This window comes from Kogia breviceps, chromosome 10, assembly GCF_026419965.1.
Source record: "Kogia breviceps isolate mKogBre1 chromosome 10, mKogBre1 haplotype 1, whole genome shotgun sequence".
Lineage (NCBI taxonomy): Eukaryota > Metazoa > Chordata > Mammalia > Artiodactyla > Physeteridae > Kogia > Kogia breviceps.
Window position 1 is genome coordinate 60,067,755 of NC_081319.1, and position 52,151 is coordinate 60,119,905.

Here is a 52,151-nt window from a genome sequence, read left to right on the forward strand (position 1 = left end):
GGGTTCAGATTAACATAAATTTTAAAACCTTTTTAATTCCTGAGGACATCATAATTTCTTTGCTTTTATGAATGTTCACTGGGCTTCCCTGGTGGCACAGTGGTTGATAGTCCGCCTGCCATTGCAGGGGACGCGGGTTCCTGCCCCGGTCTGGGAGCATCCCACATGCCCTGGAGCGGCTGGGCCCATGAGCCATGGCCACTGCGCCTGCGCTTCCGGAGCCTACGCTCCGCAAAGGGAGAGGTCACAGTGGTGAGAGGCCCTCATATCGCAAAAAAAAAAAAAAAAAAAAGTTCACTGTTGTGAACAGGTTCTCCTTAGATGTTTCTCGTTTTGAGATGGGTTGACCACATGTGAGAGAGGTGGAGGCCATGGGGTGGGGGGCGGGGGTGACCAGAGTGAGATGGTGGCTGTCTCTTTAAAAGGAGGTGGGACAGAATGTTTGCTCTGAAGTCACCAAGGAGACCACAATTACAGGGGAGGCAGTTGGTGTGAGGTGAGGAAGAGGTAAGGTGCCCGTAGGGAGTCTTGGGTCTAGAAAGTGAAATGTGTTAAACTGTTAACACCGAGGACTTACCTAGAAACAGAGACACTTTGTGGAACAAACTAGGTATCGTGATTGGATGAGGGCACAGGAAGAGAAATGTTGTTTAAATGTGTAAATACACTTAGATGAGCTGTACCACGGTGATGGTCAATCATAATGTTAGGCCTCTGAAATATTTCCTAGATTTTTTTAACATCTTTATTTGAGTGTAACTGTTTTACAATAATGTGTTAGTTTCTCCTTTACAACGAAGTGCATCAGTTATACATATACATATGTTCCCATATCTCTTCCCTTTTGCATCACCCTCCCTCCCACCCTCCCTATCCCACCCCTCTAGGTGGTCAAAAACCACAGAGGTGAACTCCCTGTGCTATGCGGCAGCTTCCCACTAGCTATCTAATTTACATTTGGTAGTGTGTATATCTCCCTGCCACTCTCTCACATCGTCACCACTTACCCTTCCCCCTCCCCATATCTTCAAGTGCATGCTCTAATAGGTCTGTGTTTTATTCCCATCCTACCACTAATCTGTTCATGACTTTTTTTCCTTATATTCCATGTATATGTGTTAGCATACGTTATTGGTTTTTCTCCTTCTGACTTACTTCACTCTGAATGACAGACTCCAGGTCTATCCACCTCATTACAAATAACTCAGTTTCATTTCTTTTTATGGCTGAGTAATATTCCACTGTATATATGTGCCACATCTTCTTTATCCATTCATATGTTGATGGACATTTGGGTTGCTTCCATGTCCTGTCTATCGTAAATAGAGCTGCAATGAACATTTTGGTACATGACTCTTTTTGAACTATGGTTTTCTCAGGGTATATGCCTAGTAGTGCGATTGTGGGGTCGTATGGTAGTTCTAGCTGTAGTTTTTTAAGGAACCTCCATACTGTTCTCCATAGTGGCTGTATCAATTTCCATTCCCACCAGCAGTGCAAGAGGGTTCCCTTTTCTCCACACCCTCTCCAGCATTTATTGTCTCTAGAGTTTTTGATGATGGCCAGTCTGACCGGTGTGAGATGATATCTCATTGTAGTTTTGATTTGCATTTCTCTAATGATCAATGATGTTGAGCATTCTTTCATGTGTTTGTTGGCAATCTGTATATCTTCTTTGGAGAAATGTCTATTTAGTTCTTCTGCCCATCTTTGGACTGGGTGGTTTGTTTTTTTGTTATTGAGCTGCCTGAATTGCTTATAAATTTTGGATATTAATCCTTTGTCACTTGCTTCATTTGCAAATATTTTCTCCCATTCTGAGGGTTGGCTTTTGGTCTTGTTTATAGTATCCTTTGCTGTGCAAAAGCTTTTAAGTTTCATTAGGTCCCATTTGTTTATTTTTGTTTTTATTTCCATTTCTCTAGGAGATGGGTCAAAAAGGATCTTGCTGTGATTTATGTCATAGAGTGTTCTGCCTATGTTTTCCTCTAAGAGTCTGATAGTGTCTGGCCTTACATTTAGGTCTTTAACCCATTTTGAGTTTATTTTTGTGTATGGTGTTAGGGAGTGTTCTAATTTCATACTTCTACAGGTAGCTGTCCAGTTTTCCCAACACCACTTATTGAAGAGGCTGTCTTTTCTCCAATGTATATTCTTGCCTCCTTTATCAAAGATAAGGTGACCATATGTGTGTGGGTTTATCTCTGGGCTTTCTATCCTGTTCCATTGATCTATATTCCTGGTTTTGTGCCAGTACCATACTGTCTTGATTACTGTGGCCTTGTAGTATAGTCTGAAGTCAGGGAGCCTGATTCCTCCAGCTCCATTTTTCGTTCTCAAGATTGCTTTGGCTATTCGGGGTCTTCTGTGTTTCCATACAAATTGTGAAATTATTTCTTCTAGTTCTGTAAAAAATGCCAGTGGTAATTTGATAGGGATTGCATGGAATCTGTAGATTGCTTTGGGTAATAGAGACATTTTCACAATGTTGATTCTTCCAATCCAAGAACTTGGTATATCTCTCCACCTATTTGTATCATCTTTAATTTCTTTCATCAGTGTCTTATAGTTTTCTGCATACCAGTCTTTTGTCTCCTTAGGTAGGTTTATTCCTAGATATTTTATTCTTTTTGTTGCAATGGTAAATGGGAGTGTTTTTAAATTTCACTCTCAGATTTTTCATCATTAGTGTATAAGAATGCCAGAGATTTCTATGCATTAATTTTGTATCCTGCTACTTTACCAAATTCATTGATTAGCTCTAGTAGTTTTCTGGGAGTATCCTTCGTATTCTCTATGTATAGTATCACGTCATCTACAAACAGTGACAGCTTTACTTCCTCTTTTCCTATTTGGATTCCTTTTATTTCTTTATTTTCTCTGATTGCTGTGGCTGGAACTTCCAAAACTATCTTGCATAAGAGTGGTGAGTGTGGGCAACCTTGTGTTGTTCCTGATCTTAGTGGAAATGGATTCAGTTTTTCACCATTGAGAACAATGCTGGCTGTGGGTTTGTCATATATGGCCTTTATTATGTTGAGGAAAGTTCCCTCTATGCCTACTTTCTGCAGGGTTTTTATCATAAATGGGTGTTGAATTTTGTCAAAAGCTTTCTCTGCATCTATTGAGATGATCATATGGTTTTTCTCCTTCAGTTTATTGATATGGTGTATCACATTGATTGATTTGCATATATTGAAGAATCCTTGCATTCCTGGAATAAACCCCACTTGATCATGGTGTATGATCCTTTTAATGTGCTGTTGGATTCTCTTTGCTAGTATTTTGTTGAGGATTTTTGCATCTATGTTCATCAGTGTTATTGGCCTGTAGTTTTCTTTCTTTGTGACATCTTTTTCTGGTTTTGGTATCAGGGTGATGGTGGCCTCATAGAATGAGTTTGGGAGTGTTCCTCCCTCTGCTATCTTTTGGAAGAGTTTGAGAAGGAAAGGTGTTAGCTCTTCTCTAAATGTTTGATAGAATTCACCTGTGAAGCCATCTGGTCCTGGGCTTTTGTTTGTTGGAAGATTTTGAATCACAGTTTCCATTTCAGTGCTTGTGATTGGTCTGTTCATATTTTCTATTTCTTCCTGGTTCAGTCTCGGCAGCCTTGTGCATTTCTAAGAATTTGTCTGTTTCTTCCAGGTTGTCCTTTTTATTGGCATAGAGTTGCTTGTAGTAATCTCTAATAATCTTTTGTATTTCTGCAGTGTCAGTTGTTACATCTCCTTTTTCATTTCTAATTCTATTGATTTGAGTCTTCTCCCTTTTTTTTTTTGATGAGTCTGGCTAATGGTTTATCAATTTTATTTATCTTCTCAAAGAACCAGCTTTTAGTTTGATTGATCTTTGCTATTGTTTCCTTCATTTCTTTTTCATTTGTTTCTGATCTGATCTTTATGATTTCTTTCCTTCTGCTAACTTTGGGGGTTTTTTGTTCTTCTTTCTCTAACTGCTTTAGGTGCAAAGTTAGGTTGTTTATTCGAAATGTTTCCTGTTTCTTAAGGTGGGATTGTATTGCTCTAAACTTCCCTCTTAGACCTGCTTTTGCTGTATCCCATAGGTTTTGGGTCGTTGTGGCTCCATTGTCATTTGTTTCTAAGTATTTTTTGATATCCTCTTGGATTTCTTCAGTGATCACTTCGTTATTAAATAGTGTGTTGTTTAGCCTCCATGTGTCTGTATTTTTACAGATCTTTTCCTGTAATTGATATCTAGTCTCATAGCGTTGTGGTCAGAAAAGATACTTGATACGATTTCAATTTTCTTAAATTTGCCAAGGCTAGATTTGTGACCCAAGATATGATCTATCCTGGAGAATGTTCCATGAGCACTTGAGAAAAATGTGTATTCTGTTGTTTTTGGATGGAATGTCCTATAAATATCAATTAAGTGCATCTTGTGTAATGTATCATTTAAAGCTTGTGTTTCCTTTTTTATTTTCATTTTGGATGATCTGTCCATTGGTGACAGTGGGGTGTTAAAGTCTCCTACTATGATTGTGTTACTGTCGATTTCCCCTTTTATGGCTGTTAGTATTTGCCTTATGTATTGAGGTGCTTCTATGTTGGGTGCATAAATATTTACAATTGTTATATCTTCTTCATGGATCAATCCGTTGATCATTAGATAGTGTCCTTCTTTGTCTCTTGTAATAGTTTTTATTTTAAAGTCTATTTTGTCTGATATGAGAATTGCTAGTCCAGCTTTCTTCTGTTCTATTTGCATGGAATATCTTTTTGCATCGCTTCACTTTCAGCCTGTAAGTGTCCATATATCTGAAGTGGGTCTCTTGTAGACAGCATATATATGGGTTTCTTGCCTAGAGAAGTTCCTTTAGCATTTGTTGTAAAGCTGGTTTGGTGGTGCTGAACTGTCTCAGCTTTTGCTTGTCTGTAAAGGTTTTAATTTCTCCATCAAATCTGAATGAGGTCCTTGCTGGGTAGAGTCATCTTGGTTGTAGGTTTTTTTCCTTCATCCCTTTAAATTTGTCCTGCCACTCCCTTCTGGCTTGTAGTGTTTCTGCTGAGAGATCAGATGTTAACCTTATGGGGATTCCCTTGTGTGTTATTTGTTGTTTTTCCCTTGCTGCTTTTAATATGTTTTCTTTGTATTAATTTTTGACAGTGTGATTATTAGGTGTCTTGGCATGTTTATCCTTGGATTTATCCTGTATGGGACTCTCTGTGCTTCCTCGACTTGATTGACTATTTCCTTTCCTATATTAAGGAAGTTTTCAACTATAATCTCTTCAACTCTTTTCTCGGTCCCTTTCTTTTTCTCTTCTTCTTCTGGGACCCCTTTAATTCAAATGTTGGTGCGTTTAATGTTGTCCCGGAGGTCTCTGAGACTGTCTTCAGTTCTTTTCATTCTTTTTTCTTTCTTCTGCTCTGCAGTAGTTATTGCCACTATTTTATCTTCCTGGTCACTTATCCGTTCTTCTGCCTCAGTTATTCTGCTATTGATCCCATCTACAGTATTTTTCATTTCATTTATTGTGTTGCTCATCATTACTTGCTTCCTCTTTATTTCTTCTAGGTCCTTGTTAACTGTTTCTTGCAATTTGTCTATTCTATTTCCAAGATTTTGAATCATCTTTACTATCATTATTCTGAATTCTTTTTCAGGTAGACTGGCTATTACCTCTTCATTTGTTAGGTCTGGTGTTTTTTTATCTTGCTCCTTCATCTGCTGTGTGTTTTTTTGTCTTCTCATTTTGCTTATATTACTGTGTTTGGCATCTCCTTTTTGCAGGCTGCAGGTTCATAGTTCCCTCTGTTTTTGGTGACTGTCCCCAGTGGCTGAGGTTGGTTCAGTGGTTTGAACAGGTTTCCTGGTTGGGAGGACATGTGCCCCTGTTCTGGTGGATGAGGTTGGATCTTGACTTTCTGGTGGGCAGGTCCACGTCTAGTGGTGTGTATCGGGATGTTGGTAGCCTTGTTATGATTTTAGGCAGCCTCTCTGCTAATGGGTGGGGCTGTAGACCTGTCTTGCTCTCTGTTGGGCATAGGGTGTCCAGCACTGTTCGTTGCTGTCCTTGAGTGAAGCTGGGTGTTGGTGTTGAGATGGAGGTCTCTGGGAGATTTTTGCCGTTTGATATTACGTGGAGCTGGGGGGTCTCTTGTGGACCAGTGTCCTGATGTTGGTTCTCCCACCTCAGAGACACAGCCTTGACACCTGGCTGGAGTGCCAAGAGCCTTTAATCCACACGGCTCAAAATAAAAGGGAGAAAAATACAGAAAGGAAAGAAAGGAAGGAAGGAAAGAGGAAGGGAGGAAGGAAGGAAGGAGGGAAGTAGGAAAGAAAGGAGGGAAGAAAGGAAGAAAGAAAGGGAGAAGACAAAATAAAGTAGGATAAAATATAGTTATTAAAATAAAAACAATTATTAAGAAGAAAAATTTCTATTAAAGAACCCCCCCCCAAAAAAATGGGTCGGTCTAACCCTAGGACAAATGGTGAAAGCAAAGCTATACAGACAAAATCTCACGCAGCAGCACCCACATACACACTCACAAAAAGAAATAATGGGAAAGTAATAGTATATCTTGCTCCCAAAGTCCACCTCCTCAACTTGGGATATTTCGCTGTCTATTCAGGTTTTCCAGAGATACAGGGCACTTCAAGTTGACTGTGGAGCTTTAATCTGCTGCTTCTGAGGCTGCTGGGAGAGACCTCCCCCTCTCTTTGTTCGCACAGCTCCTGGGGTTTAGCTTTAGACTTGGCCCCGCCTCTGCGTGTATGTCGTTGGAGGATGTCTGCCCTTCGCTCAGACAGGACGGGGTTAAAGGAGCAGCTGATTCGGGGGCTGTAGCTCACTCAGGCCAGGGGGAGGGAAGGGCCCGGACACGGGGCGAGCCTGGGACGTCAGAGGCCGGCGTGACGCAGCACCGGCCCGAGGCGCACCGTGCGTTTTCCCGGGGAAGCTGTCCCTGGATCCCGGGACCCCAGCAGTGTTGGGCTGCACAGGCTTCCAGGAGGGGCGGTGTGGAGAGTGACCTGTGCTCGCACACAGGCCTCTTGGTGGTGGCAGTAGCAATCCTAGCGTCCCACACCCGTCTCTGTTGTCCGTGCCGACAGCCGCGGCTCGCGCCCCTTTCTGGAGCTCCTTTACACGGTGCCCTTAATCCCGTCTCCTCGCACCCCAGGAAGCGAAGAGGCAAGAAAAAGTCTCTTGTCTCTTCGGTAGCTCCGCGCCCGTTTCTGGAGCTCCTTTAAGTGGCGCTCTTAAACCCCTCTCCTCACGCACCAGGAGGCAAAGAGGGAAGAAAAGGTCTCTTGCCTCTTTGGCAGCTCAAGACTTCAACTGGACTCCCTCCCTGCCAGCCGTGGTGCACTAACCCCTTCAGGCTGTTTTCACTCTGCCAACTCCAGACCTTTCCCTGGGATCCACCCAAGGCTCAGTTCCCAGCCCCGCCCGCCCCGGCGGGTGAGCAGACGAGCCTCTCGGGCTGGTGAGTGCTGGTCAGCACCGATCCTCTGTGGAATCTCTCCGCTTTGCCCTCCGCACCCTGTTGCTGCGCTCTCCTCCGCGGCTCCGAAGCTTCCCCTTCTGCCACTGGCAGTCTCCGCCCGCGAAGGGGCTCCTAGTGTGTGGAAACCTTTCCTCCTTCAGGGCTCCCTCCCACTGGTGCAGGTCCCGTCCCTATTCTTTTGTCTCTGTTTATTCTTTTTTCTTTTGCCCTACCCAGGTACGTGGGCAGTTTCTTGCCTTTGGGGAGGTCTGAGGTCTTCTGCCAGCGTTCGGTGGGTGTTCTATAGGAGAAGTTCCATGTGTAGATGTATTTCTGATGTATCTGTGAGGAGGAAAGTGATCCCCGCGTCTTACTCTTCTGCCATCTTCCTAGATTCTATTTCCTAGATTTTTAACTAAAAGGATGACATAGGTATAGTGTTCTAGGGCTTCCCTGGTGGCACAGAGGTGAAGAATCCGCCTGCCAAGGCAGGGGATATGGGTTCGATCCCTGGTCAGGGAACGTAAGATCCCACATGCAGCGGAGCAACTAAACCCATGTGCGACAACTACTGAGCCTGCGCTCTAGAGCCCATGAGCCACAGCTACGGAGCCCGCGTGCCACAAATACTGAAGCCATGTGCCTAGAGCCCGTGCTCCACAACAAGAGAGGCCACCACAATGGGAAGCCCCCTGCTCGCTGCAACTAGAGAAAACCCATGCACAGCAACAAAGACCAACGCAGCCAAAAATCAAATAGATTTTTTTTTTTTTGCGGTACGCGGGCCTCTCACTGTTGTGGCCTCTCCCGTTGCGGAGCACAGGCTCCCGACGCGCAGGCTCAGAGGCCATGGCTCACGGGCCCAGCCGCTCAGCGGTATGTGGGATCTTCCCGGACCCGGGCACGAACCCGTGTCTCCTGCATCGGCAGGCGGATTCTCAACCACTGCGCCACCAGGGAAGCCCTCAAATAGATTTTTTAAAAAGAGTTTCTAAATAATGACTTTCATGTGTAATTTTTTTGTTCATCTTTTCATGGTTTGTTCCTTTCTCTCTGTGTCTGGTGTTTTATTGACCTGGGTCCATCTCAAGAGTAGGATTGTAATTGGAAAGCAGCTGGTACCAGTGATCAGTTTTGAAACCCTCCTTCCCACTGAGGCCTCTGCCCACCGCCCACCAGCTTCCTCCCCACCAGTGCGCCAGGCGTGGCCTGTGCAGCCCCCTGCTTTCAGAGTGTAGTGGAAGTATCTTCCCTTCTTTCAAAGTCCTTCAGGAAGCGGGGCACTTTGTTTTGTGGATTTTGTTTGCCGACTCGCCGAATGTCTTTGTAGGTCATGTAATGTACATTCAAATAAGAGGTTGTTTGGAAAGCTTCATGCCTTTTTTCTCTTAAACATGATTTTAGTTATAGTTGCTTTAAATCTTTAAACTGTTTTGTTGTTTTCTTTTAGGAGCTTACTCCGTGGTGACAGTCTCGAGATAATCTGCATTGTCATCTGTGAATAGTGACCAGCAGCAGCAGAGTGGTTCGGGGCTTGGTGCTTCCCTTGGACCCGCAGTTGCATCAGCCAGGTTTTGGTTGTTTTTAGGAAGTCGGAAGAAGCGCCCAAGATTCTGTGTGGGGCAGGTAACATGGCAACAGTGTTAAAGGCCAGCAACACAAGTTTAAGTTTTGATGTCATGTTTTATATTTCAAAAGCGGCATTGTATGTAAAGAAACTGATGTAATGTTAGTATTTGTTTGAAATGGTTTAAGCTTTAGCCCAAGATTTCTTAAAGAATGTCTAATTGTGTGTTAAGAATTTGATTCAGAACACTCGTTTATTGTTACATGGGTGGGTTTTTTAGTGCATTTACGATGAAGTTGTATATTCTCTCTGGTGAGAACTGTATTTTGTAGAGGAGAGTCCTTCCTGCAGAAAGCCTTGGGTGACCAGGACAGTGGCGTGGTCCTTTGTGGCACAGGTGCTGATGTCACAGCTACTCCTGCAAGCTTCCAAGTGGCCTGGGAGAGTGTGGGCCTAGGCCCAGGGTCGGGGAGTTGCAGAGCTGGACATGGAAATGGGAGGTGGGAACCAAACGTAGTGGGAACCAAAAAGAGAATTCAGTTGTGTGTGATTTTGAATTTTGTGTATTTTCTGTTTGAAGGTTCTCATGGAACATGGCATAAAACTTGAGTCATCGTTAGCATTTAAATGTAATTGAAGCCTGCACAGCTTGGAAACAAATTCTCAAGATATATACTATCTTTTTGAGGCTTTTTCATTTTAAACAGGAGTGAAGTTTTCACAAACACGACCCTTTAAAAAGTCTGTTAGAAAGAGGAGAGAAGAAATATACACCAAAGGTGCTGTGTGGTCAGTATTTTCTCAGTGTCCCAATCGTCTGCTGCTGCAGACCCTGCATGCAGAGCTGGATGGGCCCATCTTGTGTCAACACGGTTGTGGCTCGGGAATCTGGGCAGGGTTCAGCGGGGGCTGGGTGTGGGTGTTCAGGGTCCGAACCCCCCATCTCCATGTGATCCCTGCAGGAGCATGGTCAGACGTCTCACACGCAGCTCGGGGCTTCCAAGCGCTAGGCCCAGAGCCAGCACGGTGCTCTGTCCACCGAGCTCTGCGGGGAGAGCCCAAGGCCCCCGCCACCCTGTCCTGTCCTGTCCATGCTGCCGCTCACTTCCTCTTTCCACGCTACCTCTTGTACAAATCCTTGTCCTCAGCAGTTGACAAATTCACAGATTTGGTTTGCTAGCTGTGTTTTCCTACTGAACGTTAGATACAAAACTGTTACAGTTTTCTTCAAGAATCCCTTTGAATCCTCTCAGCGCACTTTAGGAAACACCTTCAGTTTTTGTAGGTGGAGAATTGTTGCGATTCACTGTGTCTGGGTTTCCTCCATGCGGGTGGTGCCCCTTCTCCTGCGCTCTCAAGACTGGTGGGTGCCGGTCATGGGCCTGGACCGCGGCCCTGGCTGATGCCTGGCATGGTTTGGTTGCATTTCCCTGTTAGGTATGGACGAGAGGGTGACCCGAGTGGTGAGGACGCACCCAAGGCCATCAAGCCCACCAGGAAAGAGTTCAGGAAGACGCAGGTGTTGCAGAGGACCACCATCGCGAAGCGCGAGGGAGCCGGGGATGTGGAGGTGGATGCCCTGGAGCCGCTGCCCAGGCAGCAGCAGAGCCTGTCGCGAAGGCAGCCGAAGCGGACTGAGTGGGTGGAGGAGTCCCTGACCACGGTACGGTGCCGGGGCCAGAGGGGTACCCCCGTGTCCCTAGAGGACTGGGCGGAGCCAGCGTCCTGTCCAGTGACAGATGAGGGGAGCATGGAAAGCACTTCGGATGGGAAGAGCGGTCCTGGGTCTGGTTCCACGGGTGCTAAGGAACGAACGGACTCCTGGGCAAAGGCCAGAGGGTGTGGTGATGAGGATGACACCTCCGATAGTGACAGTGACGGGTCAGCGGTAGAGGTGAGTGTGGAGCCGTCATCGGCCGTTGGCAGAAACCTCAAGACAGAAGCGTTTGTCTTCTGAGATAAGTGAGCTTTTCCCAGGAGTGGCATTGTGCGAGGGGCTGGGCTTTGCCAGCTCCCAGGTCCATGCACCTGCTCGAGGCTGGCAGGCCTATCTCTTCTTTCTCTGTGTTTGTTAATCATATCTATCTCTTATGCTGTTATTATTGACTTAACATTTTCCATAAGTGGGCTCACTTTTTAAAGTCTTCCCGTAAGTTTTCTCATGAATGGATCCTGAGTTTGAAGTACATATGTGAGCAAACAAAATTATTTTTGAGTCACGGGGGCATGTGTGCACCTATATTACCCGTCACTGCCTTGAGAGAACCCGTGGTCTTGTACCTGCCTCGCAGCAAGGTGCCAAGGCCAGCGGTGGTGACTGCACGGCTCCCCAGGGTGACAAGACAGCTGCGGCTGGCGTGCCCGCTGTGATGGTGTTCTCCCGCTCACCAGTGCTCGTGCAGCTCGATTTTCTCCTTTCCTAGCTCTGGTCACTCGTGTCCCCTGCCCAAGGGCCATGATTCTTTGTCATGGTTTCCGTGCATCTTGAGAGCTGCCTCAGGCTCTCATGATTGTCCTACTCAGAGCACGTTTTCACCCCAGGCCTTCCTTGAATTGGGGCCCATGCCGCCCCCACAGCCCATTCTCTAGCCAGTGTTGGGCATGCAGATGGCTTTGCCGTGGCCGTGTCATAGCTCCCCACCATCTCTCCCTTGCACTGAAGTAGCCTCGCGGGCTGGACCATTTAAATTTTACCTGCCGTGGGGGTATGAGGAGGCACCGAGTGGAAGTATGATAACTGGTAAGGAAGAAGAATTAATGGAAATGTAAGTCAGTAGGAAACGTCATGTTATTGATGATGGATTTGAGACTACACATAAACTTAAGTGTTTTTCTGAGTAAACCTTGGATTCTGCGGAGGAAATACAATTAAGTGCATAATTATATATATATATATATATATTTGTTTTTTTTGCGGTACACGGGCCTCTCACTGCTGTGGTCTCTCCCGTTGCGGAGCGCAGGCTCAACAGCCATGGCTCATGGGCCTAGACGCTCTGCGTCATGTGGGATCTTCCCGGGCCAGGGCACAAACCCATGTCCCTTGCATCGGCAGGCGGACTCTCAACCACTGCGCCACCAGGGAAGCCCTTAAGTGCATAATTTGAGATATAAGATTTTGCTTAAGTACATTCGAGGGGTATGTTCACGTATGTTATTAGTCTCGACCATCAAAACATTCTCTAGAGATCATGGACAGCTGTGTTCAGCCCTTGTAGTGAACCAGGTTCTTACTGCATGGCAGGCAACCACAGACTTGTTTAACAGCTTAAACAACACACACTTATTAGCTCAGAAATCCGGGCCTGGCTTAGCTGGGCCCTCTCTGCTCTGGGTCTTACAAGACTGCCCTCTAGGTGTCAGTGGGGGCTGAGGTCCCATCAGAGGCTTAGCTGGGGAAAGATCCACTTCCAAAAGCTCTAATTTGATTTAGCATGTAAAATATGTCCCGGGCAATTTTTGTGGCATGGTAATACCAAAAAGTTACCTGTTGTTTCTGAGACCCGCGTTTTTTTGTTTTCTTTTTGTTGTGTTTTGTTTTGTTTTTAACATCTTTACTGGAGTAAAACTGTTTTACAATGGTGTGTTAGTTTCTGCTTTACCACAAAGTGAATCAGTCATACATATACATATGTTCCCATATCTCTTCCCTCTTGCATCACCCTCCCTCCCACCCTCCCTATCCCACCCCTCTAGGTGGTCAAAAACCACAGAGGTGAACTCCCTGTGCTATGCGGCAGCTTCCCACTAGCTATCTAATTTACTTTTGGTAGTGTGTATATGTCCCTGCCACTCTCTCACATCGTCACAGCTTACCCTTCCCCCTCCCCATATCCTCAAGTGCATGCTCTAATAGGTCTGTTTTATTCCCGTCCTACCACTAATCTCTTCATGACATTTTTTTTCTTATATACCATATATATGTGTTAGCATACGGTATTGGTTTTTCTCCTTCTGACTTACTTCACTCTGTATGACAGAATCCACGTCTATCCACCTCATTACAAATAACTCAGTTTCATTTCTTTTTACGGCTGAGTAATATGTGCCACATCTTCTTTATCCATTCATCTGTTGATGGACAGGTAGGTTGCTTCCGTGTCCTGGCTATCGTAAATAGAGCTGCAATGAACATTTTGGTACATGACTCTTTTTGAATTATGGTTTTCTCAGGGTGTATGCCCAGTAGTGGGACTGCGGGGACGTATGGTAGTTCTAGCTGTAGTTTTTTAAGGAACCTCCATACTGTTCTCCATAGTGGCTGTATCAATTTCCATTCCCACCAGCAGTGCAAGAGGGTTCCCTTTTCTCCACACCCTCTCCAGCATTTATTGTCTCTAAAGTTTTTGATGATGAGCATTCTGACCAGTGTGAGATGATATCTCATTGTAGTTTTGATTTGCATCTCTCTAATGATTAATGATGTTGAGCATTCTTTCATGTGTTTGTTAGCAATCTGTATCTTCTTTGGAGAAATGTTTATTTAGTTCTTCTGCCCATTTTTGGATTGGGTTGTTTGGGTTTTTTTGTTATTGAGCTGCCTGGGTTGCTTATAAATTTTGGAGATTAATCCTTTGTCACTTGCTTCATTTGCAAATATTTTCTCACATTCTGAGGGTTGTCTTTTGGTCATGTTTATGGTATCCTTTGCTGTGCAAAAGCTTTTAAGTTTCATTAGGTCCCATTTGTTTATTTTTGTTTTTATTTCCATTTCTCTAGGAGGTGGGTCAAAAAGGATCTTACTGTGATTTATGTCATAGAGTGTTCTGCCTATGTTTTCCTCTAAGAGTTTGATAGTGTCTGGCCTTACATTTAGGTCTTTAACCCATTTTGAGTTTATTTTTGTGTATGGTGTTAGGGAGTGTTTTAATTTCACACTTTTACATGTACCTGTCCAGTTTTCCCAGCACCACTTATTGAAGAGGCTCTCTTTTCTCCACTGTATATCCTTCCCCTCCTTTATCAAAGATAAGGTGACCATATGTGTGTGGGTTTATCTCTGGGCTTTCTATCCTGTTCCATTGATCTATATTTCTGTTTTTGTGCCAGTACCATACTGTCTTGATTACTATAGCCTTGTAGTATAGTCTGAAGTCAGGGAGCCTGATTCCTCCAGCTCCATTTTTCGTTCTCAATATTGCTTTGGCTATTCGGGGACTTTTGTATTTCCATACAAATTGTGAAACTTTTTGTTCTAGTTCTGTAAAAAATGCCAGTGGTAGTTTCATAGGGATTGCATTGGATCTGTAGATTGCTTTGGGTAGTAGAGTCATTTTCACAATGTTGATTCTTCCAATCCAAGAACATGGTATATTTCTCCACCTATTTGTATCATCTTTAATGTCTTTCATCAGTGTCTTACAGTTTTCTGCATACAAGTCTGCTGTCTCCTTAGGTAGGTTTATTCCTAGATATTTTATTCTTTTTGTTACAATGGTAAATGGGAGTGTTTTTTTCATTTCACTCTCAGATTTTTCATCATTAGTGTATAAGAATGCCAGAGATTTCTGTGCATTAATTTTGTGTCCTGCTACTTTACCAAATTCATTGATTAGCTCTAGTAGTTTTCTGGTAGCATCCTTAGGATTCTCCATGTATAGTATCATGTCATCTGCAGACAGTGACAGCTTTACTTCTTCTTTTCCTATTTGGATTCCTTTTATTTCTTTATTTTCTCTGATTGCTGTGGCTAGAACTTCCAAAACTAGGTTGAATAAGAGTGGTGAGAGTGGGCAACCTTGTCTTGTTCCTGATCTTAGTGGAAATGGTTTCAGTTTTTCACGATTGAGAGCAATGCTGGCTGTGGGTTTGTCATATATGGCCTTTATTATGTTGAGGAAAGTTCCCTCTATGCCTACTTTCTGCAGGGTTTTTATCATAAATGGGTGTTGAATTTTGTCAAAAGCTTTCTCTGCATCTATTGAGATGATCATATGATTTTTCTCCTTCAGTTTCTTGATATGGTGTATCACGTTGATTGATTTGCATATATTGAAGAATCCTTGCATTCCTGGAATAAACCCCACTTGATCATGGTGTATGATCCTTTTAATGTGCTGTTGGATTCTGTTTGCTAGTATTTTGTTGAGGATTTTTTCATCTATATTCATCAGTGATACTGGCCTGTCGTTTTCTTTCTTTGTGACGTCTTTGTCTGGTTTTGGTATCAGGGTGATGGTGACCTCATGAATGAGTTTGGGAGTGTTCCTCCCTCTGCTATCTTTTGGAAAAGTTTGAGACGGAAAGGTGTTAGCTCTTCTCTAAATGTTTGTTAGAATGCTCCTGTGAAACCATCTGGTCCTGGGCTTTTGTTTGTTGGAAGATTTTTAATCACAGTTTCCATTTCAGTGCTTGTGATTGGTCTGTTCATATTTTCTATTTCTTCCTGGCTCAGTCACGGCAGCTTGTGCATTTCTAAGAATTTTCTGTTTCTTCCAGGTTGTCCATTTTATTGGCATAGAGTTGCTTGTAGTAATCTCTAATAATCTTTTGTATTTCTGCAGTGTCAGTTGTTACGTCTCCTTCTTCATTTCTGATTCTATTGATTTGAGTCTTCTCCCTTTTTTTCTTGATGAGTCTGGCTAATGGTTTATCAATTTTATTTATCTTCTCAAAGAACCAGCTTTTAGTTTGATTGATCTTTGCTATTGTTTCCTTCATTTCTTTTTCATTTGTTTCTGATCTGATCTTTATGATTTCTTTCCTTCTGCTAACTTTGGGGGTTTTTTGTTCTTCTTTCTCTAACTGCTTTAGGTGCAAAGTTAGGTTGTTTATTCGAAATGTTTCCTGTTTCTTAAGGTGGGATTGTATTGCTCTAAACTTCCCTCTTAGACCTGCTTTTGCTGTATCCCATAGGTTTTGGGTCGTTGTGGCTCCATTGTCATTTGTTTCTAAGTATTTTTTGATATCCTCTTGGATTTCTTCAGTGATCACTTCGTTATTAAGTAGTGTATTGTTTAGCCTCCATGTGTCTGTATTTTTTACAGATCTTTTCCTGTAATTGATATCTAGTCTCATAGTGTTGTGGTTGGAAGAGATACTTGAAATGATTTCAATTTTCTTAAATTTACCTAGGCTAGTTTTGTAACCCAATATATGATCTATCCTGGAGAACGTTCCATGAGCACTTGAGAAAAATGTGTATTGTGTTGTTTTTGGATGGAATGTCCTATAAATTTCAATTAAGTGCATCTTGTGTAATGTATCATTTAAAGCTTGTGTTTCCTTTTTTATTTTCATTTTGGATTATCTGTCCATTAGTGAAAGTGGGGTGTTAATGTCCCCTACTATGATTGTGTTACTGTCGCTTTCCCCTTTTATGACTGTTAGTATTTGCCTTATGTATTGAGGTGCTCCTATGTTGGGTGCATAAGTATTTACAATTGTTATATCTTCTTCATGGATCGATCCCTTGATCATTAGGTAGTGTCCTTCTTTGTCTCTTGTAATAGTTTTTATTTTAAAGTCTATTTTGTCTGATATGAGAATTGCTAGTGCAGCTTTCTTCTGATTTCCATTTGCATGGAATATCTTTTTGCATCGCTTCACTTTCAGCCTGTAAGTGTCCATATGTCTGAAGTGGGTCTCTTGTAGACAGCATATATATGGGTCCTGTTTTTGTATCCATTCAGCCAGTCTGTGTCTTTTGGTGGGAGCATTTAATCCATTTACATTTAAGGTAATTATCGACATGTATGCTTCTGTTACCATTTAGTTAATTGTTTGGGGTTTGTTCTTGTAGGTCTTTTCCTTCTCTTGTGTTTCTTGCCTAGAGAAGTTCCTTTAGCATTTGTTGTAAAGCTGGTTTGGTGGTGCTGAACTGTCTCAGCTTTTGCTTGTCTGTAAAAGTTTTAATTTCTCCATGAAATCTGAATGAGATCCTTGCTGGGTAGAGTCATCTTGGTTGTAGGTTTTTTTCCTTCATCCCTTTAAATTTGTCCTGCCACTCCCTTCTGGCTTGTAGAGTTTCTGCTGAAATATCGGATGTTAACCTTTTGGGGAATCGCTTGTGTGTTATTTGTTGTTTTTCCCTTGCTGCTTTTAATATGTTTTCTTTGTATTTAATTTTTGTCAGTATGATTATTATGTGTCTTGGCGTGTTTATCCTTGGGTTTATCCTATATGGGACTCTCCGTGCTTCCTGTACTTAATTGACTATTTCCTTTCCTATATTAGGGAAGTTTTCAGCTATAATCTCTTCAAATATTTTCTCAGTCCCTTTCTTTTTCTCTTCTTCTTCAGGGACCCCTATAATTCGAATGTTGGTGCATTTAATGTTGTCCCGGAGGTCTCTGAGACTGTCCTCAGTTCTTTTCATTCTTTTTTCTTTTTTCTGCTCTGCAGTAGTTATTGCCACTATTTTATCTTCCAGGTCACTTATCCGTTCTTCTGCCTCAGTTATTCTGCTATTGATCCCATCTACAGTATTTTTCATTTCATTTATTGTGTTGGTCATTGTTGCTTGCTTCCTCTTTATTTCTTCTACATCCTTGTTAAATGTTTCTTGCAATTTGTCTATTCTATTCGCAAGACTTTGGATCATCTTTACTATGATTACTCTGAATTCATTTTTTTGTTTGTTTGTTTGTTTGTTGTTTTTTGTGGTTCGCGGGCCTCTCACTGTTGTGGCCTCTCCCGTTGCGGAGCACAGGCTCCGGACGCGCAGGCTCAGCGGCCATGGCTCACGGGCCCAGCTGCTCTGCGACATGTGGGATCTTCCCGGACCGGGGCACGAACCCGTGTCCCCTGCATCGGCAGGCGGATTCTCAACCACTGCGCCACCAGGGAAGCCCTGAATTCATTTTTAGGTAGCCTGTGTATTTCCTCTTCATTTGTTAGGTCTGGTGGGTTTTTATCTTGCTCCTTCATCTGCTGTGTGCTTTTCTGTCTTCTCATTTTGCTTATCTTACTGTGTTTGGGGTCTCCTTTTTGCAGGTTGCAGGTTCGTAGTTGCCGTTGTTTTTGGCAGATGTCCCCAGTGGCTAAGGTTGTTTCAGTGGGTTGTGTAGGCTTCCTGGTTGGGAGGACTAGTGCCTATGTTCTGGTGGATGAGGTTGGATCTTGTCTTTCTAGTGGGCAGGTCCATGTCTGGTGGTGTGTTTGGGGATGTTAGTAGCCTTATTATGATTTTTGGCAGGCTCTCTACTAATGGATGGCGCTGTAGTCCTGTCTTGCTAGTTGTTCGGCATAGGGTGTCTAGCACTGTAGCTTGCTGGCTGTTGAGTGAAGCTGGGTCTTGGTGTTGAGATGGAGATCTCTGGGAGATTTTCGCCATTTGATGATATTGCATGGAGCTGGGAGGTCTCTTGTGGACCAGTGTCCCGAGGTTGTTTCTCCCACCTCAGAGACACAGCCCTGATGCCTGGCTGGAGAGGCAAGAGCCTTTAATCCACACAGCTCAGAATAAAAGGGAGAAAAAATAGAAAGGAAAGGAAAGGAAGGAAGGAGGGAAGGAAGGAAGAAATGAAGGACAGAAGAAGGCAAGGAAGGAAGGAAGAGAGGAGGAAAGGGAGGAAGGAAGGAAGGGAGGGAGGGAGGAAGGAAGGAAGGGAGGAAAGAATGGAGCAAAGGGAGGGAAGAAGGGAGGAAGTAAGGAAGGGAGGGAGAAAGGAAGGGCGGAAGGAAAAGAGGAAGAAAGGAAGAAGGAGGGAAGAAAGGAACAAAGAAACAAAGGAAGAAGACAAAATTAAGTAGGATAAAATATAATTATTAAAATAAAAAATAATTATTAAGAAGAAAAATTTTATTAAAAAAAACAAAAAAATGGGTCAGTCTAACCTTAGGACAAATGGTGAAAGGAAAGCTATACAGACAAAATCTCACACAGCAGCACACACATACACACTCCCAAAAAGAAAATAAAGGGGCGGAAATAATAGTATATCTTGCTCCCAAAGTCCACCTCCTCAGCTTGGGATATTTCGCTGTCTATTCAGGTATTCCACCAATGCAGGGCACATCAGGTTGATTGTGGAGCTTTAATCTGCTGCTTCTGAGGCTGCTGGGAGAGACCTCCCCCTTTCCTCTTTGTTCACACAGCTCCTGGGGTTCAGCTTTGGAGTTGGCCCCGCTTCTGCACGTAGGTCGCCCGAGGGTCTCTGCTCTTCACTCAGACAGGACGGGGTTAAAGGAGCATCTGATTCGGGGGCTCTGGCACAGGCCGGGGAGAGGGAGGGGCACGGACGCGCGACGATCCTGCGGCGGCAGAGGCTGGCGTGATACTGCCCCGGCCTGAGGCGCGCCGCACGTTCTCCCGGGAAAGCTGTCCCTGGATCCCGGGACCCCGGCAGTGGCGGGCTGCACAGGCTCCCGGGAGGGGCGATGTGGAGAGTGACCTGTGCTCGCACACAGGCTTCTTGGTGGCGGCAGCAGCACCCCTAGCTTCCCACGCTCATCTCTGGTGTCCGCGCCGACAGCCCCGGCTCGCGCCCTTCTCTGGAGCTCCTTTAAGCGGCATGCTTAATCCCCTCTCCTCTTGCACCAGGAACCAAAGAGGCAAGAAAAAGTCTCCTGTCTCTTTGGCAGCTCTGTGCCCATCTCTGGAGCTCCTTTAAACGGTGTGCTTAAACCCCTCTCCTCACGCACCCCAAAGCAATGGTCTCTTGCCTCTTCGGCAGCTGCAGACTTCTCCCGGACACCCTCCCGGCTAGCGGTGGTGCACTCACCCGTTCAGGCTGTGTTCACTCTGCCAACCCCAGTCCTCTCCCTGGGATCCCATTGAAGCCCTAGGCTCAGCTCCCAGCCCCCGCCCGCCCCGGCGGGTGAGCAGACGAGCCTCTCGGGCAGGTGAGTGCAGGTGGGCACCGATCCTCTGCGGGAATCTCTCTGCTTTTCCCTCCGCACCCCTGTGGCTGCGCTCTCCTCCATGGCTCCGAAGCTTCCCCCATTCGCCACCCGCAATCTACACCAGCGAAGGGCTCCTTGTGGTGTGGAAACCTTTCCTCCTTCATAGCTCCCTCCCACTGGTGCAGGTCCCGTCCCTTTTCTTTTGTCTCTGTTTATTCTTTTTTCTTTTGCCCTACCCAGGTACGTGGCATGTTTCTTGCCTTTTGGGAGGTCTGAGGTCTTCTGCCAGCGTTCAGTGGGTGTTCTATAGGAGCAGTTCCACGTGTAGATATATTTCTGATGTATCTGTGGGGAGGAAGGGGATCTCCGCGTCTTACACTTCTGCCATCTTCCAAACTGAGTCGAGACCCACGTTTAATTGGGTGTCCTAGATGTCGTTTCACAACCTTGCCCACAGAGCCTAGGTATGGGCGCCCTCTCAGCAGAGGCAGCAGTGGAATCCTCTCTCTCCTGGAGGCTCAGTTCCATTTTAAGGTTTTCAGTTGATGACGTTGGACCCTTTGGACTAAATCAGAATCCTCTCACTTGGGATGTTAATTTCGTTGGTAAAGTCCCTGCCCATTTGCCCCATAAGGGAACCTGCTTGTGGTGTGAAATCCCATTGTGTTCAGAAGTGTGCAGCGTGCGTCCCGGGGTCCCCTTAGAGTTCTGCCTATCATGCGTGGCATGATGGGCAGTTAAGAACTTGAGTGCCTTACTCAGGGGAGGTAGATTTGTGTGTTTTGGATAAAGAAAGGTACATTTTTATTCATAATTTTTCATACATGATTAAAAGCAGTAATCTCGGTACTCTAAATAGTTAGGTTACAAAGTGCTGTACCCACCAAAGTGGGTGAGTACACTGAAGCCGTGTGTGATCCTGCAGGTCGTAGAGGCGCCTGGTGCGGCCAGATGCATCGGCCCCAGGCCCTCGAGCGTGGCGCAGCCCGCCTCTGTCTACTGCCGCAGCGACCGTATCCTGAAACACACCACAGCCACCAAGCGCTTCCAGAGCGCAGGGAACGAGAAGAAACCACCTAAAGAGAAACCCAAGACAAATCCAGAAAACATCGTTCTTCAGAAATGTAGCGTTCAGGTAAGTTGACTGAGACCAACCATTTGTGTAGTTGAGACCAAAAGTGCCTGGAGGTTACAGCGTCGGTGGGTTGATGTGGAGTGTAGGGCACACAGGCCCAGACGGGATGCAGGCACCTTCACACTGCCCTCCGCCTTGCCCACCAGTGTTCTCGTCAGAATTACAATCAGGCAGGTGTTCTCATGTTTTCCTTCTCCGCCTCTAGCTGAGGGATTAATTGCTAGAAACGTGGGAACCGGCTGCTGCATGGAATATCTCTCCACCCACTCACCAGCCCCGCTGGGAGGAGAGCGGTCCCCGTTGGAGTCTGTGTGGGGAGTTGACAAACAGGCAGCGGGTGGCTAGTGGGTTCTGGGGGTGCCGCACTGAGGGCCTGGTGAGGTACAGGGATGTCGTTTGTACGCCTGTCCTTTCTCCACGTGCTGTTGTGTCTGCAGTTCCTGCCTGTCCGTGTTGCTTGGGCGTGTTCTCACACGGGGCCCCAGCGCACTGTGCTCTCCACCTTGCTTCACTGCCTCACTCCATGGCCCCTCGGTTATGCTGGTGGCCTAGCACCTCATCAGGATGCTAGCATGGCGGATGATTCTGTCAGGGACCTTCTCATCGCTCGGATGTTGATGCGTGCCTGCTGGCTGTGGGGGAGTAGCCAAGGCCTCTGCCGAGCCGATGCAGTGTATTGGGCTTAGGATGGGCCAGGAGCTGATTGAGTCGTGACCCTCACTGCAGAGTGAAATGAGCAAAGGTTAATTTCTGACCTCGTTAATGATTGGGGCTTTACTGATTATCCAGGCAGGTATTAAAATCTCTTCTGTGCACAAGAGACTGTCTCCAGAGAAGAAGAAGAACACAGTGAAGAAGATGGCCGTGGTCCTTGCTAAGGAGCTGACCTGTGAGAGCAGCACGCCATCCTGGGCCAGCGACCACAATTACAATGCAGTAAAGCCAGAAAAGACTGCTGCCCCCTGGCCGCCACTGTTGTATAAATGTATGTATCACCCGGGGGGAGCTCTGGACGCTTCCCGGTCTTTCGTTCTTTCCGGAAGTAAAGAAATGGAGCGGTCGGAAAGGCATCTTTTATCAGCTCCATGAGCTGTTTTTATCTGTCTCTTCCAGATCTTTAGTAGCAAAACAATGTGGGTGTGCACAAAGCAGCCTTGTACATCTCACCATTCTCCTCCCCCCATTTGGAGAGAGAACCCAAACTTGTCCTGATAAGGATTTACCTTGACAGCTGTTTCTAAAGTTATCCACATAGCTGGAGTTTTCTTGATCATTCAACATTCTCTCGTATTTTTAAGTGTTTTACTTTTTACAGGTTTTTAAAAAATAGCCAACTGTTCAGAAAATTAATGCAGGGGTGGTTTCGCATGTACATGTACTTTTTCTGACAGAGACCCTCAGATGTACCCTGGCTGCCGCCCTCAGTTCTTGTGCTTTAGCGGGGGTGGGGGTGGGTAGAAGTTTCTAGCAGGATTGGTCCTGCTCACCTCACCTGCACTTTGGCCTTCGTGTGGCCTCTGGGGCTCTGCATCTCCTATGGCACTGCTCACAGACGGTCCCGCGGCAGAGTCCCTTAGGTGGCATCGAGTCCCAAGGGTTCTTTCTGAAGGTGCAGCAGTAAGCCTCCCACACGGTGGAGGAGTCTCAGGTGTATTTGAAGCTGTAAAGTAATGTTTTTGATTTTGTGCGCGTTGCACATGACCGTGCACGTAGTCAGTCTCACCTTCTGAAAGCTAATGAAGTAAACCTGGAAGATCGGTAAGAAGGGTTTCCACTTTGATTTCTGTCAAAGAAGGTCGGGGCGTTGCCGTGCACCTGGAGGCGTCCACAAGACAGCACAAAGGTAACGGCCGCTTAACCCGCTGTGGTCAGCAGGTGCCGCAGGCTATGAGCCCCAGAGTCTTAACACACCCCCGGCCCCCTCATGTTGCTTGAAGTAGCAGATGATGCAGGCACAGACAACTGTTAAAGTTGAACCTTGTCAAAGTAGTGAAAGTGCCTGTTGGCGGGTTTTGGAGGTGAGGGAAAGCAGCAGCTCTACTTCCAGCTGAGTCTCAGGTCTGGTGGCCAGTCCCCGCCAGTCCAGTTGGCGTAGACAGGAGATTGGAACGCCTGCCTCACACACAGCCTCGGCCCCGTTTCCTTCTCGTGGTTCATGCTGAAGGATGATGTGACCATTTTTTTCATATATTACCAGTCCAACATGAATTGGGTTTTGGTTTTCAAAAGCTGAAACTCAAAACAAGGAAGGGTCCATTTGCCTCCAGAGGTGTACTTGGTTTTTTGCAAGCTTGTCATGGCCACTTCTCTGCACCTCTCTCTTGAGGTGTAAGTCGCTCAAATACCGCACATCAGTAAGAAAAAAGTCAGTCTGGACAAGCTTTGTGTAGCCCCAGATCATGGCAGTTTGGCTTTGGACCCACATACAGACCCCTAGCGATAGAGAGCAGCTGGTGCGAGGGCCCCAGAGATGGAGATCAGGCCTCCCGAGTCTTTGGTGGGGATTCTCTCTGTTTCTGTGTGAGCATAACTTTACATGTATAGGAATCATTCAGTGCAGAATATTTAAGCAAAGGCACAAAAGCAAAATGGTTCTCTCTTGCTACTTGAATTTTCACACTAGGACAAGTCTTGACAGCCAAGAAACAAAGTTGAAATGAGAAACGTCCTCGTACACGTGTCAGGCTAAGCTGAAAATAGAGCTGATGTCACAATGAGCAGAGCCCACTCCCCCCAACCCCTGCTGCTGCTCCACTGTGTCCTCTGAGCCCTGGATGGTCCCCTTAACGTGACCCAGTCCTTGTGGCGGTAGCTGCCTCGGCCTCACCCCTGAGCCTGGGTGGATCTGGGGCCCTGTGGGAATGGGGGGGGGGAGGGGACACTCCGACCTGCACCACGTGGCCTTGCTTGGCGCCTGGTCACATGGGAAGCTCTTTGATTCCTTTGGCATTTACAACCAATCATTCTGAGTAGTGTCTCCCCTAGCCCCTACCGTGTCAGTGTGACAAAGCCCCATATCTGGGGATTTTCAGGGTAAATTGGCACCTCTTTGGCACAGGACAAAAGGTATAAAGCAGTGACCATCCCTCAGGGTTTCTCACTGGTCCCTGTGAGGGGCCGCCCCGGCAATGGCTGTCACTCAGCTGTCACTGGGCTGGGGCCGCGCAATGCCCTGCGACTGGGCTTCTGGCCCGGCGCTGGTTCCTCTTCCTGCTGCACAGCACTGTCTGCTCCCAGTAACCCAACTTCCACTCCCCTTTCCTCCTGTCCCCACCAAGGTCCACCAGTGCCACCCAGTGGCCTGCGATGCCATAACACGACGGCCCACCTTGCCATGTGACAAGGCCCCCAGTTTCATGCTTATTGGGAAGTTAGCCAATTAGAGTGTTGCCGGTCCCTGAGCGCACCAGCCTGCCTGGTTCCTACCGGGCTTCACCACAAACAACTCCTTTCCAGTATAAACCAATGGGCAGAGCCAGCAGAAAGGACGTCATCTGGGGCGGTGGCTTGGCTACCGGCCAGCCTTTCCTCCTGTATCTGCTCCCCAAGACAGCACCTGGCCTGGAACGTGGGCCACTCTTTTCCCCATAGGCAGCCCCCGGGATGGCCCAGACTGGGTGTACACCCCCACGAGGCCGTCTCTGTCCAGCACATGGGCAGGTGGTCACCCTGCCTCGAGCTGGCAGCACTGGGGGCCTGCCACTGCTGGAGCCACTCTACCGTGGGGGTGTGCTGCTTTCCTGTTCTAGAACTGGTGCTTCGTGGTTGGTTGGTTACGCCTTGCTCTTCTGTGAATGTATACACAGAATACAGTTAAAAGGGAATTTGGATGAAGAATTTTGCAAATCTGAGTTTAGCTCGACTCAGAAGTAATGCTTCTGTCACTGTCAGACACTTGAGCACTACACAGTGTCACTGCCATTCCAGCAGCAGCTAACCCACATCCAGCTGACGGTGGGGCCAGACGCAACTGTTTTCTGTTTTGAGCATTTTTCCTCAAAGAAGTGGAGGGATAGAGCTGACTTGCTGTTGAGGGCCACCAGTTTCCACATCTTACCAACTTTTTATTTACGTAATTATACTTACATATGCTCTGAGAGGCGGGTGAGGGATAATGAAAGTTGACTTTTAAAAGCCAGACGCAGCTAATTGTATAGAAGAGCAGCATAATGGTTAAGGAAAGCCATCCCCTGCTTTTTAAATAGATGACGTTCATTTACCGTTACCACTCTTGGATAGCAGGTCACTTTAATCACCTGTACTATGAGTGCCCTAAAAATAAGCTCCTGTCTTCTGTTTTCCCTGAACGAGAGAAAACCCCGGTTAGACCTGTAGAAGCGTTGATTTTAGGGAGTGAATGTTTTCGAAGTCAACAGGAATTGTCACTTGAAACAATGTAAATGTCACATGATAAGATTTGATTGAGGCCCCATCATGGGCGCCTCATTGAGAATTCTGGAAGCACCTTAGGCCAGCTTCTTAGAGTTGCTTAAAAGTGTGCTACTAAAATAATCTCAGCAAAGTTTATAAAAAGTCAGTGACTGAGCTGGGTTTAGGACTCGATTTTAATCCTGACAGGTTTGTTCCTTCATCCCCTGCTGGCAGTCACAGCTGGCACCGGGTCCTGCCCCACTCCGCTCTCGTTCCTTCCCCCAAGAAGAGGGGCCTCTGTCCATTTCATTTAACCTAAGCTCTAGCAGCCCCCTTCCCCCAGATTAGGTGCTGTGGACCCTGTTAGCCAAGGCTGAGCTGGTAAAGATAACTTTCCATGTACTGAGGTCTGGTAGCGCCTTAGGAATATGGATTTGAGCTGATGAAATAATATACGTAGAAACGTAGTTCTTAGCTTTAGTTCCTATGATGTTCCCAGTACCTACATTGTTAGACAGTTAGCTGTGACTTGCTGACGGGACATGGGTGACAGCAGGATGGATGTAGAGCACAAGCGGGCTGCCCAGCGGGGAGCGGGTTGTCTTGGGAAAGCCTGGACAGCCGAGCCCGGGGGTGCCGGCACACGTGGGGCCAGTGATTGGGACACCGTGGACAAGGGGACATGAGGTTGGGGGGGCTCTGTGAGTTGAAAATAGGAGATTTGCAGTCAGGGCTGTTGCTTGATGACAGTGAAGCACTTCTAACACGGTTCTAAGTTTTGGATGTGTGTAGCGCTGTTGCAAACTTTGTAAAATTAAGTAATTTCCCCTGTACTATGAAATGGAAAAATCTTGCGGTCCCTGTCCCCGGGCTCTTAACACCTGTGGCTGAACTGGCCTGACGAGTGCTGGAGGAAGGCAGTCCTGGGAGCAGCGCTCTGGCCCTTCGCCAGGATGGTCACGCAGGGTGTAGGCTGTGAATGCCTTGGGGGGCTCTTGTGGGGTCAGGCCTTATTTGTAGACAGGGTCTCACCTCTCTCCCAGGACTTCACATTTTCTCCCTGCTTCACTAGGACAGTTGCAAGAAGCTCCGGCAGCTGACTGGAATTGGTGGGTCTTCAAGCCCTGCGTCAAATCGGAAGGCTGCTAGAGCATCTCGAAGTGTCCCGTTTAGAATCTGGGGGCTCACTGCGCTGTGGGTAGTTTGAGAAAAGCCTGCGCCTGGGGAGGTGGCTTTTCCATCGGTCCTGTGTGACGTGGCCCTAGGTGGTGTCCCTGTGCTCTCCTGGCTTGCTCCCTGGACCTGCCTGCCCCCCACCTCCCAACCCGTTCTGCCCTGGGTCCCAGACTTTCTGGGCGGTGGGCCTGAGCAGAGCCATCTGGGAACACGCCCCTGCTCTCAGTCACGGCTGCCCATGTACCTCTGCTGGGCCACACGCCCCTAAGACTGAGGGACTGGCCTTAGGATGAACCTGCTTGCTTGTCTCTGACTGTAATTCTGATGGTCTGATACAGGATTAAATGTCATCAGTCCATGCGAAGTGCTGGCATAGAGACTCTCATTTTAGCTTTTGGCTGTAATCCTTGTTTGGGTTAAAAGTGCTAACCTACTGTCTTGCCCAATAGCGAGCTGGAGCTAGAGGGGCGCGAATGGGAACGTGAATGACAGCAGGTGGCATTCCTGCCACCCGGCTCCTAGTGTAAAAATAACTGGTCTCCCCCCGTGTTGCAGTTTTCTGCCAACATTCTGTCTTTTATTAACGTCACCTTGTCTGGTTGACATTTGTCCAAGAGGACGATGAGCACCTCTAAGCCCCGCCCCAGGGTGGGCTCCTGCTGGCCCTTCAGTGCCCCAAGGGCCCCCGGGGTGGGGCTTGGGTGTGCCTTCGAAGAGAAGTGTCTGATCCACCCTGGAAGGATTTTCTCAGCTCCTGTTGACCAGAAACTGCCCTGGGCCTCTCCACGAGAGTGGTCTTTGAAATCTGTACCTTTCTTGATAACAGCGAAATTTGCCCTTAGAGTTCCAAGCTAAGCTAATGGTTTAAATCAAGCCTTTGATAGCTTACTGGTTCATCGGTTGAAGTAAAAGTTTTAATAATGAAGCATTCCTTTCTGAAACAAAGTATATTCACTATCATAAATGTTGCAGGTAGCCCTTTTGACACCCCTTTTCTGAATTTAACAGTTACTTTAAAAATGCTCTTTAAATCTGTCTCACAGTGATGCCTGGTTATTAGCTTTGCTGGTTTCGGGTGCACATGCTGTGTGGGGTCCCCTGCACCCCTGCCTCACTAAGCGGGCCCCTCTCCTTTGCAGCCGTGAAGGACAGACGCGCCGAGGCCAAGGCGGCAGTGGCGGTGGTGGTGAAGAATTTGGCTCCTCCAGGCTCTTCTGGGGGTGGCAAGCAGCCCTCGCCCAGGAACCTCCTTCCGAAGAAGTGCCCTCCTTTGGCAAACACGGCAGCAGCCAAACCGGCCGTCAGAAAGTCGCCACCGGGTTTCAAGGGCACAATCCCCAAGAGGCCGTGGCTCTCGGCCGCCCCCTCCCCCTCGGGCAGCACTCCCTCAGCCAAGCAGGCAAGGCTGGCACCTGTTGCTGCCATGTCTGCTTCCAGAAAGTTCCCCGGCTCCGCTGCTTCAGTGGGCGCCGTCAGGAAGCCTGGGACCACCTCGCTTCCCCTGGCCTCTCCAGCCCCGGGACGCCTGGGCCCCGCGAGCCCCGCCTCGTCACAGCCAGGTTGTCAAATGCGGCTAAACATAAGACGCTCCTTGAAGGAGATCTTGTGGAAAAGGTGGGCTGTTCCACTTTGTGTCTTACCTGTTAAAGTAGAAGGTTTTCCACGTAAAGGGTGGTTGTTTCACAGTGGCGCCGCTGTTTAAGAAAAATGTCACATGTGGGACTTCTCTGGCGGCCCAGTGGTTAAGACTCCATGCTTCCGCTGAAGGGGGCACCGGGGTTCCATGCCTGGTTGGGGAGCTGAGATCCCGCATGGCATGTCAGTGCAGCAGTTACCGTGGGTCTTTTTTCATTCCATCTAGAGTCACTGACAGCGATGACTTAATCATGACACAAAATGAAGTTGGAAAAATTGCACTGCACATCGAGGAGGAGATGTTTAACTTGTTCCGAGCCACAGACAGTCGGTACAAGAGCAAGTACCGCAGCCTCATGTTCAACCTCAGGGACCGCAGGAACCAGGTGCGTGTCCCACCGTCAGGAGTGGGGGCTGCCCCGGCCTGGGTTAGGGCACCGGGTCCCCCTGCGGCCGTGGGGGAGTGGCACGCTGTTCCCGTGGGGCCAGGTGCTCACCTGCTGAGGTTCTTGCCTCCTGCACGCCTGCGTGCCTGCCGGGGCCCACGCTGTCTGGGTAGGCCTCTTGACCTCTTACCTGTGTTTAGAAGCAGGGCACGTACTCTGACTTTCCATTTCACCTTGTTAACCCCCTGGCAGAAGGGCTTTCTTCTACCTTTGTCCCTAACACTGTACCTTCTTCGGTCGATTGTGTTTTCCATGAGGTGGTCTTTGTAGCAGGGTCAGTTCGGTGGGATTCTCGAGATGAGCTGCCTGACCTCGGGGCCCTTGTTCTCCGAGCATCGATGGGACGCTCCGGGCCCTCGTCACGCCGCGGAGCAGGGGCTTGCCTTGCTGCCCTTCTCTACATCCTCTCTAGTATCTTAGAGGGTTTTGAACGAGTGAACGAGAGATGTTTGTTTACAGGGGCTCTTCCGTCGTGTTCTGCATGAAGAAATCTCGTTGGCAAAACTTGTGAGAATGAAGCCAGAAGAACTTGTCTCCAAAGAGCTTCCCATGTGGAAAGAGAGATCATCAAAGCCTGTGAGTGCCAACGGGAGAGGCGGCTGCGGGTGCCAGAAGCCTGACACCAGCACCCCCCCCACCCCGGAGTGAATGAATAGCCTGTTGGCATGAGAGTCCCCTTGCGAAAGAAGGGCTAAGGCTTCACGTTTGTATGTCTTTTTCATCTTACGTGATGGAGTCCAGAACTAAATTGCATAAGGAGACTAAGAAGCCTACCGTTAAACAGGAAAGTATTTCCAATATGGAAGATTCTACGCCAGTATCAGATTGTGATGTAAGCATTTAGGATTTCCAGTAACTAAGATGATCCCATTCCAGGCGTTGTTTGGTGCCTGAATTACTGGGCAAGACACTGAGCTGACACAAGTGTGTGTAGTTGTATTGCTTCTCAAGTACTTGTATTCAGTAGTCCTTTTTCTCTTTTTTCAGTGCTTCTCAGTCACGTAAGAAGTTTTTTCCATGGGTACTGCTAATTTGGAGAGGGAGTGGAAAAGAAATGATCTCCTCCTTGTGCTTTAGGAACAGCAAGAATCGGTGCGGGCGGTCCCCGAGAGGAATGCAGCACCCCTGCTTGACCTTGCTGGCAGCGTGCTGCAGGACACGACCCCGCAGCACCGGGCGCACCTCTTTGACCTGAATTGTAAGATCTGCACAGGTGAGCAGATCTGGGGGGAGACTGTGGAGACCCTTGTCAGGACAGCTGCATTCAAAGCAAGTGACACAGTGGAAAGGCTAGAATCATTTCTTCAAGCTTAGGAAGTGAGCCCCTACCTTTATAGTGTTGTCATTTTAAAGCGGTGATCGTCCGTCCACCCGTGGGCAGGCTTTGCTCTCGAACGTGTGGGATTTCTCACGAAGGCCTTCCTTCTGTTCTCCAGGTCAGGTTCCATCGTCGGAAGATGAGCCAGTGCCGCAAACACGAAAGTGGTCAACTTCTGCCAAGAAAGAGGACTCAAAGTCCGAGCATGACAACTCTGCCTCTGAGCCCGCTCTCAGCTCAGCCGATGATGTGGCAGCAGAAACCCTGCCTGAAAACGCCTCGGAGCCAGACCTGGAAAGCGCTGCTCATGCCCATTTGGAGGGAAAGTCCCTCCCGGTGCCTCCAGAGGATGGCCACCCCGAGCCCTCTGCCCTGGAAGGTGCCCCCTGCCCAGCCCCAGGTGGCGGCAGAGTGCTCACCACAGTCACGGTGTCTGGCCGAGACCCCGGGACTGCACCAGGCGGGCCGAGCACGGGTACGGCTCCCTCGGCAGCCCGCCCAGGCAGCGCCCACCCAGCGGAACCCCGACAGGGCGTCCCGAAGCCTGTGCCGACTTCCGTGACGGTGCCTAAGTCTATCCTGGTCAAGCCATCCACGTCGCCCGAGCCCAGATACCTCCTGTCGGTCCCGCCGTCACCGAGCATCAGGTGCGGCCCCCGTGTGTGGTCTGAGCAGCCGAGCTGTGGCCTTTCTTTCAGATGGACAGAGGAGCAGTAATGAGCGATTCAGTCATTCGGCTCTGAAATCCACCCAGAAATACAACTCTCCTCAGTTTTCTATTTTAAAAAGGCGTTCTTTAAAGCTTCAGTTTTAGGATGACTAATTATCACCTTAGAAATATAGTTCTTGAAAACTGGAATTTGAATGTACAGCCATCCAGTTTATTGCCTAAATAGTGTATATCTCTTTGACCAGAATGTGTTTATATCATTATGATTAAGGTAATTAATTTGAAAAAGTAAGCTATCCAAACTTGCAGGAATTCACTTTGCTTTTATAAACATGTTAAATAAATAAATAAATGTTGGGGATTCTTTGGGCACAGAGAAAGATTCATGTATTTTCTGTGGTTTTGTTTTACAGCATCTCAGAGTCCCGGTCCCCTCCAGAAGGAGATACCACCCTCTTTTTGTCTACACTCAGCACCATTTGGAAAGGATTTATGAACATGCAGAGTGTAGCAAAGTTTGTCACTAAGGCGTATCCTGTCTCTGGATGTTTTGATTATCTCAGTGAGGTTAGGAGCAGGAGGGAGAGAATTGTGTGTGTGCGTGTGCGTGCGCGCGTTTTCCACAGGCGCTCTGAGCCCACACTGGAGTCAGGCGTGTGACCACCTTCCTGCTGAGTGTCTGGACGCACAAGCACCTCTGCAGGCAAAATAGGGGTTGCTGGGCCAAGTCAGCAGGTTATGCAGTTTGGACAGTGGGGAAAATTCAAATGAGAAATCAGACCCTCCATCTTTTCTGAAAAAGCTGAAGCTTGTCTTCCTTCTCCCTCTGTCCCGCTAGAGCTTGTGCAAAACCAAACCTGGGTGTGCATGTGCCCGCTGCAGGTGTGGCCAGACACATGTGACCTGCCTTGGTGTGGAGGGGCACACATGAAAGGTCTCTTATTTTTCAAAATGAACAAAAACAGCACTAGCATGTCAGACTTGACAACGAGTGCTCAGTCACTTCTGAGACATACCTGGATCTTTACCATGTGTGTATGTTCATAAAAGACAACAGTAAAAGATTGTGCTAAATGTCATCCTATTTAGCAGAAGCTTATCCTCCTACCACCCTTGGGTTTGGTCACTCATGATCCGGGATGTTAGTCAACTAAGCAACATTCGACACAGTTATTGCCGTTTTGTTTGGGATAGTTGCAGTTTTCTTAGTTGTGAATCTCGGGTAGTTTAGGGTCTCTCTGTGACCGCCACGGTTCCACTGGCCATTTAATCAGAGTTCATTTCACTTAGGTCCTGCCCAACACGATTCACATCGGCGGAAGGATTGCCCCAAAGACAGTCTGGGATTACGTCGGCAAACTCAGATCTTCAGTGTCTAAGGTACCTACCTGCCCACAGTCTGACCTCTGCACCCAAGGAAGAAGGGGTTTGTTTACACACGGCTCACTCTGGGACGTCTCGTCTGGCATGTTAATACCTGAAACGTCTCTAGTTCATGAGATATTTGCAGCTGAACGTTTAAGTTGATAGCTGGCTAACCTGTGAAGGGGTGTCTGAGCAGCACGACGGTGGAAGCTTTGTGAAAGCGCATGTGTAGTTCGGAGTTAGAAATACGGATGCTCTGTCCCTTCTTTTCTGAGCTGATAGAGTAGATGTCGGGGCAGGCGGCTGGGCTGGAGTCTGTGAACCCCTGAGCTGCGGATGCAGCTGTGTGTCTGCATGTGCAGTGCTCTTTGGGGGAGGGGCTCTTGTTTTCACTGGGCTCACAGAAGGGTTACGACCCTGGTCTAGTTCAGCCCTCCCATTTCGGAGCCGCGGGCAGCTCATCGCACGCTTTGTGGTCACTTAGCTCTGTGTCAGACACTGCCCCAGGCTGCCCCTGCACACAGAGTACCCCATTAGTACGAGAGCCCCAGGAGGTGGGCTCTGTGTGGAGGACAGTGGGGCGAAGTAGTTTTAAAGCAGTTCCTCTGAAAGCAAGACCCAACCCAGCAGTCTTGAGACTCGGGCCTGTGTCCTCTTCACCAGCTCATTGTCCTGATGTGTTGGGCAGCGGGGCTGTGACAGTCAGAATCAGAGCTGGTCTCTTCTCTCCTCGCTTCCCTCCTGCTTTGGGGGCTTAGGTGCCAGGTGAAGCGGTTGCCTTCCCAAGTGGCCGCGGGTCAATGCTCCCCGCCCTCTGTTTGTTGCAGGAGCTGTGTCTGATCCGCTTCCACCCTGCGACAGAGAAGGAGGATGTGGCCTATATCTCTCTCTACTCCTATTTCAGCAGCCACGGCCGCTTCGGCGTCATGGTAAACAACAGCAGACACGTCAAGAACCTCTACCTGATCCCGCTGAGCGCCACGGACCCCATCCCCTCCAAGCTCCTGCCCTTTGAGGGACCAGGTAGGCCCTAGCCTTCGGCCCACATGTCCCCCCCATGCGCTACGGAGTCCGTCACAGCGAGCTGCATGCCTCACTCAGACCCGGCCTTTGGCAGCAGAACTTGGCAGCAGGGGTGAGGCAGCGTCAAGCTGTGGGGCTTCCCGGATAGTGGAGGGTGGCACCAGAGGTCCCCTGAGGAAGGTGCGAATTGTCTTAGAAAAGTCCCGTGAAGAGGGACGAACCCGTCCGGAGCCCACCCGCCTCGTGTGAGCAGGGTGTTGGCGGCAGGAGCTGGGCAGTGCCGGGAGGCCGGGGCATGGGCCTGGCCTGCGGGCTTGCCTCTTGCAGGCGTCAGGCCGAGCCTCTGTGCTACAGGCCTTCAGTTTGAGGAGAAACGAGAAATAGCGTTGAGACAGGAACTAGTTCTAGAAATAGTCACTTTGAAATCTGCTGCTCCAATTCTTCTCTTTGGCAGACCACTTTCTGTTCACTCATTCCTTAGAAAGTGCTGCTTCTAAAGAATGACTTACATACAGGCTGACCGGAAAGAAAGTTCAGGCTTGTCAAGGGAGCTAAGTAAGGGTGATTCCAAGGGGGACGTGGTCTCTGGGGACCCAACTCGTCTTAACCCTGAGAAGGTGACGGGACTTAAGTCTCGCAGAAAGATGCCTAAATGGGAGTGTCTCCTTGGCCGTCGCGCCCCCCAAAACGGCTAAGCCTAAAAGATGCTGAAGATAATCCGCAGTCAGCACTCTTGAAGCGCTTGCTTCTACAGGCGGTGGCTACGCCCGCGCCCGGCGCCTCCGTGTCCGCAGCCAGCGCCCCTGCCATGGCCAGGCCCTTACACAGCCCAGCGGCCTTGAAGCTGGGCCCGGCGTCCTGCTCGGTCCCCATGACCGTGGGACTCATGTTCCCTGACACAACACACGGAGCTGTGTGCAGCCTCCGGTCAGTCACAAGGGCGGAAGCCTGTGCGGGGCCTAGTGTGAGCGTAGATCCTGTGACACGCACCCTCTGTGCGTCTGTGGCAGTGGGACCTGGGAGGGGACGAAGCCCTGTTTCCCCCGTGTTGGAGGCCCTCTCACAGCTCCACCTGCAGAGCCTGCGGTGGGGTCTTGCCCCACTCCACCCCAGTGCACCTTGTCACACGAGCAGGGGGCTGCCAGGTTCAGGGCCACAGACAGACCCTGAGGGGGCAGAGGTGGATGAGGTCCGGCGTGCTGAGGAGGCAGGGGGGTGGGGGCCACTGAGGAGACCCCCAGTTGGAGCCGCGGCGGGAGCCGGTGCAGTGCTGGGTTGGGGCCTGGCTGGCGGAGGGAGGGGCCCACGCTGGGTGTTCCGGGGTGACACGGGGACAAGGAAGGCTGGGCAAGGCCCTCACCTCGTCTGCTGAGTGACCACACTTGATGAGCAGCGGAGTGGACGTCACTCCTCCGCCTGCATTCCCAAGGCTGTCACTTCCTGAAGGTGTTGCTCAAAGCCTGCAGGTTTTCACCCACGATAGAGAATGAATGTTTCATTAAAATAAAGTAGTAAGGGGGGTTTTGCAAACGTAATTGTGTGGGAAATTTTACCATAAACTTTTAAGACTTAATTTTTTAATCGGAGGGCTTCTAAATCTCAGCTTGTTTAATTTAGTATATATATTTTACACTTGCACATCAGTGAGACTCCCTTGGCCCCAGGCCACGTTACCTGCCTGAGCTGCTTCGCACGTTTGTCTCGTGACTCGGCGCTCCCTGGGTACAGACGTCCATGTGTCCTAGGCTCGTGGTGTGTGCGTCACGTGCGTGTTGTGTGTGTGTGTGAGTGTCGGGAAGGTGGGCTGGGGGTGTTCCTCCTTTCTCTGCACAGCATCCTTTGACGGCACAGGTCCAGTCCGAGGGGCTGCTGTGTCCCTCGATGGAGCAGGCAGCGGGCTTGAGCACATGCTGCCCGGCAGCGCTGGCCCCGCAACCTGATGGGAGCGCCCTTGACCCCCCACGTCAGCCCCTCAGCGGGGAGCGCCCGCACTGCCCAGGGTTGTCGCTGCCTGAGGTTGCAGGGCCCGTAAGCGTGGAGACAGGGTCCGCCCCGGCCGCATCTCCATCCCAAGGCCTCCGTGGGGCACAAGCCTCCCACTTTGGGCAGCCCGCCAGCGGGCGGGCCTCTGGGAAGAGGAGGGCAGGTCTGTGGGGGTGGAGAGTACCTGACTCGGCACATCAGTCTCTGGACTTGGGAGCCCCGTTGATTTTGACAGTATGGCTCACACTTGAGAAGCAGGCGAGGACGCAAGGTGTTGAACCCATGTTCGGAGCCGGGGAGGCCTGCACGGCCTGCTCGTGGTCAGGCTGTGGTCCCCCGCAGCCCTGTTGCTGACACACCTGGACACAGATCCTGGTTTGGGTCTTGGCTCAGGAAATCCACACACACCTTTCTTAAGCTGTCCCTCGTCCCTGGGTTTGTCCACTTTTCTCTCTACACGGGTGGTCTGGGGCGGCCCCTTTCACAGTGAAGACTTGGGGACCTACATGCAGCTAAGAAATCTTGTTTAATCCACACGGGGCATTGTGGACACGTTTGCTCCCGCAATTTGGAGGGGGTCGCGCAGGGGTGCCGACACCCCGGTGCTCAGTCTGATCAGTACCCCTTGTCTGGAAATGATAGTTCAGTGGCCCCCCACCTAGTTCTCATCTACTTGATGAGTCATAAGCCTCACCACTACCCTCAAAGGGAGGTCGGTTAAGTAAGCACCCCGCTTGTAACCGTGAGACAGAGACCCTGTGCAGAGCCGGGGAGGCATCCCGGGCCCCGGCGGGAGCCCTGTCCCTGCATGCAGCCGGCGTGCTCACTGCTGCTGTGCCTTCTCGGGGGGTGGCGCCCTTTCCTCTCTAGGCGTCACACTCAACAGTGGGCGTGCCCGCAGGGCCCCCAGGCAGAAAATGGGGCCTTCGGGGGAAAGCTGCCCCTGCCACCACCCCTGTGGTAGTAGCCCTTCGAATGTGTCCAGCGTGCCCTTGCCAGGCGCCTGTCATGAGGGAGAGGAGCGGGGTGGAGCCAGACGTTGCCCTCATCTCCCTAACGGTCACTGCCGAGGCCCCAGTAGCACAGTGAATCTTGTTCTTCCACGAGTAAGTCACCTCCACAGTGCCAGTTACATTTCAAGTCTCCATGCAGCCATAACGTGCACAGGTGAAGCAGATAAGAGTTGACTGCTTCAAAAACAGCCCAATTTAAATGTAAAATCCTGCGGAAGATTAGTGGGGAAATTCAAAACTAACACTCCTCGGACTCTGGAGCTTTGTTAGATTGCTTACGGGTGTGTGTAGATGAAGTAGTTGAGAGCTGAAAGCATTTAAAAATATGACTAGCTGCTTAGTTAGAGGCTGGTCTCCAGGGAGTTTTACTGTTTTCGAAAGAAATGTAAATGTTAAGTAACTTAATCATAACCTCCCCCGTGATGCCTGTGACCACAGAGGGTAGAGTCTAGAGAATTGCGCCGAGTCTGGGATATATCACTTTTGTTAGGAAGCATGTAAAGCCATTGCAAGTTGAACGGCTGGCACACCTCCCGAGGACAGGACCCCATCCGTCTCCCTGGATTTAGCGCAGTGGCTGACCCTCCACAGACAGCATCTTTGACCTGAAGCGTGATTCACGCCGCAGGCCCTAGTGTTGGCACCTTAGAAGTTTAGCTCTTCAGAGGTAGCATAGCCCATGTGCACTGAGGACAGTCGAGGGCCCTGGGCTGCTGCGAGGACGCCCCTGGCCAGGACTCCCCAGCCCTCCCCACCCCCGCGCACGTGGCCAAGCACATTCCTCCTCTGCTGCTGCTGCCTGCCGAGCTGGCCAAGGCTCTAGCTTGTGGCTCGGCCTGGGGACCTGTTCTGCCAGCTCTGGGTCCGGGTCATTGACAGTCGGTCCAGGAAGGGCCACAAGAGCCAGTTGAGCTATTGACTGTGCCCCAGACTGGATATCAGTTAGCTGTAAATTATCCAGTAAGTGGCTGGTAACAGTGAGTGAGAGATTTACTATTTTAAGTTAAAAGAATTCATTTTGATTAGAAAGCGAACCTGCTAGAGTATCTTTTCACATCTGAGCAGAACCATCTGGGTGCCATGCCCAGTGCAGCGGCCTGGCCTTCCTGCCTCCACACCCTCCTTTGCCGGCTCCTCATTCCCCTGAGTCACCACTGTCGTCCGAAGGGCAGGCAGAGGACATTCTGGCAGCCGTTCCTCTGATCACGAGTGGGTGTCTTCATGGGCACCTCAGCCCTTGAATGTCAGCCTGTGAAACGAGGCGCTGAGCACAGTGGCGAGGGGGGCCGGCAGTACGTCGCCGATCCATGCGGATGCTGGGCCAGCCCAGCTCACTGTGCCAGGCCTGGTGTTCCTCCTCCTTGCGGGTGGGATGGGACATCCGCCACCCTGTGCTCGGCATGTCAACCCATCTCTGTTGGAATTTAGGAAGGGTGACAGGCGCTCAGAACTACACAGTGGGTGTCCAGAGGCAACTATTTGATCTGTGATCAACTTACAGTCACACAAAGAACAGGAAAAACAGTGCTGCTTTTCTTTTTTAGTGAGTAAACAAAAAATAAATAGCATGAGTATCATTTACACAGTAGTGATTTATGTGTAAATCGAGTTTATACAATTTGATTCATTTTAAATATGCTGTTGAAACAAAATTTTGGTCCCATGTTTATCATTTCTCCCTAACTGACTGATCTGTGACTTGGGCTTTTCTGTTCCCCTGTTGGTATTCCGGATTTGTTATTAGTGTGAGGGTGGAGGAGCCGTACAGAAACAGTAGCATCCCTGGTACAGTGCACCACAGTCCAGAATGTTGGGACGAATAATTTAAGAAATAATTATTTTTGAAGAACTGTGCGATGTTCTGAAATTCCCAGCATGTTCTCCAGGTGGTGTGTCCTTTGTCGCCCCTCTCCTGAACACCTTTGGGCTTTAAGCCGCATGTCCTGTGTTGACAGAGACCTGAGCGTTCGGTAGCTTTTGATAAATTACTGGTCATTGAGTGTCTTTCTAAACCTGCAAGAACATTTGTTTTAGGCATTTTGGTCAGCTCCCTTTTCCCGTCAATTGTAATTTTGACACCAGTGACTAATGAACTTATCGAATGGCGTGTGCTATATCGATCAGTATAATTTTGTTGATCATTATAATTGAGTTGTAGAATTGGTCCTTAATTGAACCTTTAATTTTCGTATGACTAGCTTAATTGACACATTGCAGCTCATAAGTTAAAGTCGAAAGGGGGCGTTGCCTTCCTGATTTGTAGCAAGAGGCAAAATAAAGGAGCACAGCTAAGAGTTTGTTTAGAAAACATCCTGGTACATACAGGCTTCATTCCCAGTAGGTGAACGGCCTGGAGTGTGTGCGTGCTGCCCTTCCCCACCTCCTCCAGCACGTCTCTACCCTAGCGTCGTGTATAATTGAAAATCTGTAATAATTTTAGCACTGGGCGAACGCGCGTGTGCATTGGGCCCTTGGTTTTGTGGTTTGTGGGCCCGTCAGGCTGGGCAGGTGCGCAGTGCAGTCTGCATCTTTTGCAGCAGGTCTTCAAACACTTGCTTCTGTTCTGCCACAGAATTTCCTCCTCCTCCCTCTGGAAACCATCCCCCCTGCTGCACTTCACACCCAGAGCTTACCCCTGAAGGACAAAAGCTACAATTCGATTCTAAAATTTGCACAACTGTTTTGTTTTTTAGGTCTTGAGTCCCCGCGTCCGAACATAATCCTGGGGTTAGTAATCTGTCAAAAACGAAAGCGTCCTTCAAATGCGGACAAATTAGACAAGACAGAGGAGAAGCGGCCCCGGCCCCAAACCCAAGAAGAAATGGATCCCATCCACCCCAGAGTGCCAGCAGCCCTGCTTCCTGAGAAGAAGTCCCCCAAGTACCCGCTGTGCCCAGGGGACGCGGCTGTTAGCACCACAGCCCCGGGGTCTCCCCCACACCCACCCCCTCCTCCAGAAGCACCGGGTGCACCGGCCTCATCTTCCGTGTTACAGATACTGTCCTTGCTCAAACCAGGAGCCTCGAACACTGTCACAGCATCACCCGCGTCAGTGACGGTTGCAGTGGCCACTTCCTCTGTCACTGCCTCTTCAAAAACAGCTTCGCCCCTAGAATATATCCTGCAGACTCTCTTTGGGAAGAGGAAGGCATTTGAGCCCGCCACCAAAGAGCCTGCCGAGTCGGCCCCAGCCCCCCACCAGGACTCGAGAGCCAAAGCCGGCGGCGGGCTGCCGGCGGCGCTTCTGCTGGACCCAATTGTCCAGCAGTTTGGTCAGTTCTCAGAAGACAAAGCTCTGGAGGAGGAGGAATACGGCAGGCCGTATGACCCCGAGGAAGAGTATTGTCCTGAGAGAGCCTTCGACACTCAGCTCGGAGATCACCGGAGACACCAGGACACGGAGAAGGCTGCGGCGGCAGCTGAGAGGGAGGAGGTGGCCTATGACCCAGAGGACGAGACAATCCTAGAAGAAGCCAAAGTAAGGGTCGAGGACCTGCCCGGCAGAATGTGTGCGGCGGCACACGGGGGGCCTGGCCTGCCGGCCCCCTCCTTGGCCGAGCAGCAGCAGATGATAGAGGAGCTCAACAAGGAGATCGAAGAGCAGAAGAGGCAGGTGGAGGTGCAAGAGGAGGCGCTCAGGCAGCAGAGGGCCACTGTCGGGGCCTCCACGGCCCACTTCCCCGTGTCGGATGCGCTCACGTCGCCGCCGCCGCACAAGCCTGGACCGTTGCCGCAGGAGCCGCCGGCCCCGGGCCCCAGCACCGAGGCCGAATTCCGCGAGGGCAGGGGCCACGAGGACAGAGGCCCAAGCTTCGAGGGGCGGGCCCGGGACAAGGCCCCGGAGGAGCCCGAGGCCCCTCCGGCTGAGAGCCTGCTGGTCCAGGACCTCGAGGACCGGCGGCGCGAGCGGGAGCATGGGAAGCCCTGGGAGTGGGAATGCAGCCGGTCCAGGGGCCGTGAGCGGGACTGGGACCGAGGCCACGAGTGGGATCGGCACCGTGACAAGGCCCGTGAGCGGAAGCGCCAAGGGGACCGCAGTTGGAGCGCGGAGCGACCCCGGGATCCCAAGGCCAAGGCCTTGTGGGCCGCCGCCCCCGCTTCCCACACCTAGGGCCGCTCGTGAAGCCACCCTCACATGCTAAGCAGGTGCTCCTGGAAAGAGCTGGGAGCTCACGCACAGGACTGAACCTTCTGGACTGGAGAAATTACTGTAATTTTATGTAGGATGGTTTCCTGCAAAATTTCACACCGTTACAATTCTGAGGCTTTTTCAATAAAAACAAAACACTAAGAACTCTTGAACATTTCCATTTAAATGTCCTGAAATGGGAAAGTACCTACAAAATCATATTGCTTTTTCAGATTATGAAGTTATCTTTTCTAGTAACTTGACTATTGTACATTTTAAGGGAGTTTAGTGGACCTCGGGGCCATACCTTTCCTGACATCTCATCTGTGATATCTGTTTCCAGAAGCTGACTTCACAGGGTTTGTTCGGGGCAGGCGGCCGCGTGTTTCTGTGCATGGCTGTGTCAGCTCGTCTGTGGAATGTTGAGAAACACCAAAATTTACAGGTGCATCTTACTCTTGTCATGAAGAAATTTGAATTACAAATTTCAACCAGGAAACAAAAACACGTTTCTTGTTTTTTCTGGACCCTCCCTACCCCCGCACCAGCAGGTCCAGGGCCAGGGAGACAGCAGGGCGAGGGCACGGCGACGGGGACCAACTGGCTGTGCCCTTGAAGGGGCCTGAGCAAGGGTTGGGGAGGCAGGTGCCCCAGGGTACGAGCCCCAGCCTCCGACCCAGGCCCCTCAGGGCGGGGATGGGAGCTGCTGGCTTGGGATGGCTCTGACGCCTGCTTCCCATCAGACATTTAGGAAAGCGGAGGCCCTCCAACACCACCCACACTATCTACCCAGCGGTCACCATGGGCAGCCATCTGTATCTTTTCCCTTAATCTTTCTTTCCCTCTCTTTTTCTTTTACAAAGTTGGGATTCTGTACATTCTTGTATCTTTTCTTCACTACTTATAACCTGGGCAATTCCCTAAGGTATCAAGTACTCATCAAAAGCATCATGTAGAACTTCCCTGGTGGTTCAGTGGTTAAAAATCTGCCTGCCAATGCAGGGAATACAGGTTCGAGCCCTGGTCCGGGAAGAACCCACATGCCATGGAGCAACAAAGTCCGCGTGCCACAACTACTGAGCCTGCGCTCTAGAGCCCTGGAGCCCGTGCTCTGCAACAAGAGAAGCCACCGCAATGAGAAGCCCGTGCACCGCAACGAAGAGCAGCCCCCACTCGCCACAACTAGAGAAAGCCTGCGTGCATCAATGAAGACCCAACGCAGCCAAAAATTTAAAAATATAAATACATTTATTTTAGAAAAAAGCATCATTTACATTTTTCACATTGTTTAAAAGTTTCTAACTTCTGCTTTCCAGAGAATGTGGGCTCCCTGGAGATTTGTGGGGTCGTGTGTGTTCCCAGAATATGGGAAATGAAAGAGGTGTACCAAGAAAATCAAGACCTCCCAAATGCCGCCATCTGGAGACAAGTGTTCTTAATGGTGTTTCTGGCCCACTTTTCCTGCACCCATGTTGCTGGTGTTCAGGTGGGGGGGTCACCAAGGAAGCACAGAGACTTTTTCCATCTTCGAGCTTCACACGAGGGTGGGGCAGGCAGCCCTGGTGGCTGGAGCGGCTTGCCAAGTCACTGAGGGTCCCCCGTGCTCTGCCGTCCTCAGCTCATGACTCTTGTCCTCGTGTTTGCAAGAAGGCTGCCCCTGCAGCCATCACGTCATCACCTCACTGTTCTAGGAGGAAGCCAGCAGGAGCGACAGAGCCTCTGTTCCCCTGTTAAATGGTTGGACCTCATTGGCCAGGTTGGCACGCGGCCACCTCTGGCTGCAAGGCAGCACATCGGGGTATCATGGACTGCCAGAGAAAAATAAGAAATCAGCCACTGTGGACACCACCCCAGGGTGTCCCTTTCTCCAGGGTGGCACCGTCCTGGAGAAGAGCTGAGGGTTTCCAATCAGTGACTTGTCATTAAATTCCACACAAGCCGGCCACCCACGGCTAGACATTCACCCCAAAGCACACAGCACCAGTGAGGGCAATGTCACCCCAAGGGGATGAGAACTCAGGTACATATAGTGATTTATTCACATTTGCCTAAAGCAGGAAACCACCCAGGTGCCCTTCAGTCAACAGGGAGGTAGATCGTGGCCCAGCCACGGGGAGGAGGGAAGTGCATCCAGTGAGAGAGGCCCCAGACCAAGGCCACTGGCCGCAGGACCCCCTGAGAGCCATGCTGGAGGGGGCAGGGTGCAGACATGGTGGGGTGGGGGGCCTCTAAGGGGCAGCACGAGGGAAGCATCTGGGGGGCGGGGGCGTCCTGTCCGATGGCAGCGCTGCAGGCAGCGCTGCAGGCACCGCTGTTTGCACCTGTGACTTTGACCGTGAGTCACACCCAGACACACAGGGAGACCAAGTGCTGAGCTGGCAGCTCCCAGGGATAAGCCCCAGCTCCCGCGCGCACATATGCACACGGATACGCACACACGTGTGCACACACGCACACACGTGTCAGGAACGAAAAGAAAGCAGCTCCAGTCTGGAAGGCGCACCGGCCGTGGTCACGCTTCTCTCCTTGAACGATGTGCATCCTTTCACGTGTGGTGGCGCGCTCTTGGTTTTCAGAGACGATCCCCACCCGTGTAATCAAGTAGTAAAGGAACACTTTCCTTTTGTTTAGAAAACAAGGAGTGGGGAGGGAGGAGAAGGGTCCGAGGAGGGAGAGGAGCCCGTGGAGCAACCTCGGTCCTTCTGCCAGGGGTTTCCTTGGCTGCACTACCACCCCTGGTCAGGAGGGCCCTGTGCATCCCTGGCTCCGGCGTCCTGCTGCATCGTGCCTTTTTCTCGGCCAGTCCTGGCATCTCTCCACCCTGCTGGGCATTCGGACCCGATTCTCTCCAGCAGTGGGTCCACCACTTGCTGCTTTTAATGTGTTGTGATGTTGCAGTTTTAACTGAAGACTCGTCCCTTCCCTGCCTCTGCTGGCCTCTGACTCCTGCTGCCCTGCTCCTCGTCACGGGAGTGTTCATCTCTTGACCCCGCGAGCTCAAACTCACGTTAATTTCCTTGGAAGTTCAAAAGCAGTTGCCTTAAACTTTCCTTTGGTTTGTCTTTCCTTCTGTGCGTGCACGTGCGCGCGCGCGTGCGTGTGTGTGTGTGTGTGTGTGTGTGTGTGTGTGATTGATCAATACTTTAATAGCTGAGGAACTTTCGAGCAAGCAGAAGGAAACTCGTATTTTGTTCAGTGTCCTATTTCTCAGTCCTATAAATCCATTAAACAATAGTTTTAGAGAGATTTAAACAATATCAAACACTTAAACACCAAATTAAATACTTAACAATTTTTCCAAATATGTACAAATCGGTCACAAAGGTATTTAATCGAATTCTCCCAAGCCGCTGATTGAATTCACATCTCTAACAAAGGTTTCTCTGATTCTTTTACTCCTTGAGGAGCGAACAAAACTCACAAATCACAGCAATAACAAGATGCGCAGCAAATGGTTTACAGACGCCGGTGCCGTGGGTTTCACTGTCTCTTCGTTATCTGGGTCAGAGGGAGACAGAGATGGGGCTTGGTCTGCAGGCTGAGTCCCGGCCTTAGGAGCTGCTGCGGCCAGAGCTGGACGGGAAGGACGGGCAGAGGGGAGGGTGTGGAGGGCGAGGTGAGGCCAGGCCGGGCCCCAGGAGGATGGACTAGCCTCTCCCACGTGTTTCTCTCTACCTCCAGCCTGGGCGGTGCGGACATCCGGCCTGAGAAGCTGGCGCACTTTGTCATAAAGGTTAGAGGCACAGCTGGCCCAGGGGAGGCTGAGCGGTTCCCCAGGAGGAGGCGTGGCCAGTGGGGACACTGCCCCCAACAAGGCGACCGCCACGCGTGTGACCCCAGATCGACTCTCCGAGTTGAAAAATCGGTGCGGCTGTTGCGCCTCTTCTGGTCTCAGATCTCGTGCAGAACTGTCTCAGCTGATCCCCTCAACCGCGAACACACAGCATAGGGGCTTCCAAGAAAAGGGGCCCGGCTAGCCGCCCCCCTCCCATCATCTCGGCCCCCCGCGCACCTCCAAGCCTTGCTTACAGCCGCCCTTTGAGCCAAATTCCCAAAGGAAGACAGGCACAAACTCACCTCCCACCCAACACGACGGCCCCATCGCCACTGTCCCCGCCCCCAGGAGAGGGTACCGGACCTCCCGTCACTTCTGGGCGGGCTTCCCGGTCCTGCAGACTATGGGAGTAAGGCCGGCCATTCTCCTCGCATCCTACGCGAGCAGGGACAAGCAAGGAGGAGAAAAGAAAAGCGTGCGGTGGATAAACACGCAGGCACGTTTCCCTCAAAAGCAGGACGGGGCACGGCTGTCACAGCCGTCACTCCTGGTGGCAGCCGTGGCGCTGGTACTGACAACGACCCCCTCCATGACACTGTCAACGCTCCCTGGGCCCTCGAGCAGCTGCTGGGGCTTCGTGGCCTGGTGGGTGACCCAGACCTTTGCTCCTGCCGGGTCTGAGCCGCAGCTGTCGGGCCCGAGGGCATCGCTGTGGCTGTCCACCGTCTTGGAGGACGAAGAGGACCTGCGTTCTCCAGCTCCTCAGCCGTGAGAGTCGGGCCCTGCCACCCCTGCTCTGGGCCTGAAGAGTCCCAAGTGGCCAGGCCACAGCCTCCACCGAAGCCCCCCTGGAAGCCTCACTGCGCCCCCACGAGGAAGCTCTCTTCCCCTTGGGACTGAGCCCTCTAGAACTGAGAGTCACAGAACAGGAGCAGAACAGATTCTGTGGGGCATCAGGAGAGGTAATAGGGAGAGGGGCCACCCCATTCGCACCCCTTGATTCCAGATCCAGCAAACCTGGAGCGAGAGCACCACTGGTTGTGGAGCCCAGACCGTGTCCCGGGATACATCGCCTCTGCCCTGCCCCACACGGGGTTGCCACCTAGCGGGCACAGTAACTGAGTCTTCAAGCCTCAGATCCTGTGCTTTCACAGCCTCCCGGCTGGCTGTGCCCCAGCTCCTGTCCTGGAACCTCTGCATGCCTGGGTGTGTCTGCTCTCCCTGTTCATCACCCCCTTTGCCAGGGAGCTGCTGCGTCCTGCACTGCTTGCTGTACACCAGAGTACCTAGACCCTTCATGTACATGAAGTACACCCTCATACCGTGTGTGCACACCCATCCCCTTACTTTATATCCTGCCTCTAAACCAGGCTTGGGGGTGACTACAGTGTGCATTCAGCTACGTTAGGTGCTGGGATCAAAGTGAAGTTCCCAACTTTTGAAGTTGCAGGCTTGAGGGGCACACAGTGATTTAAAGTCGGGCGACCTGACTTAAAGGGGGGGGCTGACTGATTTAAAGCCAGGGCAGCTGACTTAAAGCCTGCCTGCATCCCTCCGCTGCAGGACGAGACCAACTTTGGCGGTGCATGTGTTTGCTCCAAGCCAGCACTGCTGTTCAGGAAGAGCTTCCAGTAGCGCCCTCGTGCGGGGGGAATTGGTCCCTTGTTTTTCCCGTGCCCTCAGAGGGGGGCCACCTGCTCTTCTGGAGGAGAATCAGGGAGGGGGAAGTGCAGAGTCCTGGGGCTGCAGTTGTGGCACCCGTTTTCTGATGGCAGGGAAAGGGGGGGAGGGGCTGTGTGGTGTCCTGGGGCTGGACTCACCAGGTCGACTCAGCCTCTCAGCCTCCTAACCTGCCCCCCACACACATACAGCCCACAAGAGTCTCCAACAGTATGTAATTTCACGTTAAGTTCTCGGTCTTCAAACTCACTCACACCCAGGCTGCCAGGCCCCTTGATTCAGCCAGTTCCTCTGTGCTCTTTCTTCTATTCTATTAGATACAGACCCAGAGGGAGGGGCCTGGGGATGGGACTGGACGGACCCCGGGAGCACTGGCCTCAGCCGAGTACATAGATCTGGGGGCCTGTGCTATCACACATGTGCGAGGACCCTTAAGGCAGAATCGAAGGGGCCAGTTAGAGGCAGTCCTTGCTGCCTCAAATGAGTATGGATCACCGTCGGGTGGGGATCCCGCTGAGCCCTGAGAAGTACTGTTAGGAGGATGTGTTCCTCTCCCGGCTTCAAGGACATGGGTGGGCTTCAGGGCTCCAGTTCCCCTCCAAGCCTCCAGGTCCGACTGCACCTCAGGGGCCTTGCAGACCTGCCTTCCTGTCCCAGAACGTGCCAGTCTCCAGGAAGAATCCAGACTGCAGAGATGGTGCCTGAGTGCTCCAGCTTAAGAAGTGCTGTCCCTGGGGACCCAACAGTGGAGGCAGGAAGAGTGGAGGGAGTAGGGGGGTGGTGTAGAGAGGGATGGCTGCCCTGGGAGACATTGAGAGAGGAATGCCGCCCCCCACACCCCCTGACCCCTGCAACTGACCCACTGATGCCATAGGATCTCAGGGCCCTTTAGTCAGAGATGCCTCTGTTTCTTTACTCCTGTGTTCAAAACTATGCAAAACCAACTCTTCATCCTCTTGCTGCCTTGCCAGGACTTTTGAAGCACTGTTGTTCTGAAGCACTCGTTCCCTAAACTGCAGTTTGGAGCTGCCCCAGCTCTTTGAAAGTGTTTACCTTAAACTGAGACAAACTCCTACTCTTTTGGAAAACGAACCTTCACTTCAGAGGAGATCGTCTTTTCTGCCCATTCCTTCCTTCTACTGCCCTCTTAAAAACCCCTGTGCTTAAAGAGCTTGGTGATTTATGTTTTGCTTGATGTCAGAAAGAAACCTTCCCCATGCACCCCCAAAAGCTTTCCTGGAACATAGGTGTTTCAAAACCATCAAAGTGTTTTGCAGTTAGTATACACTCGGTAGACTGCCTAGCAATCCCTCCAAGAGGCAGAGGTGAGCAACACCTTTACTTATTAGATTGGATGCCCTTCAAGTTTAGGAAGGTCCCATTCTTATGACCCAGCAGGTAAGACAGAGCCCTAGATGGCTGTAGCTGTGATTAGATAACTTGTGGTGATCTGATTTCCCTTCCTGAGCTGCTGCTTCTAGGTTAAATTCATTTTCTTTCCTGTCCATTTTTAAGGAAAGACTGACAAAGTCACTGTACTAGGTCAGGAGTCTGAGCTCAGGGTTGGTCAAAGGTACTCACAGGGAGGAAGGTGGATAAAACTAGGTGGGTAGAACAGGAAGGTTGGCAAGTACAGCCAGGACACCCGTGTTCACCGTGCATACTAATAAAGGTCAGAACCTCCTTGTTTATCTCTGGTGGGAAGTTCTGATGGTTTCACAGGATCAAACTCAAGTCATATTGCAACTAGCGGATATTCTGGAGCATAAAGGGAAGTATCCATCCCTAGCAGGAGTCGCTGCAGGGGAATAAAGACGTAGAGAATGGACTTGAGGACACAGGGAGGGGGAAGGGTAAGCTGGGATGAAGTGAGAGAGTGGCATGGACATATATACACTAGCAAAGGTTAAGTAGATAGCTAGTGGGAAGCAGCTGCATAGAGCACAGGGAGATCAGCTGGGTGCTCTGTGACCACCTAGAGGGGTGGGATACGGAGGGTGGGAGGGAGAACCAAGAGGGCGGGGATATGGGGACATATGTATATGAATAGCTGATTCACTTTGTTCTACAGCAGAAGCTAACACAACATGGTAAAGCAGTTGTACTCCAATAAGGATGTTAACAACAACAACAAAAACCAAAAAAACTAAGTCAGTCAAGCCAAGGGAGACATTGTATATGCTTAGAGTTCAAGAAATCCACCAGAGAATCCTTTATTCTGTATTTAATGAATGGACCATTCGAAAAGAAAAAAAAAAAAACTTTCTGAATATTGTTTTTCCATTTATTGTTCAGAACGTCATTTTTTACCTCTGCATTTCTTACTATTCAAAGCCAAGTCACCTGAGTTACAGGGAAGCAACTGATTGATTTAAAGTTGGGTCATGTGATTTAAAAACCATTGGCAGTTGATTGATTTAAATCCCAGTCATATGACATGAGGAGAGGGTGCTAAAAACTGCTTTTTCATCTCTGGCTCAGAATATCATATTTACCTTGGTTTCTCTTACGATTTTGAAAACTTGAGCTGCCTCTCCTTGGAATCTTCAGGAGAACAATACAGTGTATCAGGTTCATTTTTGAAAGCAACTTCTCACTGTTAAGGTGTATTGACTAGAAGATATTCCGAGCCCACTTGCCACTTCCAGTTTGGTGCTCCAGGGTCAGATTTGGGTTTGGAGATGGGGTTGCTGTAACCCCAAGGAGGTGAGCAGAGAGGAGGAGTTGATTACCAGTCTGCTCTGAGTCTGTGGCCAAACTTGCCTGGCTTCAGAGGGGGGACAGAGTTTTGCTTTCAGCAACTGATGGGGCACTTCCAGGCTGGTCGGGTCACCCAGAGGCCCGACAGCCTGACAGGCTGACTGCGGTGTGACCGCCCTTTGTTTCTCCAGAATGTGTACATCAGGAGGTGCATGGTTGTGGGAGCCCATTCAGCGACACCCAGCCCCCCACCCCCCACCCATAGGGGGTGCTGGCACCTTCCCTGGCCGTGCCCTATGATCACCAGGCACTTGAAATGAATGCAAGTATTTTTGACTTCAAGGAAAAGCTCACATAACTGCTTCTGCCTCAAACTGTGCGGGATTTACTGTAATGGGAGGACATTATAAAGAACAGGTAGAAAACTCACCTGTTGGTCTCCTTGTAGGAGTTTATTTTGCATGAATCCCTCCTACATGAGTAGGTAGCAGAGGTTTATTTCTGTGTCTGTGTGTGTAGTTGTGGCAGAGGATGTAGGTATGGTGATTTGAAGCCCTCAAAGAAATTTTCTCAGAACTCTCAAGACTTCTCTTGATGGGAACCGAAAGAGACCTGGAAAAGGAGGAAAAGAAAAGGAGGAGGGAGAATGAATGGCTGTTTGTCAGTGAATTCACCTTCCTGGTTGATTGTTCTGTCTTCTGCTTTCTTTTAACTTCTATGTATGTCTAATGGAATAATGCAGAAAGGCTGATTTTTCTGCTTTAAAAGATTTTACATCACAAGGAAACTAGAAGTGGCTAAGAGAACTTATTCAGATCAATTTGACATGGAGACTTTGATATTAAATTTGTATACTAAAATGGATTAATCCAAATTTTCTCTTTCTTTTTGAGTGAATATTTGTAACATATTTTTGTAGATAATAATTTACCCTAGCTATAGAAAAGTGTGAGAATGGGTACCATTTTTCACCACTTAAATGATTTCTTTTTAATAAATAGATTGTACACTTCAAATGCCAATGTTGTGTCTTACATGTTGTTTTTTAATTCCTTGATTTTGAAAACTTGTGTTTATTTAACTGATTTCTATCTAATAAGCTGTGTCTCCCCTTTATTGTTTCTTACCTTAAATTTTATTGATCTATAGTTAATTTACATTAGTATAGTAGTTTCAGAGGTACAACATAGTGATTCATAAATGTTTAGGTTCTTCTCCATTTATACTTATTATAAAAGAGTGGCTGTATTCCCCATGCTATACAGTACATCACTGTAGATTATTGATTTTATACATAGTGATTTATACCTCAAAATCTCCTACCACTATTTTTCTCCTCCACCCTATGTCTCCCTGCTGGTAACCACTAGTCTGTTCTTTAATCTGTGAATCTGTTTTTTTTTGTTGTTGTGTCGTTGTATTCAATTTTTTAGATGCCACGTGTAAGTGATAACCTACCATTCTTGTTTTCTCTGCGGCTTATTTTACTGAGCATAATACCCTCCCAGTCCATCCATGTACTTGCAAATGGCAAAATTTCATTTTTTCCTGAAGTCATCATAAAAAATCTTTTTTATCCCCTAACCTATTGATGAACACTTAGTTTGACTCTATATCTTGGCTATGGCAAACAACAGAGTTATGAATATCAGTGTGCAGCTATTTTTTTGAAATAGTATTTTTGTTTTCTTCTGATATAGGCAAGAGTGAAATTGCTGGATATGATGGTAGTTCTATTTTTCATTTTCTGTGGAACCTCCATTCTGCTTTCCAGAGTAGCTGCACTACTTCCCCTTCACATCAAGAGTGTACAAGTGTTTCCCTTTGTCCACATCCTCACTAACCTTTGTTATTTGTGATCTTTTTGATGACAGCCATTCTGACAAGACTGAGGTGATATATCTCATAGCTTTGATTTGCATTTCACTGCCGATTAGCTATGTTTAGCATCTTTGTGAGTTCTGGCTGTCTATCTGTGTTTTGTCCTTGGAAAATGTCTATTTAGGTCTTCGCATTAAAAAAAAGATTTTGGGATTTTTTTTGATATTGAGTTGTATGTGCTGTTTCTGTACATTAAACATGAACCCTTGCTCGATCATCTTTTTGATGTTAACGTTTTATTATGTGCAAATACTGCTACTACTTCAGCAGGTTGTCTTTTCATTTTGTCTTTAGTTTCCTTTGCTGTGCAAAATCTTTTAAGTTTAGTGAAGTCCTATTTGTTTCTTTTTGCTTTTGTTTCACTTGCCTTAGTTGACTGAATGTAAAACTGTTGCTGTCCTTTATGTTCAAGAATGTTGTACAGTTTCCTCTAGGGGTTTTATGGTTTCTGGTCCTACATTTAGGTCTTTATTCAGTTTTGCATTTATTTTATATATGGTGTGCTACAATAATCTAATTTTATTCTTTTCCATGTAGCTGACCAGTTTTCCCAGTATCACTTATTGAAGAGACAGTTTTTTCTCCATATTGCCTGCTTTGTCATAAATGAATTAAGTATAAGTGTGTGGGCTTATTTCTGGGATATCTCTTCTATTTCAGTGATCTTTGTGTCTCTTTTTGCTCCGGTACGATTCTCTTTGATTCCTGTCACTTTGCAGTCTAACCTGAAGTCAAGGTGCCTGATGCCTCCAGCTCTGTGTCGTCACGTGCTCTACTGTCGTCAATTTACAATGTTGTGGGTTCTTTTAATACATGTTTATTGGAGTATAATTGCTTTCTCACACTGTATTAGTTTGTGCTTTACAACAGCTCAGGAGCGTACAACAATTTCAGATGAAACGAATATTCAGTGACTATCTCTAAGTCCTCAGTTCTTAACTTCTGTTAGTCATTATACTCCTGGTGTGAGCTCTGATGTGGGGATTACAGAGGAGTCAACATTTAAATCTTCATCATCTGTGTATTTGTAGCTTCAGTATCATTAGTGACCCATCGTTTTCATGGTTTGGGAAGAGTTATTGATTTCCTGTATCATGTAAAGGATTCACCATGATGATAGGGCAATTAAGATGACAATGATGGATGGTAAATTGTTCACATTTTCTCTACCCGTGCATCTATTGTATGCATATGAGTTAGTTTAGTTGTCAATATTAGTGAAATAATATAGAGGACTAGAGAACTTATTTTAAAAATCACTATTAATGTGAGATGATGAAAATGTAAATGTTCCTCCATCATCGGTGATGTTATATCTTGAGAGCCTAGATGAAATTGATATGCCTTAGTGACATACAGGATTTTACCTTACGATTTAACGTTGACAAAGCTATTTCACTTTGACTTTTATCTCTTTTCTTGAGAAAGACATAATTGTTACCGTGTTGGCTTGAAAGTGGTTGAAAAGGACTTGAGACCTTCCTTATTTTACATTTACATAGGTAGGATCTTGAAACATAGGATATGGTGGAGGGCATTCGTGTCACCATTCTAGGTTAGGAGTAGTCGTTTCCAGTGCTAAGACTTCTTGTTTCGAGGCAAATGCTTTTCAAAGTATCAAGATGATTATTATCATTCCTGTTGCTACTGAGATGAGTGAGCCGAAAGACAAAATATTTCATGTTGTGTGTGCTGCCTCAGAGTACTGAGACTAATGTCATGACATCCCTGAGAGGCCAGAAAGTGCTGCTGTGGGAAGTCATACTTCACAAATATACTTGTGAAGTGAATTTTTGCTCATGCTGAGTTAACTGTATAACCTGAGAATAGTGGGAATCCGTGTAGGAAGCCTCCTATAATGGTGAAGACTGCTCCCATGGACATTAGGTCATGGAAGTGTGCTACTACCCCGTATGTATCCTGGAGGACAGTGTCCGGGGATGAGTTGGCTAAGGTGATTCCTGTCAAACCTACTACTGTAAAAAGAAAAACTCAAGCCTAAAATTCATAATATATTGGACGTCATATAATACTACCTCCGTGAAGAG

The 52,151-nt window shown here is 48.9% G+C and overlaps 1 protein-coding gene across 1 annotated transcript; it reads left to right on the forward strand.

The window, feature by feature from the left end:
* The first annotated feature begins 10,429 nt into the window (after positions 1-10,429).
* LOC131764149 (death-inducer obliterator 1-like) lies at positions 10,430-40,049 on the forward strand. The gene is made up of 13 exons (XM_067043198.1): positions 10,430-10,912; positions 20,729-20,938; positions 21,728-21,923; positions 27,625-28,099; positions 28,347-28,506; positions 29,026-29,140; positions 29,292-29,398; positions 29,644-29,779; positions 30,003-30,531; positions 30,968-31,121; positions 31,845-31,934; positions 32,747-32,942; positions 38,632-40,049. Exons 1-13 carry the CDS (start codon positions 10,430-10,432, stop codon positions 40,047-40,049), a joined length of 4,269 nt encoding a protein of 1,422 aa, XP_066899299.1.
* Positions 40,050-52,151: the final 12,102 nt, after the last annotated feature.

Coding starts and splice junctions, on each gene's coding strand:
- LOC131764149 (XM_067043198.1), top strand. CDS start 10,430: ATGGTTTGGTTGCATTTCCCTGTTAGGTATGGACGAGAGGGTGACCCG. Junction 10,913..20,728: donor GTGACGGGTCAGCGGTAGAG/GTGAGTGTGGAG, acceptor GTGATCCTGCAG/GTCGTAGAGGCGCCTGGTGC. Junction 31,935..32,746: donor TCAGATCTTCAGTGTCTAAG/GTACCTACCTGC, acceptor TGTTTGTTGCAG/GAGCTGTGTCTGATCCGCTT.